At 33.7% G+C, this 70,156-nt stretch overlaps 9 protein-coding genes across 15 annotated transcripts; 4 read left to right on the forward strand and 5 right to left on the reverse strand.

Moving 5' to 3' along the window:
- The first annotated feature begins 12,368 nt into the window (after window positions 1–12,368).
- LOC108452733 (B2 protein-like) lies at window positions 12,369–14,977 on the forward strand. Its single transcript, XM_017750535.2, has 6 exons — window positions 12,369–12,543; window positions 13,070–13,657; window positions 13,757–13,857; window positions 14,191–14,274; window positions 14,378–14,488; window positions 14,613–14,977. Exons 2-6 carry the CDS (start codon window positions 13,081–13,083, stop codon window positions 14,655–14,657), a joined length of 918 nt encoding a protein of 305 aa, XP_017606024.1. The 5' UTR covers window positions 12,369–12,543; window positions 13,070–13,080; the 3' UTR covers window positions 14,658–14,977.
- A 240-nt stretch (window positions 14,978–15,217) lies between these two features.
- LOC108452744 (transcription and mRNA export factor ENY2) lies at window positions 15,218–17,705 on the reverse strand. Its single transcript, XM_017750544.2, has 5 exons — window positions 17,559–17,705; window positions 17,386–17,473; window positions 17,204–17,298; window positions 15,786–15,862; window positions 15,218–15,706 (listed from the first exon to the last, which is right to left on the reverse strand). Coding segments are annotated over exons 1-5 (336 nt in total). The 5' UTR covers window positions 17,561–17,705; the 3' UTR covers window positions 15,218–15,632.
- A 108-nt stretch (window positions 17,706–17,813) lies between these two features.
- Window positions 17,814–20,916, forward strand: LOC108452717 (plastoglobule-localized metallopeptidase 48, chloroplastic). Of its 5 annotated transcripts, none has more exons than XM_017750516.2 (9): window positions 17,820–18,162; window positions 18,245–18,302; window positions 18,600–18,670; window positions 18,770–18,949; window positions 19,200–19,296; window positions 19,780–19,889; window positions 19,981–20,114; window positions 20,181–20,364; window positions 20,612–20,916. In XM_017750516.2, exons 1-8 carry the CDS (start codon window positions 17,920–17,922, stop codon window positions 20,314–20,316), a joined length of 1,029 nt encoding a protein of 342 aa, XP_017606005.1. In that variant the 5' UTR covers window positions 17,820–17,919; the 3' UTR covers window positions 20,317–20,364; window positions 20,612–20,916. The 5 variants fall into 5 exon arrangements, 4 of the variants coding, with proteins under 4 accessions (XP_017606005.1, XP_017606013.1, XP_052887199.1 ...); XM_017750524.2 differs by having other exon boundaries at window positions 17,821–18,162; window positions 18,603–18,670; XM_053031239.1 differs by having other exon boundaries at window positions 17,924–18,162; window positions 18,232–18,302.
- Window positions 20,674–23,015, reverse strand: LOC108452707 (protein DUF642 L-GALACTONO-1,4-LACTONE-RESPONSIVE GENE 2). Its single transcript, XM_017750508.2, has 3 exons — window positions 22,473–23,015; window positions 21,866–22,384; window positions 20,674–21,764 (listed from the first exon to the last, which is right to left on the reverse strand). Exons 1-3 carry the CDS (start codon window positions 22,567–22,569, stop codon window positions 21,190–21,192), a joined length of 1,191 nt encoding a protein of 396 aa, XP_017605997.1. The 5' UTR covers window positions 22,570–23,015; the 3' UTR covers window positions 20,674–21,189.
- A 9,076-nt stretch (window positions 23,016–32,091) lies between these two features.
- LOC108477699 (protein DUF642 L-GALACTONO-1,4-LACTONE-RESPONSIVE GENE 2) lies at window positions 32,092–33,887 on the reverse strand. The gene is made up of 3 exons (XM_017780209.2): window positions 33,657–33,887; window positions 33,050–33,568; window positions 32,092–32,934 (listed from the first exon to the last, which is right to left on the reverse strand). Exons 1-3 carry the CDS (start codon window positions 33,751–33,753, stop codon window positions 32,351–32,353), a joined length of 1,200 nt encoding a protein of 399 aa, XP_017635698.1. The 5' UTR covers window positions 33,754–33,887; the 3' UTR covers window positions 32,092–32,350.
- Window positions 33,888–42,141: 8,254 nt separating this feature from the next.
- LOC108452418 (sulfite oxidase-like) lies at window positions 42,142–45,683 on the forward strand. Of its 2 annotated transcripts, none has more exons than XM_053030751.1 (12): window positions 42,142–42,525; window positions 43,170–43,285; window positions 43,380–43,442; window positions 43,541–43,577; window positions 43,669–43,750; window positions 43,965–44,083; window positions 44,196–44,291; window positions 44,437–44,547; window positions 44,633–44,734; window positions 44,886–44,966; window positions 45,087–45,302; window positions 45,419–45,683. In XM_053030751.1, exons 1-12 carry the CDS (start codon window positions 42,451–42,453, stop codon window positions 45,533–45,535), a joined length of 1,215 nt encoding a protein of 404 aa, XP_052886711.1. In that variant the 5' UTR covers window positions 42,142–42,450; the 3' UTR covers window positions 45,536–45,683. The 2 variants fall into 2 exon arrangements, with proteins under 2 accessions (XP_052886711.1, XP_017605697.1); XM_017750208.2 differs by having other exon boundaries at window positions 42,145–42,525; window positions 44,886–44,933.
- A 171-nt stretch (window positions 45,684–45,854) lies between these two features.
- LOC108452404 (SWI/SNF complex component SNF12 homolog) lies at window positions 45,855–48,716 on the reverse strand. 2 transcript variants are annotated; one of them, XM_053030750.1, is made up of 3 exons: window positions 48,487–48,716; window positions 46,536–48,043; window positions 45,855–46,267 (listed from the first exon to the last, which is right to left on the reverse strand). In XM_053030750.1, the coding sequence occupies exons 2-3, from the start codon at window positions 48,002–48,004 to the stop codon at window positions 46,195–46,197; spliced, it is 1,542 nt and encodes a 513-aa protein (XP_052886710.1). In that variant the 5' UTR covers window positions 48,005–48,043; window positions 48,487–48,716; the 3' UTR covers window positions 45,855–46,194. The 2 variants fall into 2 exon arrangements, with proteins under 2 accessions (XP_052886710.1, XP_017605686.1); XM_017750197.2 differs by having other exon boundaries at window positions 46,536–48,104; window positions 48,487–48,713.
- A 3,929-nt stretch (window positions 48,717–52,645) lies between these two features.
- Window positions 52,646–54,654, reverse strand: LOC108481287 (F-box/kelch-repeat protein At3g27150-like). The gene is made up of 2 exons (XM_017784444.2): window positions 54,453–54,654; window positions 52,646–53,987 (listed from the first exon to the last, which is right to left on the reverse strand). Exon 2 carries the CDS (start codon window positions 53,943–53,945, stop codon window positions 52,743–52,745), a length of 1,203 nt encoding a protein of 400 aa, XP_017639933.1. The 5' UTR covers window positions 53,946–53,987; window positions 54,453–54,654; the 3' UTR covers window positions 52,646–52,742.
- A 10,855-nt stretch (window positions 54,655–65,509) lies between these two features.
- On the forward strand, window positions 65,510–68,083 carry LOC108484287 (esterase). Its single transcript, XM_017788022.2, is given in 6 exon segments — window positions 65,510–65,785; window positions 65,788–65,835; window positions 66,339–66,551; window positions 66,731–66,900; window positions 67,002–67,266; window positions 67,374–68,083. Coding segments are annotated over 6 exon segments (1,149 nt in total). The 5' UTR covers window positions 65,510–65,589; the 3' UTR covers window positions 67,631–68,083.
- Window positions 68,084–70,156: the final 2,073 nt, after the last annotated feature.

Raw genomic sequence — 70,156 nt, forward strand, 5'->3', positions numbered from 1 at the left:
GAGAAGATAGGAGTATTGTCAGATGGCTTTTCAACAGTGGAGATGAGTAGAAGAGATCTTGTTTGGGTGTTCTATAAGAGATCGATATCATCGGTTTATACTTTCATTATTTAAGTAATAAAAAAATTATTTATATTTTTTTTATGAAAATATATAAATATTTATATAAGAATATTTTAATTATTATAAACAAACCACATACATTTCAAGTTTAATAAATGGTAATGTCTAAAATGAGATCTGATTATAGTGGGATCTCATAAAAGTTTTTTAAATCAACGGTTGTGATGAGAAGATAAAAATGTGAGGACTATAGCCGTTTGATCAAGTTCCATTAGAAACTAGAAAATTGTGCTAGTGACCTGGAACCTGTTAAATCGGTTACTAAATATATTACTTTTATCTGGAAATTAGTTTCTCTCATTCTTAGTGTTAAATTGGTTGGATTGATTAAAAAATAAATTCACGTTTCTCAATGTAAATCCTACATGGTATGACCAATAGTGAATTGGTGTTTCTTTCTCTCTTTTATTTCAAATTGTTCATTTAAAAGATACTATTGGAATCTTTAAAAGATGTCACCTAATAAATGAAAATGACTTGTAAAATTAATTTATGGTTTTGGAATTAATAATTAATTAATTAATTGAAGTTCAAAATAGAATTAAATTAATTGGTCATTGTGAATCCGTTGAATGTAGAAATATTAAATATATTTTCTTATAGATTTTTTTACAATAAAGTTGTTATGATTTTAACGAATTAGAATCGGTTGAGAAAATTATTTAATTTAAAATTAACTAATTAATTAAAATTAATTTATGATGTTTATTTTGGAAAAAAAAAACATGTATTAGGTTGGATTGAATTATAAAGTGTTAGGTTAAAAGTTCAAGAAATACTTATAATTGGACTCGATATGAGAGAGGCCCAAAAGCCCCTCATGTTAATATATGGGCGGCAAAACCTAGTATACTTAACTAGGGTTGTTGACCTTCTCTCTCCTAGTTGGATTAGGATTTTGTTTTTCTATTAAAATAGACTTTTATTAATTCAATAAGGGTTTCACTTCCTCTCTTTATAAATAGATGGCATAGGTAGGATTAAATACACAACTCTGAGATATTGCTATTTTGCCAAAAAATAGTCAGAATTTATTTTCTAAGTATAAATTCTATTTTCTAGAATAACAATTTTACCAGTTTCTATTGAAGAGAGATTTATTTTCCCCTTGCAATTATAATCATGTTTAGGGGAATATATGTGAATGAATGCATGTTATTATTTTATTGTTTTATATGATAAAGTAATTTTGTCAAAGTTGTGATTCCTAGAAAATTGATTGTAATTATTATTAATTTTTGGGTATATGTAATTAGATAGTGAACTATCTGTAACACCCCCTACCCGTATTCATTGCCGGAATAGGGTACGAGGCATTGCCGGAGTTTACGAATTAATTAATTTTTTAAAAAAAAAACAATATAACCCCTTTATAGATATCTAACATTCCCTGCAATTTTAAACCGAGACTCATCCAAATCAACCAATCCAATTCAACATATTTTCAAGATAGATTCATGCATATTTATAAGATAACCTCATTACACATCAAAACCAAGATTTGTTAGCCATACCATTGGCTGACCTTACATTCATTTCACAGAATCATTTACTTTATTAGCTTATACATGCCATTGATTTCCAAAATAAAGTTTCTTTATATACCGAAGTCCTGAGGTTGATAGTGTGATGTGTCTCCGACCAAATCCGACCTCCGAGCTCTTAACACTACAAAACAGGGGAAAATGAAATAGGGTAAGCACTTTGTGCTTAGTAATCTCATGTAACAAGAATTATACTTACCTAATATTTTCAATACAATACAGTAAACATTCATATATCCATCAATGCATTATTACCCTGACATGCACAAATTCAACATTCAAGTTAGTACAATAATTTCCATGTATCAATAATATATATATGATGATTGATGTGTTTATCAATACCATGATTTCCATTTCCTTGTTATTTTTCCATATTTATCCCATTGAATTTATCGGAATTTCGATGGATTTTTCAGAGGTACACTTTTAATGTACAATTCTGGGTCTATCAAATCATATTCATGTGCGCATATTTCCATTTCAGAGAGCACACTTCCACGAACCTCAACCTTGCAGCGGGATTACCAGTCCAGGCTAAATCCCCTGCAATATAAACTCATAGAGTATTGTCCGGATTTCAAGTCTAGGCTAAATCCCCTACAACGACAATTACTCTAATGAGCTTGGATCTGAATTACCAGTCCAGGCTAAATTCAGACCTAATTCGGATTACTCGTCTGGGCTAAATCCATTTTCCACATATTCTTCGGGAGGGTTATATCAGGATAGAATCACCCGTCCGGGCTAGATCCTTTTTACCGTCAATTCCTTTTCAGAGATCCATCAAATTTTCCTTTCATTCAACCAGGATTTCTCTCTTTTTTATCAAATATGTCAATGTTTCATAAAATTTCATATATTGAACATTCAAATCATATTCATATCGAAAACATGCATTTCAAGCATTTAAGAATATAATTCAAGTTACATGAACTTACCTTGATACTTGTTCCTGTTAAAAAATCTATTAATCCCGAACTTTTTCCTTTCCTCGATCTAGCTTCGTATTTGAATCTTCTGGATTTGGTGCAAAACTTATGAAATACCAGTTTAGAGAACCCCTCCTATGGCGTTTTGGCTGATGAGAATGAAGAAAAATGAAGAGAAATCTAGATATTTCCTATTTAGTCCTATCTTTATTTAGTTAATTGTGCAATATTCTAATTTTGCCCTTAAATCATCAATTTTCCTGTTGATTTCATGCCCTTGTCGTCAAGCCCAAATAAATTTGGGTCTAATTTCCTTTTAAATCCTTTCTCATTAGACTCTTAAGCTATTTAATCATTCTAGCAACTTTTACACCTATTACAATTTAGTATTTTTCATTTAACTGACTACCCAAACATTAAAATTTCCTAACGAAATTTTAATACCACATCACTAACTTTTCATAAATATTTATAAAAATATTTTCGATTCGATTTTATGAGATCGAGGTCTCGATACTTTGTTTTTACCCAATTTCTTTAATAATTTTTTTCTAACTAACCACTAAATTGGTAAAAAAAAAAATTATCGATATTTTCATACGATTTTCTTATTATATAAATATTCATGCAAAAATATTAAAATAAATTTCTCTTTAAATCGGATTTGTGGTTATGAAACCACTGTTCCGATAACCTTGAATTTAAGCCATTACAACTCTCCCCCCTTTAAGGATTTTCGTCCTCGAAAATCTTACCAGTAAAGTGGTTTGGGTATTGGTTCCTCATTGCCTCCTCCGATTCCTGTGTCGCTTCCTCAATCCCGTGCTTTTGCCACAATACTTTCACCAAATTTATCTTTTTATTTCTAAGCTCTTTTGTCTCCCGTGCCAATATCTTGACCGGTTATTCACTGTAAGTCATATCCGGTTGAATCTCCACTTCTGTCGGAGAAATAACATGTGAAAGATCTGATCGATATCATCGTAACATAGATACATGAAAAACATTATAGATTCTATCAAGTTCCGGTGGTAATGCCAATCGATAAGCGACCGGTCCAATTCTTTCTATGATTTCATATGGCTCGATAAATCTTAGACTCAGTTTACCTTTTCGACCAAATCGGAGGACTTTCTTCCAAGGAGATACTTTCAGGAATACCTTGTCACCGACTTGAAATTCAATCTTTTTTAGTTTAAGGTCGGCATATGATTTTTGACGATCGGAAGCTGCTTTTAGACTATCCCGAATAACCTTTACTTTTTCTTCTGTTTCTAGGATCAAATCAATCTCATGTATCTTCTTTTCACTGAGCTCTGTCCAATATAACGGTGTTCTACATTTTCTACTATACAAAGCTTCATACGGAGCCATTTTAATACTGATCTGATAACTATTATTGTAAGCAAATTCAATCAAAGGTAGATACCTCTCCCAATTACCTTCAAACTCTAGTATACAACATCGAGCATATCTTCCAATACTTGAATTACACGCCGATTGACCATCATGCGAGGATGAAATGCGATCTTGAAATACAACCGAGTATCCAAGGCTTCTTGCAATTTGTCCCAGAAACGAGATGTAAATCGGGGATCTCTATTTGATATAATGGAGACAGGCAATCCATGTAGCCTAACAATCTCAGATATGTACAGTTCAGCTAGTTTATCTAAAGAATAATTAGCTGACTCTGTCAATCGGTCAACAATCACCCAAATAACATCTTTTTTCCTTAGAGACAAAGGTAACCCCGATACAAAATCCATAGTGATTATTTCCCATTTCTATTCCGGTATAGTAATTGGCTGAAGTAACCCCGAAGGTACCTGATGTTCAGCTTTAACTTGCTGACATATTAAACACCTTCATACAAACTCAGAGATATCACGTTTCATTCCCGACCACCAGTATATCTTTTTCAGATCATTATACATTTTATTACTCTCCGGATGTACAGACATAGTACTGCTGTGAGCCTCGCGTAAAATCTTTTGTATGAGTTCTGAATTCTGAGGTACACATACCCTACCTCTGAATAATAAACAACCATCAGAACCAATCTGAAATTCAGAATCATTGTGCCCATTTAACCTGTAACTTCTCATCGTTTTTCTGAGCTTCACATATTTACTGTAAAAATATCGGTTTAGCTCTCAATTAAGCTATGATTGAACCATCATCAGTCAATGATAATCAGGTATTCATAACTCGTAAAGCAAACAGAGATTTTCGGCTCAAAGCATCAGCTACAACATTAGCTTTACCCGGATGGTAATCAATAATCAAATCATAGTCTTTTATCAGTTCAAGCCACCTGCGCTGTCTCAAATTCAAATCTTTCTGTGTTATCAAATATTTCAAGCTTTTATGATTAGTATAAATATGACATTTCTCACTGTACAAGTAATGCCGCCATATCTTTAACGCAAATACAATAGCAGCTAATTCAAGATCATGTACTGAGTAATTTCGTTCATGTGGTTTAAGTTGTCTTGAAGCATAGGCTATTACTTTACCTTCTTGCATCAAGACACAACCTAAACCATTTAATGAGGTATCACTGTAAATATCAAATTCCTTACCGGTTCAGGCTGCACTAATACAGGTGCTTTCGTTAGTAGATCTTTTAATCAGTTGAAACTCCGCTGACATTCATCAGTCCGTTCGAACTTTACATCTTTCTACAATAATCGAGTCGTTGGAGAAGCTATCATAGAGAATCCCTGTACAAATCTCTAATAATAACCAGCTAAACCCAAGAAACTTCTAACTTCGGATACATTTTTCGATGGATTCCAATTGACAATAGCTGAGATTTTACTTGGATCTACCCTGATGCCTTCGAAAAACACAATATGTCCTAGAAAACCTACTTCTCGAAGCCAAAATTCACATTTATTGAATTTAGCATATAACTGCTTCTCTCGCAGAATTTGCAACACAATTCTCAAATGTTCTGCATGTTCTTCTTCATCCCGAAAATAAACTAAAATATCATCAATGAATACTACCACAAATCTATCTAAGTACGGTCTGAATATCCGGTTCATCAAGTCCATGAATACTGCAGGTGCATTACTTAGCCCAAACGGCATAATCAGAAACTCATAATGCCCGTACCTGGTTCTAAAGGCTATTTTTGGCACATCTGACTCCTTTACCCGTAGCTGATAATAACCCGATCGAAGATCAATTTTTAAAAACACAGTAGCACCTTTCAGCTGATCAAATAAATCATCAATCCGGGGTAACGAGTACTTATTCTTTATGGTTACTTTATTAAGCTGACGGTAGTCGATACACAATCTCAAAGACTCGTCTTTCTTTTTCACAAATAGAACAGGAGCACCCCAAGGTGAATGACTCGGTCGGACAAAACCCTTGTCAACAAGTTCTTGCAACTGTATCTTTAACTCCTTTAATTCTGTAGGAGCCATACGATACGGAGCTATAGAGATCGGAGTAGTTCCCAGAATCAAATCTATAGAAAATTCCACTTCTCTTTCTGGTGGTAATCTTGGTAACTCCTCTGGAAACACATTGAAAAATTCACATAACACTGGAACTGCTTGTATCTTTGACTCAGATACCTTAGTGTCGAGTACATAAGCCAAGTAAACATCATACCTTTTTTTAACATACCTCTGTGCTGCCATTACTGAAATCACATCAGATAACCCCTCTGTCTTATCAGATTTAACCCGAAGCAACTCACCATTCTGACATTTTAACATAATATATTTCTGTATACAATTTACTACTGCATCATGCTGGGTTAGCCAATCTATGCCCAATATCACGTCAAATTTATCAAATGGCAGTAACATCAAATCAGCCAGGAAACAATAACCTCTTACCATTAGTAGACAATTTTTACAAATTTTATCCACTAACAAAGTCTGGCCCAGGGGGTTTGAGACTTTAACCACAAATTCAGTAGGTTCAACAGATAAATTTTTAACAATTGCAAGTTTAACACATATATATATGAATGCATAGAACCAGGATCAATCAATGCAGTAATATCAATATCAAGTAAATAAAATGTACCAGTAATAACATCAGGTGCTGAGGCATCTTCTCTGGCACGGATGGCATATGTCCTAGCAGGTGCTCGTGCTTCAGACCTACCTGCAATATCTTTCGTAGCTCCTTGGCTACCACTGACATTATCGAATGGTCGAGGTGGTCTGCCTCTCGAAACTGGATTACTTAGCTTCGATATCTGTTAAGCTTCTTTTTCAACCCTTTTTGGACAATCTCTAAGGAAATGGTCAAGAGAACCACATCGGTAACAGGCCCCACTCTTAAATTAGCATTCACTAAAATAAATTTTATTACAATACTGGCATATCGGCTTAGGGGTACCAATACTACCAACACTGGTAACTGATGGAGTGGAAGGTCTTAGATTAGTGTGTTGAGAACCTCGCTCTCTATCCGAATACCCAGTAGTTGAGGTAGAACGATCCTGGTATTTCTTTAATTTCTTTGAAGCAGAAAACTGGGATTTTCCCATCGGTCTTTTACTAAAAATTTGAGCTTCTCTCTCAGTCTGTTTCTTTTCTTTACTCAATTATTCTGCTTTATAAGCTCTTTCTGCCAGTGTAGCAAACTCTCGAAGTTCAAGAATTTCGATCAGTAGCTTAATGTCTTCATTCAACCCTTCTTCGAATCATTTACACATTTCAGCTTCTGACTGTACCCATTCTCTAGCATATTTACTCAATCGAACAAATTCTCTTTCATACTCAGATACTGATCTGTTACCCTGTTTCAGCTCAAGAAATTCTTTTCTCTTCTGATCGAGAAACCTCTGACTAATATATTTCTTTCTGAACTCGGTCTGAAAGAATCCCCATGTAATTTCTTCTTTCAGAATAACTGAAGCTTTAATATTCCACCAATGGTAAGCTGTGTCTTTTAGCAATGAGACGGCACATTTCAGACATTCTTCTGGTGTACAAGATAATTCCTCTAAAACTAGAGTAGTGTTTCCTAACCAGAATTTAGCCCGTTCGGAATCATTATCAACTGCTGCTTGAAATTCTTCGGCCCCATATTTTTGAATTTTATCTACTGGAGTTTTCCCTTTTCTGACAGATTCAGTACCTGTACCCTGTAGGATCTCAGGAACCGGTGGAGGAGCAGGAGGGGGAGCTTGAACTTGTTGCACAATAGGGTTAGTTCTTAAGTACTGACTAAACCATTCATTCATCATTTGAAAGAAGACTATTTTTGCCTTCTCCCCTCGACCCTCAGATACGGGCCTTGTACTACTAGTAACTTCGGCTTCCCTTTGTGCCCGTTCTGGAGCCGGAGCATGACTCCCAGCTTCCTCGGATTGAGCTCGGTCGGTAGACATTTACTATAAAAAAACATATTTAAATGATCAGGAGATATCACACTATCAATAATAATTTAAATGGCATGTATAGCTAATCCTGTATTTGTTACATCGGTCCTAGAACCGACTAAATCGTAGCTCTGATACCAAAATTGTAACACCCCCTACCCGTATTCATTGCCGGAATAGGGTACGAGGCATTACCGGAGTTTACGAATTAATTAATTTTTTTTAAATCGAATTTGTGGTTAGAAACCACTGTTCCGATAACCTTGAATTTAGGCCATTACACTATCATCTTTACACATTATTTATTTTATTATTTTAGAATAATTTATGTTAGCCAAAAATGGACATAAGATTTATGTAACCAATATTTTTGGCAGAACCCGGAGAATCGAGACTCATTTAGGCTGATCGAGACGATGCAAACGACCCAAAAAAACTGGTGAAAGACCAATGGTGGTTCGACAACGGAGGCTATTGGTGGTCCAATGGTGATGGTTGACAGCATTGGCTGATGGCAAAAAAATGACGACAACAAAAGTCTGTAATGGCAAAATAGAAGACCCATATTATGCTTTGGGGTGACTTTTGTAATTTTTATTATTTTTCTAAGATGAAATCATGAAAACTTTGGCTACTAAAGGTCATTTAAATTTTATACTTTTATTTATGGTAACATGATAATATTTATTTGACTACAAATGTATGTTCATGCATATGTATGATAAGCATGTCATATAGTTTAGGGAAAGAATGTCACACGTACTTGTCATACTTTTATTGATTGTCATGCATTTATTGATCATCCATGATTAAAGCCGGTTATTAAAAACCTTACATGTTTTTAAAAGATTGAGTGGGAGAAGGTCTCTAAACAATACCTATAGCTTCCATTAATGGTCTCTTGTGATGACAAAACAATTGAACTACGCCACGACAGGATTGCCATGTGGATCTCACTGAGGAGATTTTCTGAAAGTAAGAAGAATTATCTTGTAATCGTATGATAGTTGGCCAACCTTGTTGTAGGTATTACAATGCGATATAACAAGAAGTTTTTTTTTTTTAAGAAGACAACTAGTCACAACATCTCACTCGATGAAATTGTCCCACAGTGACTCATTTTTGGTACAAGATGTGATAGGTGTTGAGTTAATGGTTATACACTCAAGATCTTCTAATTAAGTAACTTCCCATGATACTCTACTTAAGTTAGAATGATGACCAAATGTTAAACGATTCTTAGTATGTCTGAATGCTTAAGGAAATAGGTTAATGTCTTAATTGGATGGAAATCCATGTTCTTACTAGTTGATTAAGATTACCCCATGATAATTTAATTCAATAGGTGTAGAAATTACCGTTGCGTTGACTTACAAATGTTTTCAATGTTTAATGTAAGACGCATGCATAATCTTAATGCATACCATAAGTTGCAAAATGTTTTCAAATATTTTCTTAATACAAAGATATTAATGAATGAATATTTTATTTTCAATTCGAAAATGACACCTACTCCCTTATTAAATATACTCGTTGAGAACAATTTGAATGAATATAGCTATAAGGAATGGAAAATGAACCTCACGATTGTCCTGAGTTATGAGAAACTAAAATCAGTCTTTGATACTAAATGCCCTCCGACTACACAAACCGAGGTTAGAAAAAGCTGAAAGTAGTTTGATGAGATAGCTCGTTGTTATATGTTCGCAAGCGTAACCAGCACCCTTTATAAGCAACTAGAGAGTTGTAAGATTGCCAAACTGATTCTAGACAAACTAAATGACATGTTTAGAGGCCAAATTGCCTCGGCTCGATAGTTGACTATAAGTAATTTGATGAATGCCCAGCAAAAACCCCACACACTGGTCAAAGGCCATATGATCACTCTTATGGGATGCTTTTTCGAAGCTGCGGATAATGAGGCCAATCTGGACCAGAATATGCAAATAAAGATGGTGTTCAAAAGCTTGTCCAAGGACTTTGTAGGATTTTGGGTTGCATATAACATTAAAAGCTAGAATCTAACGCTTACACAACTCGTGAAGGAATTATAATCCTACGAGTTGATGTTGAATGATGGTTCGTCCGAAAAGCAAAAGCAAACTTAGCAATTACTTCTTCCTCTAAAGGGAATGGAAAACATACTAAAAGAAACAAGGCTAAGTTCTTTAGACTACCAAAAGTTATCTAGAAGGTTAAGTTGAAATATTTGTGCAAATTTCTTTTGGTATTATTAAAAGCTTCAACTTTACAAACAATCACTTATTAAAGATTCAATATTCATTTGTAGTAATTCTCCTTTAATTAAAGAGATTATTCAAGTTGTTAAGGTAAAAAAATCACAAAAGGAATTAGAAGTTCTATCTTAACCTTGTAAAAGATAAAAGGTATAAAGGTTATACCCTATTATTAAAAAGTGGCAATTCAAGTTAGTGAATTGAGAACTCGTTAACAAATGAAGCCAAAAGAGAGGATATTGACAAATCAGGCTAAATCTCTATAAATTTGATGTCAAATTTTCTATATCTTTTCATTTTTGCAAAAATATAAAAAATCACTAATTCACCCTCTTGACCTTTTCCATTCATTTCAACTAACACTAATTTATATATATTGGTTTTGTAAAAATTAAAATAATAAAAATTAAATCCTTTAAAAAAAGAAAAAAGAAGAAGCTGAAAGTAAAAAGCATAAATTTGCAACATGTTCATAATTTAAACATCATGCAACCTACCTTGTTAATTTTTTTTAAATTATTTTAAATACGATTTGAATTTTTATCAGAATATTTTATATATATTAATTATTTTAATAATGGTTACTTAAATTAATTGTATAAAATAAAAATTATTAAATATAAACATATTGACGAGCAATGATAAAAATAGTTACTAATAAATATATATATTTTTCCTTTTCTATAACAGCAATGTCACATTTTCTAATTAAAAGTGTCGCATATGATTTTCTGGTATTTTAAAGCAAATTAAAAATTTAGGCAAATATGGTAAATAGAAGCATGAGGAAAATTATTTTCGATAGAATAAAAATTAAAAGAAAAACAGTCTCACGAAAGTTTTGATATAACTCATAATATCAATTTAGTGTGATTAATAAATCATTAAAATTTTTTATTTCATTAAAAATAAAAATTTTCAACATTAATTAATATTTTAATATCAAATTTTCAATAAAGAAGTGTTGAATAAAATAAGTAGGTAGGTAGCTACTTATAAAAAATATTAAATTGATTTTATTTTATTAAAAATTAAAATAAATTATTTAAAAAAAGAGATATTCAAATTATCATATTTATCTTTTATTCAAACTATCTAAAATAATCTAAATTATAATTTTCTAATATAAATTAACACTTATACAATTTAACAGTAAAAATATAATATTAAAATTTCAATTTATCAAACACACCTTAAAATTAAAAAAATCTTTTAAAATAAGTATTTACTTTTATCAAACAATAAAATTATATTTAGTACTTACATTTACTAATTTACCAAATAAATTTTAATATAAATCAACACTTATAAAAATTTAGTACTTAATTTTTCAACACTTAAATTTTCAATTTATCAAACAAACCTTTAGTTAAAAGCTTTTATTAATATTTTTTATCAACACTTTGAATCAATTATGTATAAGTGCTTGACAAGAGTTATGATCACTACTCTAAATAAGTTTTGATAACTTTATATTCGGGGTAAAGTCGAAACCAGAAAATTATTTGGAGAGCTAAAATTAAATTGTAATTTTAAGATAGAAACATATAATTTAACCAGTTTAATAGATTATATCTTTATAATTTATAAAGGAATAAATCAAATTTTTATATTTTTAAGGGGGCTAAAGTATAATTTTATCTTTATTAATTTAAAATTTTAAACATTTTAAAGGAATCATATGAAAAAATTTTCATTTTAGGGGGCCGGACCCCTACTAGCCCCTAATTTCGCCACCGGTTTTATTAGTATAAATAAATATTCAACTAAAGCTATGCATAGATCGAGTGTAACAATTATCCAATTTCAAAAATATTTTCAAAACTTAGATCGAGTGTAACAATTATCCAATTTCAAAAATATTTTCAAAACTAGACTAGTTTTCAAGTTACCCCGAACTAACCCAAACCCATTTTATTGTTGGAAATATTAATAAAAATAAATATTTATATTTATATTTTATAATTAAATAAAAAAATTCAACTAATTAATAAATGTTTTAGACGTGACCAGTGAGGCGCGTAGAAGAATGAGAACTCAACCCGCACCGCACTTCCTAGATTTCGAAACACTGACACCACAAAAATTTTTGTTTCTTTGGTTATAAAAAAAAACCAAACTGGGCAAAAAAGCCGTAAAATACTAGATTTGCAAGGGGCATTATCGTCACATCAACCTATAAATACAATGAAAAAAATCCACCACAGTCGAGAGCAGCAATCCAAGCGTTGATAAAAAGATAAAGTGCTCTTGCTTTGTCTGTCTATTCCAATAATCCTTTAAATTGGCTTCTATATCCTTTGAATCAACCTTTGCTAAGCCTAAAGAAGCTTTACTCTTCTCAGTTGGTAAAGTCCACTTCTCTTTGTTTACTTCTTTGTTAAATCTGAACATTATTTTTTATTGTTCTTACTTTTTTTAATGATTTTGATTTTGATTTTGATTGTGTGACTCTTGTTTTTAAGTTGATTATATATGTGGGTTGTCTGATTTTGGTTTAATTTTTTTGTATTGAGTTTGGATTTGGAAAAATGTTGGTTGCTTTTTGAGTCAAGTGCAGTTGACTTCTTAAGTTTTGAGAAAATGTTAACTTTCTAGGTTTTTTTTCGTTGTTGTGTTGATATTTCTCTCTTTAGTTCAAGTGATGGTTCAGTTCTTGAGGTTTTATATGTTATTGGGTAGAAATTGAAGCACCTTGCTTGATTTAGTTCTTTTGAAAGTGTTTGTTAGCTTAGGTAAAAGTTGAAAATGAAAAAGAAAAATTAAAATGCTGTATCTTTGCCTCTTTTGTGTTTGCTTAGTTTTTGATCTATTTCTGTCTTTTCTTCTGTAATTTAACAGTTCTTTACAATCTGTGTTGTGTTCTCTTATAAGGGATTTGCAAGATGGAGAGGACAAATAACTTTTGGCAGTTGGGAGATGATCTTCGGGGACTAGCAAAAGTCGCAGAGGATCACAAATGGTTGATGGCTGCATCGAAACTGGCTGAACAGACGAGGACAAAGGGTGAACGCATGAACAATCTAGATCTTTCCAAGGGTCCAGCTGAAATGAGGACAAGGGATAAATTCGGGTTCCAGGAAGACAACAAGCTCGAGAACCTTAACTTTAATATGTTGAACTTGGACTCTAAGGTTGGGGATAATGTAAGCAAAAGTTCCTTCCAAAATGGTATGTACAATATGAATGCTGTTTACCAGAAAAATAACAGTATTAGCCTTGGAAACCCTACTGGCAACAAATATATGAGCAACAATCAGAGCAACAAAGATGTCAGCAATAACAGCAGCACCAAGAATAACAACAATGGCAATGAGAACAGTAATGCAAACAACGCCGTTGACAAAAGATTCAAGACTTTGCCTGCAACTGAGACACTCCCAAGAAATGAGGTGCTTGGAGGGTACATCTTTGTTTGTAACAATGATACGATGCAGGAAGATTTAAAGCGCCAGCTATTTGGTAAGACTTGTATTCTCATTGATGTTATTTTTAGTTCATTAACTTCTATTATCAACATTAGCAGGTAGAATTCTTACATGCTGTTATTTCATTTAATAGGCTTACCACCAAGATACAGGGACTCTGTTCGGGCAATTACACCTGGCTTGCCTCTATTTCTCTATAACTACACTACTCATCAATTGCATGGTATTTTTGAGGTTTGTTCCCCACTTCATTCTTTTCTAGCATTCCTTTCATTTACTCTATAATGCTTGGAGCTGTTGGTTGATTAGGCAGCGATAGTATTTCACTTTACCCATTAGAGTTCTCTCTGAATGTCTGCATTTGCCTTGGTTTTACTAGATTAAAATTCATTGCGTAGCAAGTTATGATTATGTGATGTCTTTCTTGTGATTTTATGTGATGGTAAGATTTAGCAGTGATACTTTTTAATGGTGAGATGAGATTGCTTGAAGAAATAGATGTGATGATCATTTCAAATCTTTTCTTCCCCTCTCATATGCTGTTTATGGTTTCTTTTATATGCACAGGCAGCAAGTTTTGGGGGTTCTAACATTGATCCAACTGCTTGGGAAGACAAAAAGTGTAAAGGCGAGTCAAGATTTCCTGCTCAGGTAAAGCTTGGGTTTTTATGGTTTTTAGGATCACTATTGTTAATTTTCATGGAAGATTGCACTAACTCTACCCTTTTTTTTTCCCTTATCCCCTAATAAATAGGTGAGAATCCGTATTAGGACACTCTGCAAAGCATTGGAAGAGGATGCTTTTCGGCCAGTCTTGCACCACTATGATGGTCCCAAGTTTCGTCTTGAGCTCTCTATTCCTGAGGTATGACAAACCTTCAAGTTTTCCGCAACATTTGCTTCCATTCCCACATATATATCATGTAAACTTTCCTAATAATCAAATTCTTTTAGTCGAAGCTCATGAGTTTCAAATTGGACTTTTGCAGACTTTGGACCTACTAGACCTTTGTGAACAAGCTGGCTCTCCATAAGCAAAAATGTTAGCTGAGTGCAAATGTAGCAAGGGTTATGCAATTCAGCTGCCTGCTTCTCAAAGATTTTTCATGGAGCACAAGCTATGGCTGTAAGTCCAGTTGGTGAAATCATCTTTGGAAAATAGTAGTGGGAAATGACATTTGCCAGCTGAATAAATGCATTATTATATCTTGTTAGCTTTGTAAAACCTTTTTGCATTATTATATCTTATGAATTAAAACCCTATAAAATTAGACTTGCAAGATGGGAAAGAGAATGATGACTGCGTACTATTAAAAGCCCTCAAGAAATGAAGGTCATTTGTGCTTTATAACTATCTCCTCTCTTACTTGTGTTGCTATGTTATCTGAAAATTCTCGAAAGATATTCCATTTTCATATTATTGATTTATTATATCCAAAAGGACATTGCTAATCAACCTTTGTACTTAAATATGAGTTCTAGCTGGGCAAAAATAACCATGATATCAAGAAACCCTGATGTACGTTTCCACTGTAAATGCTCTTGTTAACAACAGATTAGGAGACTCAAACCAAACACCTTAAGAAACAACATATTTTACCAAGAATTCATTGAAACATGCCATAATAGTTTATCATCCATAAGGTCAACCTTCCCAAGGAAGATGAACAAATTTGACTTCAATCAGAGGACTAAAACCAGAGGTTTTTTGCTCCAATGTTTCATCTAAACCCAGGAGCTGACAGCAAACAGGGAATAAATACAATAGTAGACAACTGGAAACATCTATAACTTGCTGATCCCCTCGCAGCAAGATTGGATAAACGAAATTCCATCCAACTTGCTGTGCCTGCGAACACTGATAATTCATTTGACCTAATGGTATTCTTCTATTTCAAGTAAATAACATCACCTTAAACAAAACAAGGCTTCCATTGAAATCGATCTAGCAAGTATGAACATCTCTATTGATTTCCCACCACTTTGCTATGACCAAAGTATGCTGATGATCAAAGAGCGGCAGACATGAGAAACGTGCGAATTCTTTGCAATAGCTCAGCCTTTACGGAGTCAGGAACGGAAGCTGCATAAGCTAGGATTTAACCAAACCATGCATATACATATCACGATAAAATAAAGGAAAAAGGAAATTAGATTCTTACCTCTGCCTTTTGGGGTGATCAAATGCACGAGGTCATCTACAGTGACATTATTTCTTCCTTTCTTCTTAACATGTGCCCTGCCGTTCATCAAAGTGAAATAGGTTTCATGAAGAATAATCAAGATTGTACACAAAGACTGAGGTACACAAGAAATTAAATACACCAGAATCAACTTTCGTTGGATAAATAACTCATCTTTGAAGGGAAAAAGCCTCTACTAGGACAATTATCTATTTTGTGAAATGGCACTTCATTTCTCTTTTTGTCTATCGTTGAGAGGAAAAAATAATAATAGATGTTGAAGAAGTAAATGTTGACAAATGAGTTACAAAGCTTCTCATAACTATCAAGAATAGTTCAATACAAAGATGCTTTGTCAATCTCCAAAAGCACCACACCATACCATATAGCTAGAGCTACATACAATTCCATGCATCATTCATATGCCTTAAGCATCTTTCATTCATTATCGTAATAGAAAGGCTTCATTAGCAATTTGGCCCTTAAATCATACCTCAAATCTCAGATTGGTACTTCAAGTTTTTGTTGTTTTTTTTTTTTCTTTTGACATACACTATCAATGTTGTCTTAGTTTACCCTAAAAAACAATACCAGCCAATAAGAACGTGACATATAGATGTTCTTATTGGTCGCTGTGCACTTTTTAAGGTAAAATGAGATGAAATGATAATTTTGCTACCGCTTTTGACCAAAAAAAAAAAAAAAACTTATAAATTCCAATTTGGGAATTGAGGTATAGTTTACGGACCAATTTACTAATAAAGGTCAATAGAAAACACTATTATCTTTCAGTCAGTCAATGTCCAGAAATGCAGCATATCTCTCACATTTTGGACATGGTCCTGCAAATTGTGTCTATACAGGGTAGGAATCAACAGAAAAAGAACCTTCGAACCCACAACAAAGTTATTCTCATGGATTAATATCTATCTTACTCAGACTTGGTTCCTTGTAGGTCATATCCCCATATCCGTGTGTCAAGCATAAGTGTCTGATACGGACACTTCAAGAAAAATGAAGAATCCAGCAACATAGATTAATAACTTACTCAGAACCGATAGTTGGCAAAAGAGGGAAGTGTTTGTTAAGTAATGTTACATGAGATGAACTAATTAGTTCAAAGGACTCCATTTGACTTTACACTACCAATGCACAACATTAAACTACTTAATTTTAAGTATTCAAAGCAATCAAATTGCCTTAATACTACCAATGCTCAACATTAAACAACTGAATTCTAAGTACTCTAATTTCTAATCCTAATTCCCTCATCTATGAGTAATCTTCAACATTGTCTCCACTCTCCACTATCAGATACTAACAATGCAAAGTTGCTAATCCTTTCAAACACTTCAAACAATAACTTGAAACAAAAGGAACAGTAAGAAGTAGAAAACCTGCAAAGAGCTTTCATCTCATCCTTCCAACCACAGTCTATGAGCCTTTCTCTTAACAACTCCATTAATCTCTCTTTTTCCCCACTCTCAATCAACTGCAAAATTCAATCAAATCACAGTAAATAAACTTAAAAAGAATACCCAACTTTTTTCAATAATCAAAAAGAAGAAGAAAAAAAAACCTTGATGTTAATAATTTCTTGAAGGGTGGGTTCTTTCCCTTGATCTTCTGCAGCATCTGGGGTTGGTGGTCGATTTACTGAATGTTTCCTGTTATGAAAAAAAAATAAAATTTAAAGATTCAATTTTGATTATATATTGTTTACTTAGATTTAAATAAAATTAAGAGTTCTACATGATTTTGACGACAAATGAAATTGAAGAAAAAAAGTTAATCCTGGAAACAGCTTAGGAACGAGAATATGAGGGGAAAAAGACGGGATTTTTATTTTCTCCCCTTGGTGAACCGCCATGTGAAACGACAACGTTTAGAAGGACAGAGATGATGGAAGTGTTTTACCATATTTGTCCCTGAGATTAGTTCGAAACTACGAAAACCTAATACGTCAACGGCCGGAAGACAAAGAAGTGGCGCCAAATGGTTACCATAAAACTATAAAAAATATCTTTGAAAATAAAACGAAAAATATCCGAAGAATTTTAATCTCTTCCATAAACACTAAACACTTGGTGTTGGCGTGTTTGCCGTCTAATCAATGGCTTCTTTGGTTCTCTCTTCTCTCTGTTTCACTTCTCATAAGCCTTGTTCTTTTACGTCTTCGCTCCGTTTCAGCTTCGGCGCTCTGACGGGATCTAGATTCGCCGCTCCGTTAACTGTCGGATTCCGACCGGTGAAGAGGAGAAATGGAAGAATTAGGGTTTCGGTTTACTCCAGAGCTTCTCCTCTTGTGTTTCGGGACCTCGACGCTGATGATTTCCGGCATCCGCTCGATAAACAGGTGGGGATTTATGTTGCAAATTTAATTGGAGCATTTAATTTAATCAATTTGTTTGATTTTATTTATTAGCTTTTGGTTGCAGAATACGCTGATCCTGAAAGCGATTCCAGGGCTTAACGAACTAGGAAGAGCTTTACTAGGTAATTGCTTTTACTAATTATTATTTGATAGTTCTGAATATTTTTTAGAAAATTCAAAATTAGACAGTAAAGACAGAACTAAATTTCATTGACAAAGAGGAAATTGTAAGATGTTGAAGAAAATTCATGTAAGCCATTTATTTTGTTCTTCGAAACTGTGTCTTTCTAATTTGAATTTTGGAAGCAAAAAAACAAGTTAAAGGACTTTTTTTAATTAAAGAGCAAAACAAATCCTTTTTATAATTTATGGTAAATGTTGAATGTTAAAGTAGCTTTTTTTCCCTTAATGCTTTGTAGCAGGAACTGTCACAGAGCAAATCATGCTTCTTGAGAATATAGGGACTTCAGTCCTTGTTTCGAAAGATCAGGTTATTTGATGTTTAGAAGATTGTTGTTTAAAGTTGTTTTGATCAGTTGTATCCAACGCAAATTGTTTCAAACTATTGTCTTTTAATTTCTTGTATCAGCTTCCTGAACTTCATAAAATGATGATTGAAGCTGCGGGAATATTGAATATTGAACCTCCTGATCTCTATGTTCGGCAAAGTCCTGTTCCAAATGCTTATACATTAGCTATAAGCGGTAAAAAACCATTTGTTGTCATTCATACTAGTCTTGTGGAGCTTCTGACGCGAAACGAACTGCAGGTCTTCACTCCTTTCTCATTCTCTTTTACTAAAGGACTTAAACTCGCTGTCCATTTTGGTTTTCCCTTTTAGTGTATTCACTGCTGCTTGAATCCTTTAAGACACTAGTTTTCTATTACAAAATGTTTCCATATTCATATATGTGATTGTAAATGTCTAAATCAGACTAGATGTGCTTTATTTTCCATAGTAGTGCTGTGCTTTAAAAGATAAAGTACCATTAATTTAGTTCTTTTCAACTTTGAAATAGGCTGTCTTGGCTCATGAGTTGGGTCATCTCAAATGTGATCATGGTGTGTGGCTTACCTTTGCAAATCTTCTCACTCTTGGAGCCTATACTGTTCCTGGTATGATTTTAGTTCTTTCCATCAGTTGTGGCAACTTAGCTTCTGTGATACAATTTTAGTTTAGCTAGAGCACATTATACTCGAGAAAACATCTCAGACAAGGCAAAGGAGCTTATGGACTTTTAGGATAAGTGATTCTTTGGTTTAGTCTGTTGCACTTGACCTTTCGAGGAGGGCTTTATAGATTGTTGTGGAGTACATTATACGATTGAGAAAACAACTTGGCTGGTATGTATCTTGTGGTGTTCACTGAGGAGAAGAACAAGAGAATCTTGAGGATGATTGTCCTTACAGGAACTAGGATTAACATTTTTGATCTCCTATTGTAGTGTATAAAACTTTGGTGGCACATTATCCTCCAAAAGATTTATTTTTTCCCTAAACAACTCAAGCTTTTGGCTATGAGTCTGTGGCATATATCTGTAATAGTGTTCTACTGCAGATAATATACAACATGGCTTTGAATGCCTTTGTTTTTCACAGGACTTGGTGCCTTTCTAGCTCAGACTTTAGAGGAACAGTTATTCCGTTGGCTTAGGGCAGCAGAGCTTACTTGTGATCGTGCAGCCCTTCTCGTTGCACAAGATCCCAAGGTATGAAATATCATTCTCTGAGCCAACACAATCTGCAATTATATAGTTGAGGTTTCATTATCTGATTTTCTTTGTGGTGCACCTACAAGAGGTTGTCATCTCTGTTTTGATGAAATTAGCTGGTGGCTGCCCATCAATGGCGGATCAGCTAAATGTGGATGCATTTTTAGAGCAAGCTCGCTCTTATGATAAAGCTTCTTCAAGCCCAGTTGGGTACTATATAAGGTAAAGCATTAAAAATTGGCCTAGAATTTTCCTTTTGGTTGTGTCTAATTAACTAATGATGTCCAGAAATGCTCAAACGCGGCAACTTTCACATCCTCTGCCTGTTCTACGTGCACGTGAGATTGATGAGTGGTCAAGAAGTAATGAATACAGAAGCCTTCTTAAACGTGCAACTCAGATGAACGTTGTAGAAAAAGTTTAGCTCTGGTCTGGACTTTGAGAAAGTCAAAGTTGAAAATAGCTTTAATAGGTATGCGTTGCATGGTTTTTTTCAGAATATTTTAACCGCATGTCTTTTTCTTTCCTATGTTTTACAGTACAGTCTATTTTTTCCTGAATAACAAAGAGCCTGCAACTCACCATTCACAATTTTTTTATTGCTATTACCTTGCATTTGTTTCATTTTATTACATGACCTATAGTAATAAACACATACAAATTGCAACTTATGCTTTTTATTATATTAAATCAGGATTTTCTTTTGGATGTTTTTCCAGATTTTGACTTTGCCTTGCAAGATTTGGTTCCCTTTATGATTATAGAAGATACTTTGCCAGACAGAAAGAACACAGAAAATGGAGGAAGCTTTTGCCCAGAGCATCTCTAGCAGTGGTAAAACATTTGTCTGTAAAGAACCACAATTAGTTAGAGTCTAAATTTATGGTAAGAGAATTATATATAGTTCATCTTTGTAACTATGATACAGATTGTTTTAACATATGCTTCATACTCAAAAGAACAGAATACTGTATATCGTCATCCAAAAGGATAAAGCAAATATAGCATTTTTTTTTCTTTTAAATCCTGTAGTAAATACAATGCTTGCTTGGTTAATATTTTCTATGGTGTGCCCTGAATTTTCCACTGTTCCCAACTTAATAGATATGGCATTGGCATATAATTTTCGGCAGAAACAACTGTTATTCCATTCAGGGATTGAGGTTCTTTGCTTCCACTACAGATTGGTGCAAGTTCACCGAAGGGTTTCTAATCCACTTCGTAAAACAGAATTTTGATGTCAAAAGAAAAGGCTTGCTCAACTAAGTAGCTAAAGAATTGCATATGCTAGAGCTCATTACCATAGAATCACTATAAGCAATAACAGAGAAATCAAAATGTTCGGATTGATTATGATTATCAGGCCATTGGAGGAGAGCAAGACTACATTGTCAACCACAGGACCGCAAAAGATACCATCTTTTGTCTGACTTGTTGTGAAGCTTGAAAAACTGATTGGAGTAGCTCTTGAACCTGCCTTGAACTTGATCAAAGATTTCTCCACTGATCCTGTCCCATTACTTCTTATCGTAAAATTCTGAGCTACTGATCCGGCTCGAACTTCTACGATAAAATCTCCTTCACAGGCATTGTTAGCATCTCCTAGTGTGAACTCCAGATTATATGCGGAACCTTCTGCAAGTGTTACTTCGGTATGTATGCCAGCTGAAATACCTGATACAATCTCCACTGCAGCATTGCCATGGGGCACAAAGAAGTGCTTGGAGCTTATATATTTGATTGTCCCAACCACAGCCCATTTTCTTAACGGTGATTGAACTGGACTTAATGCAGAATCAAGTAGAATCCCCTCAGTGGAGTTGCTTAAGAATTCAGGGCCAAATTCGAATCCTCCATTCAGCAACAGGTTATCTGTGTCCAACAAAAATATGCAAAGCTGTTAGGGAGGATAATGGAAAAAATCTTCAACATATTCCAGATTCCAGCTGAATGTTATGAGCAATTGTTAGTACCTTTGGTTTGAACCGGTTTTTCTACTGCTTTGACAAGTAATGAGTCAATCACCGGCCAACATGTGGAGTTATCATCAGATTCAACTGCTTGGCTTTCAAAGACGAGGTTAACGGTTTCATCCTGACCAGCAAGACCTAGGTACTGGCCATAGCTCTGCCATGCTTGCTTCCCATAATGCTGCTTGAAAGAGAAGATCCCCTGATTGTCTGGTCCTGAAACTATTATATTAGCATTAGCTGAACAGTTCTGACCATCTGGAGCTAAAGTAAATGTAAGTATATATTCCATGTAATCGCCGTTGGCTTGGAAAGTCTGGTTGATTTTGGCATCTTGACCCAATTGTATGGCATGTCCATTATCTGGCAATGCCATGGTTCGACCAGCTGTTACATACTGAACTGTCCCTTGGAATGTCCATCCTGGGATCGTGTTGTTTTCATTCAGCAACACAAATGGGACATTGCTGTTTCTGGTCAAGTTCTTTGGTGGCGACTCGAAGTCGGAATTCTGAAGATAATCTGTGAATAAAGTGAATGTCTTACACTTGAAACAATTATATGCAAAGCCAAAGAAGGGGAAAAATAAAGAAAATGGAGCTTTGTTTACCTGCAGATGCAAATCCAAGGAAGAAAAAGAGGAAGAAAATGGAAAACAATAGAGGGTACTGCATCTTTTGGATTGAGATAGAAGAAGAGGAAGTCATTAAACTGACTATATATATATGGAGGAGTTGACTTGGAGTTTAATTGATTATCAAATTAAAAGTCCTACGAGTTGCTGCAGTGGTGGATCCATGTAGTCATTAGTCGACGTCGAGCTGGCCTGTTCACATTTAAGAACGTGAAACATAAAAAGGAATTGTGGCATGTTATATATTCTAACATTGCTGATATTTTAAAGACAAAGATAGTCAAATTCTGTGCACAATAAAACCCTTCTTTCATGGATGGGGTCCTCCATGAGTGCAAGTTCAAAGTCAAAGGATCCCACAGCGATTGGTATTCATTCTCGATGAGGTATTGTACATTTTGGAGTTGTTGCCTGAAAGATGTTTGGGTAAGGATTGTTGGACTGAGTTGGTGGTGAGGTATTGTTTATTTTGAAGGTAAAGATCATTCTCACGATTTTATTTTATTTTACTTCTTTCGAAAAGGCATCTAATGAGGGGAAGATGATATTTTTATATGTTGCCACTGTCCAATTCTTGACTAGTCAATGCGTGTAGATTGTGCTTTTATGAAGAATGGTCATATCTATAGCAGGTTCTCATGAATGATACCAGTGTCTATGCAAGGAAACTGAATTGCACTCATGAGAAAGCGAAGATTGTGATAGTATTAGATAACTAAATTTGGAATATGTCTTGTTATTACCTAATATTTTACAAATTCAAACCCAAAAAAATAAACTCTGAGTTTAGATCCAAACAAATACAAACAACTTAAATTAATGAGCAAACTAGACTAAATAACAAAAGCCAACCTCAGGCTAGTGACCCATACACATAATGAGATAAGCCTCAAAAGCTTTAAAGGTCTCTACCTAACAAAGCACAAATGCTCTTTCACGAAGCATTCTCTCTCTCTTTTTCTTTTTTTTTTTTCTTGAAGATTTTCTTTAGCTCAAGTTGTAGGCACGAAATGAATAAGGGATCTAGTAACCCTGAATTTGCAAAGAAAGCTTACACGCAAAACTGTTAAATTTAGGGCATCCACCTAGACAATCTTGAACAGGGAGCACAAAGCTTATAAAAGCTCATGCACACCACCAATAAGGTATGTACAGCCCAAATTTTGCCCGGGCTAAAAAACCCAACAGCCCAAAACCCAACAACCTCCAAAGCTCAATCACCTAAACCCTAATGGCCCATTTATGAAATAAAAAAAAATAAAAAAAATCCAAATATCTTCACTCCAACCACCCCACTAAACCACTCCACTAAACCACTCCAACCACCCCACTAAACCATCATAACCACTCCACTTGCCTACAAAAAAATTAGTTGTAAAATTTGGCTATAAAAGCCATTCAAGACTATGTTAGAAGGAGGTTTTTTTTTTGGAAAGGCTAGTTTTTGGAGATTAATCAAAGATCAAAGCAAAAGAGGTCCGGCAGCGGTATACGGTGGCGCCGACGGCGGCCCGTGGGGGTCCGTGACCGGAGCAAAGCCGGACCAATGGCCGGATTTAGAAGGGAGGGAGAGAGTGTTATTTTTAATATTGTTATTATTTTCTATTATTATTATTATTACTAATACCACTATTATCATCATTATTACTATTATATTATAATACCTTTTCATTATTATTACTATTGTGTTTTTACTATTATTATTATTATATTTTCTTTTTTTTTTTGTATTTACTTATACGTTATTATTTTTATATTAACTAATTTAATAAATATATATTTTTAGCATATTTATTTTATTTACATATCATTACTTTTATTATTATTATTTCATCATCTATTCTACTTATAGTTTTTTAAATAATTTCAAACATTTAGCTTATTCATTATTTCCTTTCTTATTATTTGTTCGACTAATTTATCTTACCTTCATATTTATCGTTACTATTCATATTTGTGTTTATGTTTATCTTGTTATAGTTATTGATTTTATTTGTTATGCATTCTTTATTATCTCATTCCATCACGAATTTAGGTTTTATCTAACCCAATAATAATTCTTTCATAAAAGTAAATATTCCGTATTTGGTAATTCGAGACAATATGCCCTAACTTACTGGGTTTCAACTTTTCTCATTTAATCTAAATACGAAATACTCTTTTAAATCGTTATACGAGTTTTTTTTAAAAAAATACTTATTTTCGGAAGTACGAGGTGTTGTGCTCTAACTTACTGGGTATGACACTTTGTCACCTCGAAGTAAGAATTTGTTTTAAAATAAAGGCAATATTCGGTATTAGGAAATTCAAGAAAACGTGCCCTAACTTCCTGAGTTTCGACTTTTCTTGTTTATCCTAAATAACTGAACAACCCTTAAAAAATTTAGAATATATGAATTATAAATAAAGGCAAGCTCATTCTCAAAGTTTGAGATGTCGTGTCCTAACTTACTGGGCGTGACATTTTATTACTTCGAGATGAGAGAGTTTTTAACATTTGTTTTAATTTATTCGGTCATTTTCAAATTAGCATTTTTACGAAGAGGGATCGTATTTCAATGTCTTTCAAGCTTTCAATTTTCGACACTAAGATATTAATTAATCAATTAGGTACCAATTTTTGAGCGTTATAAGGGTGCTAATCCTTCCTCGTGCGTAACCGACTCCCGAACCTGTTTTCTTGATTTACGTGGACCAAAATTGTTGTTTAAATAAATCAAACCATTTATTAAAAACAACCACTTTTACAAGGTGATCCAATCACACCTAAAAAGATTGGTGGCGACTCTCATTTTCGTTTTTCTCCAAGTCGATACCCGTTCGTTTTTTTTCAAAAAAATGGTTACGACAAGGTACACAACACCGTTTTATCCCAAACCTTATTTTACACTCTCTATTGCTTATAATCATACTGACTTGAATATTGGAGAGTGCTTCGAAGATAAAATTTCGATACCCTTTTGACCTGTTTTCCTTTTTGCAGATTGTCGTAGCTTACTAACATCATCTTAGCCTAACCCTCAAAAATTGACATAAACAATTGGCACCATCTGTCTGTGGGAACCTGAACAAAAGCCATGGATTATCTTGCTAAACAACTTATCCAAACCAACACCAGTACGCAAAGCCTTGAGTCAAAGGTCGTCACTTCAGGCAATTTTTTTCAATCACTCATGGTTATCGTGACTACCAATCCTCCTCACAAGCTAACAATTATTGGAAATGCTAGAATGACCTCAGACACACATCCCTTGCATTTCACTAGTTGAATACGACCTAACCATGGATATAGCACCATAACCGTCCTCATCACCAAACCAATTCGTCAATTTTGACTAATGTGTAGACCAATGTTGGACAACCATCTTCATTTGCAACTAATCATGTGATCCCTAGATTGAGCATTCTATTAGTCACATCCAGACCGCCGGACGTCAACAACCTATAGCAAATATTTTCATAGTCGTCAATGGCTAATGCTATACCCTTGGTTCACAGCAGCCCAATCCCCATTCCCAATGCACGTCACAATTTGTTGAAGTTGGACTGCATGCAGCATGTGAAGAAGCCAAAGTGTCAAGAAGCAGCCCAAGCCATGCATGCAGCTGTAAAGAAAAGAGATCAAACTGTTGTATTATTACCGGGTGAAGTATGCATCTTAAACTAGAAAAGGTGCAATGCAGCTTGAGACCAATAGACAGAAGCAGAAGCTTACTGATGTTGTCCGATTTCAACTCATTTTGGTTACCTTAAGTTCATAGTTTGTAACTTAGTTCCTTTAGAACTTAGTTGGTAAATCTTTTGATGTATTTTAGATGTTGATTGACTGAAAATTCAGCAAAGCAACTTGTGCAAGCTAGTTTAACAATTTTTAATGTTTTAAGTGGTGTTAGGTAAATGTTTAGGTAGCATTTTGACTTGTAATGATCATCTCATGTTTGATATATGTAATGGCAGATTGCCAATGTTCAATTAATGAAAAATTATCATCTTTTTCATTCAATATCCTCTCCATTTCCTTTGCTTATTTTCTTTGCTTTTCAATTACTTTCTTTTTGCTTAAAACTTGGACTGATTCTCAAGTTTTCTTCATTCTTCATCCGGATATATTACGTTATTGTTTAAGATCTAGACTGAAGTTCATATTTCATCCAGATAAAGTGTGTCAAACACCAACAATTGGTATATAGAGCTTTTGTCTTAGTGGACCTGTTATAGTTAAACCACAAAATGATGGCTTCATCAGGCTTCTCCCCAACTGCACCTCCAGTCTTCAATGGAGAAGGATATCATATTTGGGTGGTCAAGATGAGGACCTACCTCTAGGCATTCGATCTATGGGAGGTGGCCAACTCAGATATTGAACCAGCACCGCTCAAAGCCAACCCAACAGTGGCTCAGATCAGGCAACATGCTGATGAAAGGACCAAAAGGTACAAAGCCATGTCATGCATTCAAAACTCTGTGTCAGATGTGATCTTCACAAGGATTATGTGTAACGCCCCCACGCCCGAAACCATCACCGGAGTCAAGCTTGAGGTGTTACTAAACTTATCTTACCTGACCTTTCCTTTTTCATAAGTATAATCTACTTTTCCTTTGCTATTAATTCACTGTAATTTAACTCGTATCGACCCGTTGAACCACTCGGAATACTAAGGATACTAGGGTCGCTTCCGCTCATCAATATCCGCCAATGCCATGTCTTTGACATGGACTTTCATGAATTATTCTGCTCCAATGCCATATATAATATGGACTTACATGGCTCAATCCTGTCTCCAAAGCCATATTTCTAATATGGACTTACATGGCTCATTTCATTACATCTCACAACCCTAATATCCTAACATTCCTAGGGTTCAACCGGCTTTCTAACACTTTTCCTCCTCACTTCACCTTAAATTCGACTTTAAATATTTTCATAACATAAATATATAAATGCTGAAATTGACAATAATAATGTAAAATAAAATAATATTGCATTTATTTACTGTAACTTACCTCGATACAAAATGTGACTAAACTTTACAATTTAGTCCTTTACTTTTTCTTTTCCCCGATCTACTCTCGAATTTCGCTCTTCTTGATCTATAATAGCAAATTTAGCTTATTTAATATCAACATTTATCAAAACAACCCTTTACTCAAACTTTGGAAAAATTACATTTTTGCCCCTAAACTTTCACATATTTGCACTTTTGCCCCAAGGCTCGTAAATTAAACTTCATCCTATTTTCTTATGTTTTATGACATGCTGATCATTTTTCCCTTCTATGGCAACATCAAATTCACACACTAACATTTACTTATGACTATTAGGTATTTTTACCGATTAAGCCCTTTTGCTCGTTTTCACTTAAAACCGAGTAGCACAAGTTGTCTAACATAATTTAAAACCTCATATTCTATCATAAAACACCAAAATACACAAATTTCACCTATGGGTATTTTTCCAAATATAAACCCTAGGTTAAATTATTGCTAGCATAAGCTAAATCGAGCTAGGGACTCCAAAACGTAAAAATCATTAAAAACGAGGCTAGAACGGACTTACAATCGAGCTTGGAAGCTTGAAAACCCTAGCCATGGTTTCTCCTTGCTATATTCAGCCATGGGGTTGAAGATGAGCAAAATTGGCTTTTAATTTTGTATTTTAATTCATTTTACCCTAAATGACCAAAATGCCCTTACTACTAAACTTTCCAAAATTCCATCCATGTCCAATTTTTGTCCATAGACTTAGAAATTGGTAAAATTACTCTTTAAGGACCTCTAATTAATAATATAATTCAATTTTATGCAAAATACTTCTAGAACACAAGTTTTGCAATTTATTCAATTTAGTCCCAAATTTCAAATTAAGCACTTTATGCATAAAATTTCTTCACGAAATTTTCACACAATCATGCAATCATATCATAGACCTTAAAATATTCATAAAATAATTATTTCTATATCGGATTTTGTGGTCACGAAACCACTATTCTGACTAGGCCCAAAATCAGGATATTACATTATGGCTTGTGAGACACCAAAACAGGCCTGGGATAGACTGAATGAGGAGTTTCAAGGTACTGAAAGAACAAGGCAACAATAGCTTCTAAACTTAAGAAGGGACTTCGAGAACTTGAAAATGAAGGAGGAAGAAACTGTCAAGTAGTATTCAGACAGAATTATGGCTGTAGTAAACAGCATAAGGCTCCTTAGTGAGCAGTTTAATGAAGCAAGGATCGTGGAGAAGGTGATCTCAACCTTGCCTGAAAGGTATGAGGCAAAGATATCATCCTTTGAAGACTCAAGAGATCTGACCAGCATCTCTTTAACAGAACTGATCAATGCTCTGTATGCACAAGAGCAAAGGAGGGCCAGCAGATCGGAAGAGCACCAAGAAGGTGCCTTTCAAGCCAAAGCTAAGTCTGCCTCGAGCACCTCTACCTACAAAGGCAAGAATACCTGGTCAAATGAGCCTAAAGCAGATGGTGCAGGAAGATATCCACCCTGCCTACACTGCAGAAGGGTAAGTCATCCGGGTGAAGTATGTTGGTTCAGGCCAGATGTGCAGTACAGATTCTGCAAGAAAATGGGTCATGTAGAAAGGGTTTGCAAAAACAAGGGCAGACCAAGACACAACCAACCCCAGCAGCCAAGAGCTGAAGCTCAAGTAGTAGAAGAATATAATGACCAAGAAGAACAAGTTTTTGCAGTTTCTTGCTCAGCTGCTAAAGGAAAAGCCACAAATGGATGGTTGATAGATAGTGGTTATACAAACCACATGACCCCTGATGCTGGCATTTTTAAGTCAATTGACAGAAGGTTCAAAACAAATGTGAAGGTCGGAAATGGACACTTCATCAAAGCTGAAGGCAAATGAGATGTGCTGATAAACACTCTTACAAGTACCAAACTTGTTACAAATGTTTTGTTAGTGCCTAAAATTGATAGAAATTTGCTTAGCATTATTCAACTGCTTGAGAAGGGCTATTCAGTTGTATTCAAAGGAAAAGAATGTTTGATTAGTGATCAAGTGGATCCAAGCTCATGATAGTAGCTATGATAGAAAAAAGTTTTATTGTGGACTGGAATAAGAGTCCAGATAGTGCCTACACAGCTACTGCAGATGAATCCAAGCTGTGTCACAAGAGGCTTAGTCAAGCCAATTACAAGTCAATGGCTCAGCTGACCAAAGAAGATTTGGTTGAAAATTTCACTAATTCAGTTGAGAAAGAAATGAAACTTTTGACACTCAAAGAGGTGCATCATATGCATGGGAATCAATCATATGCTCAAATAAAAGAATTAAAGGCACATATAACTAGCTTGGAACTTGAGTTGAAATCATTGCAAGCAACTAACAGAGATATGGTGGAGCAGCTAGAGAACAAAGTAAGTGAAGCAAAAAAACTGGGAGAACAAAATATAGGACTCCAATCCTGCATTTCAGAACTCGAAATAATGTTAGAAAAGAGAGAAAAAGAAATTTTTATTCTCACGAAGAAACTTGAGGATGATAACAGTGAATCATTGTCTGGTATAAAGAACTTGACTACTCAGGTAAATAATATACTATCAGAGAAGGAGACGTTGTAAGCTGAGAAGGCTCTGTTGGAAGAAAATTTGGCATTTGAAGGTGATGAAGCATCAAGTTGAGTACAGAGTTTAGTGGAAGAGGTAAACACATTGCAGCAGAAGCTGGAACCCCTTCATATCCAGAAGGCAAAACTGGAATTGCAATTTGAGAGAAAGAAACAAAAGTCATCCGAAAGATTGAATTAAATAGAGAATCGAAAATCGGAGTTGAAGCAAATGGTCGAGGACCTTCAAAGAGATTTGGAAGCAAAAGGAGATGAGAAAAATGATTTAGTGAACCAAATCATCAGAGAATGCTTAAAGAATAAGAGTTTGTAGCATGCAAGCCAAGGAGGAGTGTTGAAGTTGGCCTGCATGCAGTATGTGAAGAAGCCAAAGTGTCAAGAAGCAGCCCGAGCCATGCATGCAGCTGTAAAGAAAAGAGATCAAACTGTTGTATTATTACCGGGTGAAGTATGCATCTTAAAATAGAAAAAGTGGCAATGCAACTTGAGACCAATAGACAGAAGCAGAAGCTTACTGATGTTGTCCGATTTCAACTCATTTTGGTTACCTTAAGTTCATAGTTTGTAACTTAGTTGGTAAATCTTTTGATGTATTTTAGATGTTGATTGACTGAAAATTCAGCAAAGCAACTTGTGCAAGCTAGTTTAACAATTTTCAATGTTTTAAGTGGTGTTAGGTAAATGTTTAGGTAGCATTTTGACTTGTAATGATCATCTCATGTTTGATATATGTAATGGTAGATTGCCAATGTTTAATTAATGAAAAATTATCATCTTTTTCATTCAATATCCTCTCTATTTCCTTTGCTTATTTTCTTTGCTTTTCAATTCTATTTCTGTTTTGTTTAAAAACTCCAGACCTGATTCTCAAGTTTTCTGCATTCTTCATCCGGATATATTACGCTGTTGTTTAAGATCCAGACTGAAGTTCATATATCATCCGGATAAAGTGTGTCAAACACCAACACAATTTCAATTCTTGTCTAATGCATTCGAAGCACAATAAATGGCTCTAGACAGAAGACAAAGACAACTAGAACAGCTCCTTAAAATCCACATAGACGAACAAAGAACCACTACATGTCCTTCAAAACCTGTTGTGCCTGATGAAAGCTCGACTTTAGCCATAGAGCCCCAATACAAGTAATCAAGCCAAAGCGCGCTTCAACCTCCATTAAAGCATAAAACAAAAAGTTACCAACCTAAGGCAGTTGATCTTGTAGAGCCGGCCGTAGCCTTGAAGTAGAAGTTAAAGAATATAAAATAGCCAACCCAGAATGACTTTTAGTGGTTGGACGCTACTCATAACCCATTATCCCTTGTTATTCGACAACTATCAGTGCCTACTAAAGTCAAACTATCGCCAGAAGTTTATGATGGCTTCATCAATCCTCTGGACCATTTGAACCATTTCAAGGCTTTTCATTATCTTAGGAATATTCATGATCCATCTAGTGTCGTATTTTCCCAACTACACTCAAAGGACCTACTAGACAATGGTGCTAATCGCTGGCACTAGGATTGATCGTGAATTTTGACCAGTTGAGCAAAAATTTCATGGTGCATTTCGACAGCTACAAACACACCTTAAGAATCTTATCAAAGCTTGATGTTGATTACCCAAAATCAGGAAGAGATGCTACATGAATATATCTGATGTTTTCATACAACAACGTTGGAAATTAAGGAGCTGAACAATGAATGGGCGATCCAAATGTTTATCTCATGCGTAAGATAGAGGCCCTTGAGGTATGCGCTGACAGATGCACAACCAAGTAGACTCTACCAAGTAAACGAGAAGGGTATGCGCTAGTCGAAGCAGAGGAGGTCGAATTGGCTAAAGGAAAAGGGAATATAAATGGAAAAGATTTCTAATGTAGTAAGGGTAAACTATATTGTTGGGTACTCAATTATGTATAAATTTTCGTTTTGAAAGTTTTTTTAGATTATTTTTTTAGTCATTTGTCGGTTAATTCTTAATGAAATTGTACAGTGACACCTTTTTAGCTGACCAAAATATGTATACGAATTTATAGAATTCATTTATTCTTCAAATGGTGTGTTTGCACCAATAATTACTCTTCAACACATCCCAACCCCATTTACTTCAATGTTCCAATCTATAAGATAAAAACCCAAATATAAATCACTTCTAAAAAATCAAAGGGTTTCTAATACACTTGAATAAACAGAATTTTGATGTCAACAAAAAGGCCTTGCTCACCTACGTAGCTAAAGAATTGCATATACTAGAGCGCATTACCATAGAATCACTATGAGCAATAACAGAGAAATCAAAATGTTGGGGTTGATTACGATTCTCAGGCTATTGGAAGAGAGCGAGAGCAAGACTACATCGTCAACCACTGGACCGCAAAAAATACCGTCTTTTGTCTGACTTGTTGTGAAGCTTGAAAAACTGATTGGAGTTGTAGCATTTGAATCTACCTCGAACTTGATTGAAGATTTCTCTGCCGATCCTGTCCCATCACTTCTTATTGTAAAATTCTGAGCTACTGATCCGGCTCGAACTTCTACGATAAAATCTCCTTCACAGGCATTGTTAGCATCTCCTAGTGTGAACTCCAGATTATATGCAGAACCTTTTGCAAGTGTTACTTCGGTATGTATGCCAGCTGAAACACCTGATACAATCTCCACTGCAGCATTGCCATGGGGCACAAAAAAGTGCTTGGAGTCTATATATTTGATTGTCCCAACCATAGCCCATTGACTTAATGGCGATTGAACTGGACTTGATGCGGAATCAAGTAGAATCCCTTCGGTGGAGTTACTTAAGAAATCTGGGCCAAATTCGAATCCTCCATTCAGCAGCAGGTTATCTGTGTCCAATAAAAATATACAAAGCTGTTAGGGAAGATATTGGAAACAATCTTCGACATACCCTGGCTATCATATTACGGATTCCATCTGAATATTCTGAGCAATTGTTAGTACCTTTGCCTTGAACCAGATTTTCTACTGCTTTGACAAGTAATGAGTCGATGACCGGCCAACATGTGGAATTATCATCGGATTCAACTGCTTGGCTTTCAAAGACGAGGTTAACAGTTTCGTCCTGACCGCTAAGGCCTAGGTACAGGCCATAGCTCTGCCATGCTTGCTTCCCATAATGCTGCTTGAAAGAGAAGATTCCCTGGTTGTCTGGTCCTGACACTGTTATATTAGCATTGGCTGAACAATTCTGACCACCTGGAGCTAAAGTAAATGTAAGTATATATTCCATGTAATCGCCGTTGGCTTGGAAAGTCTGGTTGATTTTGGCATCTTGACCCAATTGTATGGCATGTCCATTATCTGGCAACGCCATGATTCGACCAGCTGTTACATACTGAACTGTCCCTTGGAATGTCCATCCTGGGATCGTGTTGTTTTCATTCAGCAACACAAACGGGACACTGCTGTTTCCGGTCAAGTTCTTTGGTGGCGACTCAAAGTCGGAATTCTGAAGATAATCTGTGAATAAAGTGAATGTCTTACACTTGAAACAATTATATGCAAAGCCAAAGAAGGGGAAAAATAAAGAAAATGGAGCTTTGTTTACCTGCAGATGCAAATCCAAGGAGGAAAAAGAGGAAGAAAATGGAAAAGAATAGAGGGTGCTGCATGTTTTGGATTGAGATAGAAGAAGAGGAAGTCATTAAGCTGACTATATATATGTGAAGGAGTTGACTTGGAGTTTAATTGATTATCAAATTAAAAGTCCTACGAGTTGCTGCAATGGTGGATCCATGTAGTCATTAGTCGAAGTCGAGCTGGCCAGTTCACATTTAAGAAAGTCAAACATAAAAAGGAATTGTGGCATATTATATATTCTAACATTGCTGATATTTTAAAGACAAAGATAGTCAAATTCTATGCACGATAGAACCCTTCTTTCATGGATGGGGTCCTCCATGAGAGCAAGTTCAAAGTCAATGGATCCCATGGCAATTGGTATTTATAATTGATATTTATTTATTTTCTAGTGACCCTTTGTAAATGAGAAATTGGAGGGGTATTTTTCCAAGTAAATCAAAATTGCAATACCTTGCTCCTCTCTTGGTCTGAGAATTAATGTTGTGGACTGTACAGCGGATTTTAGTTTATGACGTCTCTATCGATTAGTATACCGAATTTTTTTATAATAAAAGATGAGACTACAAACAGTTAATGCATAACCATTCTTAAATTTCTAACACAATTAAGATCTGCATGGAGCATAGGGAGAACCTCATTCTGTGGCCTCGAGAAAACATGAATTCCCATCCGTCTTGTGAAAGTAATACTCGCCAGCGCCCTGTTACCTTCCCTGTAAACATGCCGAACTCTTACTTCCAGGGGTGAAGTTAGGACTCCCTTTTTAGTTTAAGTCCTTCATAATTTATAAAATTTTAAATTATTAATAATAAAATTAGACTTTGACTCTCTAAAATAATGAAAAATTATTTAATCTTCTAGAAATTATAAAAATATAGATTATTAAAATAAAAAAATTATATTTTTATTATCATAAAAATATATAATTTAATTTTAACTCCAAATTTTTTTAAAAAAAATTCACCTCTGCCTCATCAATTGTATTTCTAAACAGGCCACTGTTTACTTCCCATTCCAGTTGCAGCAGCCTCCTAATGGCCCTTGCTAAGGCGCTATAAGCATAATCAGACTCACGCGGCTACGCTATCCATTTCCAGCTCAACATTACTTGCCCGAATTGCAAATTTTCAATAAAGCACACACTCTGTTACTTATAACCATGATAACTTAAGTATTGGAAGATCCTTTAGAGATAAAACTCCGATACCCATTTAACTTGTTCTCCTTTTTGCTTATTGCCATAGCTTACTAACCATCATCTCAACCTAGTCCTCAAAAATTGACAAACAATTGGTATTGTAGGAACTTGAACAGAAGCCATCGATTCTCTTGCTAAACAACTTAGCCAAACCGACACCTATACACAAAAAAACTTGAGTTGAGGTAATCACTTCAGACGAATGTGTTTTCAGTTGTTTTTCAATCACTCGTGATTATCTTGACTACCAATCCTCCTCCCAAGCTAATAATTATTGGAAATGCCAGAATGACCTCATCCACACATCCCTCGCCACATACGTCTGCTCAAGAATTCCGACAATGTTCCTCACTAGTTAGATATGACCTAGCAACGAATATAGCACCATAACCGCCAATCCTCATCACCAAATCCATTCGCCAATCATGACTAATGCGCAGACTAATGTTGAACGACCTTCTTAAGCTACAACTAATCATGTGATCCCAAGATTGAGCACTCTATTTGTCACATCCAGATCGCTGGACATCAACAGCCTACGGCGGATATTTTTGTAGTCTTCAACGACTAGTGCTACACCCTTGGGTTCACAGCAGCCCGATCCTCATTCCCGGTGCACGTCACAGTTTCAGTTCTTGTCTAATGCATTCAAAGCACAATAAAAGGCTCTAGACAGAACACAAAGGCAACTAGAACAACTTCTTCAGATCTGTGAAAAATAAAATAGAATAAAATAAATAAAAATAAAGAACACATAAATTTTACGTGGAAACCCTTTTGGGAAAAAAACCACGGGCAGAGGAGAAGAAAATTCACTATGTCGAAAAATTTTTACTCAAATACAAGAGGAATAGACTATGTCTATTTATAGGCTTGCAAAGCCATATTCTAGTAGGATTGAAACACCTTATCCTAATCAATATAAAATAGATGGAGTTTAATAAGGTTTAAAAACCTTATTCTAAAATAAAATAAAAGAAGTCTAGTTCTATATGGATTTTACTTTTATTTTATTTTCCATCGTATTTTATTTAAATAAGAATTTGGGTCACTTAATTCTAACAATCTCCACCTTGACACAAATTCTCAATGAACAAGTTCTTCATCGCGAACTTTCAATAAACAAGTTCTTCACCTCTTCCAAAAACCCCTTAAGGGTTTAACTTCAACAATGAACACCAACCAAGTCTAAGCAATGCTCAAACTTGGTTATAGGAAGTGACTTAGTCATCATATCTGTAGGATTTTCATGAGTGCTAATTTTGCTCACAACAATATCACCACGAGCAATAATATCACGAACAAAATGATACCGAATATCAATGTGTTTTGTTCTCTCATGAAACATTTGATCTTTTGTAAGAAAGATGGCACTCATCGTCACAAAATCTTGTGCTGATTTGAAGGTCTTCATTGAGTTCACTAAATAGTCCTTCAACCAAATAGCTTCTTTACAAGCCTCGAGAATCGCCATGTACTCGACGATGGTAGACAAAGCGATCGTAGTTTGCAAAGTGGCTTTCCAACTAATTGCACAACCTCCGATTGTAAAGACGTAACTCGTGAGAGATCTTCTTCTATCAAGGTCTCCAAGAAAATCAGCATCAACATACCCTATAACTCCATCTTTAGTTCTTCCAAACTGTAAGCAAACATTAGTAGTGCCTCGTAAGTATCTTAAAATCCATTGAATCGCTTTCCGGTGTTCTTTACCGGATTCGCCATGTATCGCTAACCTGACCGATCGCATATGATAAATCGGACGTGAACAAACCATAGCATACATGAGAGATCCTCTCGCACTAGAGTATGGAACATGTGACATGTACTCAATCTCATTATCGATTGAGGAGATAAGGCCGATGAAAGTCCGAAATGGTCGCTAAAGGAGTACTAACGAGCTTAGCACTCTGCATATTGAACTCGCAAAGAACTTTCTCAATGTACCCTTCCGACTTAGGTACAATTTACTTGCTTTTCTATCTCGAGAATCTCCATACCAAGTATCTTCTTTGCTGGTCCTAAATCTTTCATCTCAAATTCTTCACTTAGTTGGGCTTTAACCTTTCTTATCTCTCTTTTATCTTTTCTTTGCTATCAACATGTCATCAACATAAAGAAGTAGATACACAAAAGAACCATCACTGCTTTTCTTAAAGTAGACACAACTGTCAAAACTACTTCTTTTGAAATCATGAGAAGTCATAAGGAATCAAACCTCTTGTACCATTGTCTTGGTGGATGTTTCAAACCGTAAAGGGACTTTTTCAAAGAAGCAAACATAGTCCTCTTTTTCGAGACTATAAAACCCTCTGGTTGTTGCATGTAAATATCTTCCTCAAGTTCTCCATGCAAAAATGCGCTTTTACATCTAACCGCTCAAGCTCCAAATCATGCATGGCAACAATACCAAGCAAAGCTTGAATCGAACTATGCTTAACAACCGGAGAGAACACATCATGAAGTCCACTCACGGAATTTGATCGTAACCCTTTGCAACAAGCCTTGCTTTATATCCGGGTTCTTCAACTCCTGAGTCCCTTCTTTCTTTTAAACACCCATTTACAACGAATGCCTTTTTACCTTTAGGAAGTTTTACAAGATCCCATGTTCTTTTTGTGGAGTGATTCCATCTCCTCTTGCATAGCAAACATCCACTTTTCGAGTCTTCACAACTAATCGCCTCGAATAATTAAATGGCTCTTGATTCGCATCTATATCTTCACCACATTTAAAGCATAAGCAACTAGATCAACCTCGGCATACTTCTTTGGAGGTTTAATTTCTCTTCTTGTCTGTTTTTGGCGATAGAGTATTGCGGTGAAGAAGCAACTCTATTCTCAATTTTGTACTAGCTTGAGGAGTTGATTCAGATTAATCGATGCTCCACCGCTTTTGGTTTTCTTTATTGGAAGAGTCTTTAAGAGATAAGTTAGGTAGCATAGCGTTTCATCAAAAACAACATCTCTGCTAATCACAACTTTTCTATTTTCAGACACCATAACTTATAGCCTTTTACACCAGCTTTATAACTAAGAAAACGCATTTAATGGATCTCGGTTCCAATTTTCCATTATCAACATGAGCATACGCAGGACACCCAAAAATCTTTAAATCGAATAATTAGCGGGATTACGGACCATACCTCTTGTGGAGTCTTTTTCTCAATGGCAACGGATGGAGATTGGTTGATCAAAAACATGCGAGAGGTCGCTTCGCCAAAATGACTTGTAAGTTGGCATTTGACAACATACATCGAACCTTCTCCATGATCGTTCGTTCATTCGCTTCGCAACGCCGCTTTCTTTGTGGAGTATGACGAATCGTCAAGTGTCTCATGATCCTTCGACTTGCACAATCTATTAAACTCATCGTAGCGTAACTCTAAGCCATTGTCTGCATGCGGAGGTATTTTATCTGCTTTTCCGTCTGTTTTTCAATCATAATTTTCCAAGACTTAAATGTGGAAAACACATCGCTTTTACGCTTCGTGAAGAACGCCCAAACTTTTCGGAAAAATCATCAATAAAGGTTAGCATATAATTAGCTCCACCTCTCGAAGGCACTCTGGACGGCCCCACGGATCGAAATGGATATACTCCAACGTTTCCTTCGTGTTATGGATTCCTCTAGTGAATCGAACTCTCTTTTGCTTCCCAAAACACAGTGCTCACAGAAATTCAGTTTGCAAATTCCTTGCCCATTAAGAAGTCCTCTTTGCTTAATTCGCCATGCCATTCTCACTCATATGCCCTAGGCGATATGCCAAAGTTTAGTAATATCATCATCGACAAGGAAGAGGAAGCGACAATTGCATCACCATAGAATAGAAACCTCAGAAACATATAACTTGGCAATCTTTCTTTGCCCTTTCATCACAACAAGGGACCCTTTGAAATCTTTAAAACCCCACTTTCACCGTGTATCTGCACTTTTGAATCAAGAGTACTCAACGAAATTAAATTTCTTTTCAATTCGGAACATGCCGCATGTCACTAAGTGTTCGACAACTCCATCAAACATCTTAACTTTAATTGTTCCAACACCGCGATTTTACATGAAGCATTATTTCCCATCAAAACAACACCTTCAGATCTCGTTTCATAAGTTGTAAACCAATCCCGATTGGGACTCATGTGGAAGGTGCAGCTGAATCAAGTATCCACTCCTCGCTTACTTTAGAATCATTGATGAAGCAACTAGAAGTTCACCATCATTGTAGTCTTCTACAACATCGCCTTCACCGAATTTTCCGGTCTGTTTTCCTTTTGATTCGCACCTCCTTTTAATCTTATTTTGTAGCTTATAGCACTTTCAGATTTAATGTGCCCTTTCTTCTTGCGAAGTTGCAAGTTTTACCTCTGTTTGAAGATTTCGATCTACCCTTAGATTTACCACGAGGATTCCGTTCTCGTGTTCTACCACGATCATCATCAACATTCCGGTCTTGTCTCCCACGAACAATGAGACCCTCTCCCGGGAGTTGGGTTTAACCACAAGATGCTTCATCTTATCATACGAGGTTAAAGAATCATAAACCTCATCAACTGTGAGAGACTCGCGGCTATATAAAATCGTGTCTCTAAAGGTTGAATAAGACGGGGGCAACGAACAAAGTAGAATCAACCCTAGATCTTCCTTATCATCTTGAACCTCCATGGCCTCCAAGTTTGAGAGAATTTCTTTAAACACCGTTAAGTGTTCGTGTACGACGCACCTTCCTCCAAACGATGAGCATAAAGACGCCGCTTCATATGCAACTTGCTTGTTAGAGTTTTCGACATACATATTTGTTCTAGCCTCTTCCATAATGCAATGGCAGTTTTCTCTTTCATCACATCCTGCAAAATTTCGTTGGACAAATGCGATGTAATTGTGTTAATGCCTTTCGATCCTTACGCTTCTTCTCTTCATCTCGTTAATGTCGAAGGCATCTTATCTATCCTAGCGGGCATCCTCTAGATCCATCTGCAAGAACGCTTGCATCTTAATTTGCCACAACGCAAATCGGTGTTGCGATCCAACAATGAATTTCATACTTCAAAGACGCCATTACCGTGATCGAGATGAATAACCCTAAGCTCGATACCAATTTGTGAAAAATAAAATAGAATAAAATAAATAAAAATAAAGAACACATAAATTTTACGTGGAAACCCTTTCGGAAAAAAACCACGCAGGCAGAGGAGAAGAAAATTCACTATGTCGAAAAATTTTTACTCAAATACAAGAGGAATAGACTATGTCTATTTATAGGCTTGCAAAGCCATATTCTAGTAGGATTGAAACACCTTATCCTAATCAATATAAAATAGATGGAGTTTAATAAGGTTTAAAACCTTATTCTAAAATAAAATAAAAGAAGTCTAGTTCTATATGGATTTTACTTTTATTTTATTTTCCATCGTATTTTATTTAAATAAGAATTTGGGTCACTTAATTCTAACAAGATCCAAAAGGATCAATTAATAAAGAACCATTACACGTCCTGATGAAAGCTTGGCTTCAACCATAGAGCCTCCATACAAGTAATCAACCCAAAGCGCGTTTCATCCTTTGTCAGAGTGTAGAAGAAAATGTTACCAACATAATGCAATTGATCTTGCAGAGTAGGTTGTGGCATTGAAGTAGGAGTTGATGAATTTGAAATAGCCAACTAGAAAGTGGTTGGACAATACTCATAACTCGCTATCCCTTGTTATTCGACAAATCCCGGTGCCGACTAATGTCAAACTACCATCAGAAGTTTATGATGGCTCTATTGATCATGCGGACCATTTGAGCCATTTCAAAGCTTTTCACAATCTCAAGAATGTTCTTGATCCCATCCACTGTTGTATCTTCCCAACTACACTCAAAGGTCCTGCTAGACAATGTTGGTATTTGCTGGCACCAGGATCAATCGTGAATATTGACTAGTTGAGCAAAAAATTGCATGGCGCATTTAGCTGCAAAGTCACCTCAAGAACCTCGGCAAGCCTAATGTGAATTACCCATTATCAGGAAGAGACACTGCGAGAGTATATTAGACGTTTCCCATACGACAACATTGGAAGTTAAGGAGCTGAATGATGAATGAACAGTCCAAGAATAAATCTCAGGCGTAAGACGTAAGACACAAGCTTTTGATGTATGTCTTGGCAAATGGCAAATGCACAACCAACCAGACTCTACCAGCTATATAAGATCATGCGCCAGTCGAAGTAAAGAAGGTCGAATTGGCTAAAGAAAAAGGGAATACAAATGGAAAACAGTTGTATTGAAATAAGGGTAAACTATATAGCTGACATTTTGGTCACTAATTTTTTTAGATTACTTTTTTTTAGTCAGTCCTGTGTTAACTCTTAACAAAATGGTGACTTAACACCTTTTTTAGTTAACTAAGATAAATTTAACACATATAAGCATGCTATGCAGATTTATAATTTTCACTTATTCTTTTTTTCTTAAATGAGCCAGTCGAGTCTAAGTATAATATTAATATATTTTATACTTGTTCAAGTCTAGTCGGTTCAAAATTTAGGTCTTAAAATTTTGTCTAAATCCGTCCATATTTGTAAAATACTAATCCAAAATCATTTTAGACCCATCTTTATTATTTTTATTTTTAAAAATATTTATATTGTTTTATTTTAATATTTAACAATTTTAAACATTTTTATTTATTGAAAATTTTTATTTAATCAATATTTTTTTAATTTACATTAAAGTAGTATTATATATTTAATATATGTTTTTGTTAATGTATTCTAAATTACATAATATATAAAATAACATTATAATATAAAGTATTATAAACTTAAAACAGGTCGGGCCGGGCCGAGCCGAGCTCAGGCTTTAGATGTTCAAGTTCAAGCTTGACTCTTATTTTAAATGGGCTTAGTTTTTTTACCTAAGCCTATTTTTCGAGTCTAATATTTTTAAGCAAACCAATTCAAATTACGGATAGACCCTAGACGAATAACCTAACTCATGAACAAGCCTACTTCTAACCATCACTAGTATGAATAAGATAAAAATTAAAAAATAAATCCCATCCAACAATTTAAAGCATTTGAAAAATCAGAACAAAAGTAAAAATATCATAAATTAATTAAAATATATGCAACGTATCACATCTTGAGTCTCTGCAAAATGGATGAAATGAGAGTGGTTTCTACCCAGAATCAAGCATCAAGATTCCCCACGCCTCTTTTTTTTCCTTATAATTGCCAATTGTAATCGTCACATTTATGATCAACATATTTAAACATGGAAAACAATCTCTTGTCTTTTAACCAACTTGTTGATAATAAGAACCAAAAGATTTGCATTCACAAAAACAGGGGGCGTTCCTTCCTTTCTATGGATTCCATGAGCAAAACCACAATTTGTATAGGTTTGATCTTTTTTATTATTATTAATCAAAGCTCAAAGATTATATCTTCATTGTTGAAGTGGGTCCAATTTGGTGATGATTGCCGGTGGATGATTGGTCGTCATCACCAAAGCATTTTTGGAAACTACACTATAAAAAGCCAGCAAGCACTTTAAGAGAAAGTCTTCTTCATAGGTAGTGAAAATGCCAGGATTAAGTGGTCCTTCTGATTATTCACAAGAACCGTACCGCCATCCTTGTCTTCATATCAACGCCAAGGCTAGTTTTTCTTTTGTGCTGTTCAACATTCAATTTCATTTTCCATTTTTACTTGGGATGTTAGGATCCAATCATATGATCAATCTTGTTTTTTTCTTCTATCAAGGCGTGTGAAGATTTTGAGGCTATAAACTCGAATACATACAAGACATGTTCAATTCATTTATTTATATTATAAATGCTGTATTATTTTATATCTAATAAATATGTTTATTTATGATTCTCTTGTTTATTATTCATGAACAGAGTTTTAATTGTTTGTGAATATGTCCAATCATATGTTTATGATGTCTGTTTAATGTTTGTAAAATTTTTCTCTTTAATGTTCATGAAATTTAAAAGAACTATAACAAACATAATTTTGAAATTTTTAAAGAAAAATTAATTGAACACAAACAAGTTTAACCAACATGAATAGAGGCATGTTGATTCAAGCTCTATTCATTAAAAGTCAAAACTAATTGAAGTTGTTTCTTTGCCCATTGAATTGAGTTGAGCATGGTCCAAAATGCATCCTTTAATCCAAACGGAATGCCTTTTTTCCTGCTTTATATTCCCATTGCTACATGAAAACATGATTTTGTAGGTTATGTTATTCATTGATTGGAGTTTCATCCAGTAAACCATTGGCATCTTTGGCGCAGGAGCCTTTTAATGCTGAGCCACCGCGTTCGGCTTTAGTTTCCTCTTATGTGACTCCGGTGGAGTTGTTTTTCAAGAGAAATCATGGACCAATCCCTCTAGTTGATGACATAGAGAGGTTATGTACTTTTCCCTTGCTCCATGCTACCACTTGTTTGGTTACTTGTTTTGGGGATTATTACTGAGTTTAAGCATTCCTTTTCGAAAAGCAGATATTGTGTCGATATAAGCGGTTTAATTGAAACTCCGAAAAAGCTTTATTTCAGAGATATCAGGTGAGTGATACCGATAGCATTGCTGATTGCATCAATGTTGTGTATTCACTAGGTCAGATTTTCAAACAATAAAATGAAAATATTTTGTTCACTAACAGGATGCTACCAAAATACAATGTCACTGCCACTTTACAGGTGCCATTTGCTCCCCGGATTGTTGTTGGTCTATGTAGCACTGTGATGGTTGCATTTATTTCACTGATTTGGCTTTAATATTTTTATTCAGTGTGCAGGTAATAGGAGGACTGCCATGAGCATTACCAGAAAAGTGAAAGGAGTTGGCTGGGATGTTTCGGCTATTGGAAACGGTGTGTTTTATCTATCTCGAACTCGCAATGAGTTTGTCGATCTTATATTTCATTTGTATGTGCTTGTGCTAGAGAAATGCATATACAGAATTATCCCAAAATCTATGAATGTTTTCTTGTATGTTCTGTGATTTTGGTATTCATGATCACACTTCATGTTATTTCATAGATGCTCGATTATAGTCGGTCTTTCATCGTCCTTATGACCTTTCAGCTGTCTGGGGTGGTGCCAAATTGGCTGATATTCTTGAACTTATTGGGGTTCCGAAGTTGACAAGTTGCACTCAGAGTGGAGGAAAACACATTGAATTTGTGAGCGTTGATAAGTGTGAGGTGGTAACTTTGGCCTCTTGGAATTCAGTGTCAACTTTTTCCTGCAATTCAATGGCAGCTTCTGTCGATACGAGAACATCACTTTATATTTTTCTCTTTAAAAAAAATGTAGGAGGAAAACGGAGGTCCATACAAGGCATCGATTCCACTTAGTCAGGCCACAAACCCTGAAGCAGATGTTTTACTTGCTTATGAGATGAATGGAGAAGTAAGCAACTTCTATCTTATGATCATATTCTTTCCCACACTCGGCAAAACCAGAAATCAAACTGAACTCAACAAGTATGCTAAAATGGTTGCATCTTTTATAAAAATATAAAAAATGAACTATTATCTTGCCATCTTTGCCAAAGCCTCTCAACAGGGATCATGGTTACCCGTTGAGAGTAATTGTACCAGGTGTTATAGGTGCTCGTTCCGTCAAGTGGCTGGATTCTATCAATATAATAGCAGAAGAATGCCAGGTTGAAGGATGTTTCTGCTTCGTGCTAAACTTGATTTATCGTTTCCGCATTGCCCTCTGATCGGTTTCCATTTACAACCTTGTAGGGATTTTTCATGCAAAAGGACTACAAGATGTTTCCACCATCGGTGGATTGGGGTAACATCAATTGGAATACCAGGAAGCCACAAATGGATTTCCCAGTTCAGGTGTTTACAAGATTTTGCTTAGATTAGTTTACTCTTACATGTTAAATTGTATGTTTATTTGCTTCAAGTTTTCCATTAAACTGTATGACTCCAACGACAAACCTGCATTTAGTTCTTTGGTTCTAATATTGGTTTCTTTGCTGGTTGACAGTCCGTGATTTGTTTTTTGGAAGATATGCAGTCGATAAAACCGGGAAAGGTTCGTTCGCTTTGCATTCATGGCTTTATAAAGGTCGTCTGTATGTAAATACAGATATAATTGCACTTATCTTGAAGTTTAGTTGACTTGTATGGTAGACTTGAGTATTTTGATCCGGATAAATTTGATAAAAGCAACTTCCTTGTTATGCAGGTAAGAATTAGTGGATATGCAGTATCAGGAGGTGGCCGTGGAATTGAACGCGTAGATGTATCTATTGATGGCGGAAAAACATGGATGGAAGCCACTAGGTTTCAGAAAACTGGTATCCCTTACATAGCAGGTGGCATAAGCAATGACAAATGGGCATGGGTGCTTTTTGAGCTAACAGTTGATATCCCACAGAGCACTGAGATTATTGCCAAAGCGGTACACAGCCTATCCCTCTTTCTGAGTCATTTTCACCCTTTTAGCCAATGGTTGCAACTGTCGCATCCTGTTGCCCTCTCGTTGTATTGATACCAGTTTTTCACTGATGTTTACAGGTAGATTCAGCTGCAAATGTGCAACCTGAAAAGGTGCAAGATATTTGGAACCTAAGAGGGATTCTTAACACTTCATGGCACAGAGTTCATGTCCGCATTGGCCACTCAAATATGTAAAACGAACCCGAATGGAACAGTTAAATAACTTGGCTAGCAACCTGAAATGTGAAGCAAACTCTCTTTTACCATTTGGTTTTGTTCAAAACAGTATCCTCTGGCTTTAATTTAGTGAGTTCTTTGAGGGAACAAGATAGAGTTGTTGAAAGCTTTGCAACACAGTTCCTTTTCTATATTGCATGATTTCATATTACTCGAAATATGCGACTATGATTGCCCTCTGGTGTTGCTAATTTCATGCTGTTGTCAGAACCAATATTTTTGACTTATGCCTAAGTAAAATATTTGCATCAAAGTGTAAATTTGATTAAAAGAAACATTGTTCTCGAGTAATCAATCCGATATAACAAAAATTGAGCATTTCCGATGGTCAATCTACATTCGTAAACCAAGTAGAAGCATTCAAGTCAAACCAAGAAAGCAACCATGAATCTACCATATATAAATTACAATTTTGAACAAAATAAAAATTACTATCTTGCTAAATTCTACCCCTTTTTTTTAAATGAAGTTTGATGATAATTATGACTAAACAATCTACTTCCTTTCCTATATCCCTCTCAATAGTCATCCAACAACAGTACACATCTATTTCAATTAAATGGAATGGATCAATGAAAGAACGTATCAGGCACCAATTTAAGTTTCAAAATTATGATTCATATGCTTCCTGGTGCATCACTTCCGGCAGTTGGCTTGCGATTCAAATAACGGATAACAGCATCTTCAACCCTGTTAGAATCACCGAAACAGAAGCTTGATTAATCTTAATCCTTCACAAATAGTATTACCACCATCATTGTTATCAAAAGGTTTTCTAAACAAAATTAATTCAGAGAAACCATGCGAGTGTAACCCAATCCAAGCATGTATAATATATACAAAAGATTGAGCTACTCAGACTGCAGCAAACAAATTTGTCTCAAATACTAAAAAATCAGTCAAATATTTTACAAGTAAATTAAATCTTAAACAAGAATAAACAGAAAAATGAGCTTACCATGGTTGGTTAAAAAAATCTGATCGTCGCTCTTTTTCAGAACTTCGACTAGCTTCCCCAGCTACCAGTTTCACATCCAGGCTCTGAGACTCAATTAAAGCATTAATAAACTCCACTGGTGATTGACTGAAACCTAGAAAGAAGGCACGCCTTCTACGGTGCTCATGAATTTTCCTTATGGCAGCACATATTGCTTCATCACAGGTCTCAATCTCTTTGCTCTTCTCTGCATTTGACAAAAGAGCAGACAATTCCCTCTGTATGGGGAAGGGCAAATCAACTAAGACATCATAGCATACATTCCCAACAGGACTATTCCCCGAAAGCTTGACCTTATGCTCCAAATGTATGGGTGGTGGTCGAGACAAATGCTGTGATATCTTCAGTGGAACCATGGTAAATTTTACTTTTTCTTCCCCAAAAACTTTATGAAGTTGTGCGTCACAATTAAAGGACGTCGGATCATTTGGGCTCTGAAGTTTTCTAGCCTTCACATAATGCCAAATTGCAGCAATAATTCTGGGGCGCGTATCAACTTCAATACCAAGGACTTCCATTAAAGCAGAAGAAAGCTTAAATTTCTCAGGTACATAATTCATTTCCAGCCGTATGTTCACAGTGAACTCCTTATCCCCTTTTCTCTTCACCTCAAAACCTTCATTAGGTGTCGGTGATCGAGCATGCTCCCATATAATGATATGATTATCTGGATATAGTTTTTGGTCCAATGAAATTGTCACTCTCTTGAAGAAAGATGAAAACTTCGGGTATAAAGGGTTTGTTCTTTGAACAAATCCAGGTTGATCTGGATCTACTCCATCTTCCAGGATTCTCCCAATAATCTTAAGGGTCCATGTAGGAGGCTCTGCATTAGGCTTCTGCGGAATTGTCTTAATCTGATTAGCAAATGTGTTGAAAACATATATTCGAAGAGTTTTCTGAACACAAGGTGGGTTCTTAAGTGCTTCCTGGATGTCAACTTTTTTCCTAGCTAATGCAGCATCAACACGTGCCTCAAACTCAAGAAGCTGGGTATACAAAGCAGATTCAGGAAGAATTGCTGCCACTCTATCCTGTAGTTGTTTCTCAGGAAGCTTCTGCTTCTTTCTACGTGCAGCGGCTGTAAGTTCCATTGTTCTCAAAGGTGACATTGTGTTCATCATAGGAACACCAGGAGGGCGCATGGGGGGCCTTTGAAGGATTCTCTTTGCACTTGCACTGCCAGGAGTAGACATGGAGGGTGAAGACGAACCTAATGTCCCAAAGCCAGCATTCTGAGCCTGGTTAAGGGACAAACCTTGAGCTTGTAAGTGTGCTTGGAGTTGGGCATGAGCTTGAGCTTGAGCTTGAGCTTTCGACTGAGCCTGAGCAAGGGCTTGAGCTTGGGATAGCTGATACTGAGCTTGAAACCCAGCGCTGAGTTGAGCTTGTGAAAATGCAGGGTTTCCAGGCATAGGAGGAGGCACCATCCCCGCATTACCAAAGGGCGACGAAGATGCCCCAAGGTTCTTCGGGGGATTATTGCCATTCATAGACATCACCGGAAAAATATCAAATATCCACCAAAATCTAAAACATTCACAACAAAGCAAATTCCAAGCTATCTCAGCAAATACCCACTAACCAAAAACACCCAAAGAAGCAATGATTCCCTTTAAAATCAAGCCTTTAGAAGTTGAACCGTAAAAGGTTACCAAAACCCCGGAAGAAAAAGCCCTAATTTTGAATTAAAAAAACCCAAAGCCGCTGAATTTGAACTAAATCTTATCCAAAAAAAGCTTCTAAATATGCAAAATGGGGGAAATTAAGGGAAAATAAAGATGGAAAGTGCACGAAATGAAGAATTTGAATTACATTATGAGATCAAGGAGAGTTCTCTGGAACTAAAATAGAGAGAATTAAGAGAGGGGCAAAAAGGGGGTAAAATTAAAAAAAAATGAAATAATCTTACGGAAGTGTGAAGAGATTTTAGGCCTTCCCTTACAGCAAAGAAAGAGCAGCAGCTACAGAGAGAGTTCGTCTCTTCTCTCTCTCTCTCTCTCTCTCTCCCAATTCCTTCTTTTTCTCTCTTGTTCAGTCCTTTTTTCTCATTTACCAAACATCAATACCGGGACCCGGATCCGATCCAAAAAGACTGGGCTCAACCTGCTACAATCTTATGGGTCAAGTTAGTTACCGAATACAAAACCCGATTCAGTTCATGATTTTGTTGTGTGATTTTATTAACGAGTATTTAATATATTCTTCCAAATTTATTTGGTGAATATCATATCATTAATTTTCGGATAAACTAAACCATTAAGCACTAAATTATGGGTAAATTTTTGTTTTGGCCACTTAATTAAAAAAAAGTTATTATTTGGTCATTAAGTTATTAAAAAATTTTCATTTAAGTTACTAAATTATTCAAAAGTTTTCATTTAAGTTACTAGGTTATTAAGTTTTTTTTTTTAGTTCCACCAGCGAGCTTTAAGTGATGATTCGATAATTGGTACAGTGGATCAATGACCAACATACTTTAGATCCAAGTCGATCAGATGGTCAGTGTCGGAGACGGAGAAAAAAATTGCTTGAATGTTAATTCGCAGATTCATAACGTCTAAAGTTGTTTCATGAAAAAATGAATTGTAGAAAAGAAGTGGAGAGAGAACTTTTGATTGGAACAGAGAAAACCATATGACATTGATTTTAATAGCCTAGTGACTTAAATGAAAACTTTTAAATGGTTCAATGACCAACTTGTAACTTTTTTTAATTAAGTGACTAAAATAAAAATTTACTCATAATTTAATGACTAATGACATAATTTACATTTAAATTTTTTAAACAATTAAGACTGTGAAGGGTGATTCCTATGGGTTATGCCTTAACACATCAAAATTTGAATCATGCCTCTAACATTTAAAGAGAATGAATGTAAATATGATACTATTTTGTGAGAACCACTATAACTTTCGATATTATTATGTGAACCACCTTCCACCTTATCGCTCCTAGGTAGTAATGGGTAAAATCTCAATCCCCAATAAAAGTAATACCTTCAAGTTATTGAGAATGATATCTTTCTTGTTGATGCAAGAAATATCAAGTCATTAAGGTGTCATGCTAATAATGTGATGGTTCTTGGAGAGAAGGGGAGTCCTAAGATTTTATTTGTTAAAAGGGGACCTCACGGTGAAGGGTAGTTCATACGACGATATCATTGCGGTTAAAGGTGAATATGAAAAGGGGTAAGTAGGGATTTAGCCCTCTCAAAAATATTTTTTTTAATTTAGTCTTTTATAAATAGATAAATTATAAATTAATATATAATGAAATTACATCTTGCCCTCCTCACAATGAAATATTCTAATTCAATCATCTTATAAATAAAGAAATTATAAATTAATATATAATAAAATTACACTTTAGCCTCCATAAAAATAAAAAATTTATGTTTAGTCCTTCAAAAATCATGAAATTATAAATTAATACATAACAAACTTATATTTATATCTATGAAAAAAATTATAATTAAACTTCGAACCTTGTTAAAAAAAATTTGGATGCACACTCTTTAGTTTCCACGGTTTCACTTGTTCAAGCACCGCTTGTGGTTGCTGTCAAAGGCGTGTGAACAAAACTTGTGGAAACAAACAACAACATATAAATGTGCTCTATGATTTGAGAATTTATTGTTCAAGTGCTGAGGTTTATGGACATTCCTGACGTTTTTGCAGGTAGATTAAAACTTGTATAACGCAGCCCATGTACTCAGCTGCTTTGAATGGAGGGCTTATTGGTTACTTCTCTCTTCATTTTGGGGAGAAATGTGCTCTCAAGTCTTTTAAATAAAGCTGCTATTAATGGGGTTTTTTCATATGTATCCCAAATGCAAAAAGATTCATCTTACTAACTTCAGTTTTGCTAATCATCTTTTGGTTTTTGTTAAAGGTTTTGTAGACTTCATCTTTGCAATTAAGGAGTCTATTTCTGGTCTGCAGATGAATAATAATTCTAAGAGTGAGCTTTTCAATTCTGGTACGAGTGATTCTACTCTTCTTGCAGTGGCGGATTTCACTGTACCTATCAGGTTTTTCGGGGTTCTACTTGTTACAAGGAGTCCAAAAGCTGTTGATTGTAAGGTATTGATTGAAAAGATCAGGAATGAATAGAATTCGATTTGATTCAAAAAAATTAAAAAATTAAATTTAAATTATTTAAATTGATTTAATCGAGTTAATTGATTTTTTTTCAGATTGCAAATTCAAATCAAATTGAATTTTTTAAATTTGAATAAACTAAATATTAAAATTGTTTTATTTTCTTTTCTGTTCAAACCCCCTCTAAAATGTCAAAAGTCTTTTATTTTCCTCCAAAAATTTTACTTTCTTAAACAACATAAGTTCAAATTTTTTGTTGGTATCAATTTCACATTTTATCTAATACATAGCAACAAGAATCAGAAGATAATTAAAGCAGTTAAGCAAGCAAAGAAGCTTACATGTATATAAAATATTAATAAATGCTTTCATAACAAATTTTATTATGATGAACAAATTTAATTATAATATGTGGCAGTAGTTATAAGGACTTAAAGTCATTTTTTTAATTTAACTCGAACAAATATATTCGATTCGAATTCTATCTCACTCGAATTGATTCGAGAAAATTTTAACTTGAATTAAGATAAGAAAAATAATAGTCATCAACTTGAAATTTTTTTTTCGATTCGATAAAACACTCGCCCCTAAATAGAATTACTCTGAGGATTTAGTTGGACTACTGAATTCCTTTCTTTTGCTGGCAGATTGCAACTATTGCAGTCTATCATTTTCAGCATTATGAATTTTTGGAGTAAGATTCTTCTTATTCCAGCTAAAGTAATCAAAGATATTTCCTCCATTTGTACAACTTTTCTTTAGAAGGGAACTGATGGGACTGCAAAGGATGCAAAAATAAGCTTGGAGAGTGTCTGTCCAAGGATATGGTAACTCATTTGGACTAATTTTTTGTACCTTCTCTTGATTAGTTCAACCCAAATTCAGTTTAAATAATATAAAAACATTTTTAATATTTTATTATTATTTAAATAGTAAAATGAGTTTTTTGAGCGGGTCGTCCTGAAATGAATCTGAGAATGAAAATTTTTTGACATTAGGTCTCGACTCATGAATAGCTGTAAGTGTTTGTCATCCAAAAAGTGAAACTTGACTTGTCTTAAACCTCAACTCTAGGAATAAAGCTGGTATTTTTGGCAATCTTTGGACCGTGTGGATCAAGTCAGGCTCTTTATATGGTTCCTGGATTGAGACTTACAGATTAAAAGGTAGATATATACTGCAACTTCAATGTTCACAAGGGCAATGCTGGTATTGGAAGACATTGCTAGAACTTATGAGTCTGCTGCCTTTGTGGTGGATTTCAATCTTTTTTCAAGGCAAATAAAGTTTGGGAAAAGGTAAGGCCCTAAAAGGAAAAAGGTTGCATGGCATAGGCTGGTATGGGGTAATCTAACCTTCTCAAGACACTCCTTTGTTGTCTGGTTTGCTGAGTTAGGTCGACTTCCTGTGAAGTCTAGGATGATTAAATGGGGTTATTAGATGTTCACTATGTTCTATGTAGATTGAACGCAGAGATCATATTTTTGGAACTCAGTAAATATGGATTCTCATCCTTCATACTTGTGATATTCATCTGCAGCTTGACTCTTGGCAGTGCATATTGGTTGGATGGTTAAGAATGGAAGAGGCAAGACCTTAAAGCTCTACCATTCTTAGGTTGGCATGGGGTGTTTTAATCTACTTTGTTTGGCAGGAAAGGAATAGCAGGGTCTATGGTGGCAACCTTAAATTGGTTCATTCATTATTTGCACATAACAAATGATTTGTTCGTGATAGAAGTGTTAATACTAAAATAACTATATTAAATACTGATGATATATGTAGGAATTGAGGCCTGGTGTAAGTAAGTTTGTTGTAATTAGGTTTTTATCCTAAGTTGACAATTGCTACTTAGGAAATTAAAAAAGCAGTACGTTCCCTTGCTATACCCTATTTATCTTCACACAGTTAATTTTTTTCAGAAGGGACCGAGTGAAAAGCACACACCACATGACAAAGACATACAAGTTTCTTACAACTCACTCCCCTTACCCTACACAATCCATCTTTTATTCAGCAAATTAAGTAAACACTATATGGTAACCAATACAACAAACTACAAAGTTCAAGCTACCATAACACAACAGTTTAGGAGAAAGAAGTTAAGACGGTCTTTGTATCCCTCAATGCACCTCCATTGCAATTCCTTGCTCTCGGGTTCCGGTTTGCAAGTGTAGATTGTCATCCCCTTGCCATTGTCATTCCCACTTGAAATGGAAGATGAGAATCCAATCACCAACAGTTCATTGCCAAGTGACTTGAAAGCCACTCCCCATCCTTTATGAAGATCAGCTCTAACCGGTACTGCTCCCAATTTCTTCCATGTGTTGCTGTTCTTAATGTAAACCCTCAACTCATTTGAAGATGTTTTGAGAGAGTAAAGCTCGTTGTTCACAACCGCAAGAAGGGGCGGAGATTGCTGTGTTGCAACCTGATTATCATCGTCTTTCAACATGTCTGGTATCAGTTCCCATGTGTTTTTATCCTGATTATAAGCTTCCCCACAAGTGAGTTCATTGTTATTTTCATCTTTCCCTCCGATTACGTAAAACTTGTTGTCCATGAAACAACCTGAGCAAAGCTTCCTCTGCTTATGCATACATGGGAGACTCTCCCATGACTTTGTCTCAGGATTATATTTCTCAGCCGAGTTCAACACATTGGTCCCTATTAACCCCATCCCAATCCCACCAGCTACAAAACCAAAGGTACCACAAGTGGCTGATGCGAACAAACATCGAGGGTCGATCATGAAAGGCCCTTTGATCCATTTACTGGTTTCAAGTTCAAATCTCCACACAACATTGCCATCAGTGATCTCCCTGCCGGAGACAATCAAATGACTCCCAGCACAAAGTGACTCTTTATCTCCACCAATAAAACACACATCTCTAGATGGCAACTCTGGGAGCTTCCTGCAACACTTGAATAGCCTATCAAATGCCCACCAAGAATTGCACCCACTAGCTGACATGAATATAGATGATTCTTTAAACCCAATTTGCCTCCTAATCTTAAATAACTCTCCACTCTTTAAAATCTGTAAGAAATGCTTGTTTAATAAGTAAAGTTTCCAATATTCCGATCGAGGAAATCGAGCCAAAATCAAATTCTCTAACTCATCACAGAGCTGAGGAACGTAAGGGTAATCTGCATCCTGAGGTTCTACACCTGAGGAAGAATCACTATGGTTCAGATTCGGTTCTCTTTTCGCTTTGCAAATCCGAATCTTTCGGCATGGGGGCATAAGAAAGCTATCCGCAGCCATGTTTTCAGAGAAAACAGGCAAAGGATTACATAGAAAAACACCCTACAAAACCCCAAACCAGATTATTTCAGAAACCATCAATCTAGTTTATGCATATGAAAGAACAACCTGATATAAATAATCACCTAAATTGAATCCAAAACAGACAAATATGGAAGTTTCCATGAATCAAAAACTAGGAACAAGGAAGTATTTTCACATCAGCAGTTGATCAAACATTCAAAAGACAATAAAACTCACATGCACACTTTAAAATGCAAACTTTCAATCTTTTAACACTATCCTACATAAAAATTTTAGATTTTTATTACTTGAAAGTGATCAAAGATTGAAAAAGTTCCATTCATGAACTAACATAGATATGAAAACAGCCAAAAGGGTATCTAAAAATCATCAAAACAAAGCTAAAACAACAAAATACAACGTCAAATTAATCAAAATAGAAGAAAACGAAAAAGAAAAATAGAGAAACAAGAGTTCAGAGAGTGTGAAAAGGAGAAAGCTTACCAGAAAAGGGGGAAAGAGTTAATTACAGTCTATAGAGCTTAAACATGAACACAAACTCTTTAACATTTGAAGTAAAGGAAGAGAGAGAAGAGATGATATATAAGAAAAGAAAAGAAATTAAAGGGGTATTACAGAAATGAATTTACAATTACAAGAACCCCTATTTGCTGGAGATTTTTACTCTTAATTTGGTATGGCGCATATTGTTGGGATTACAACATGATGCATTTGGTTTTTATTATTTTATTATTTATTACTCTTATTTAATGCTTATATATTTTTAATTCCTTAACATCTCCAATCTAGTATTTGTCTTGTTCTTGAACTTTTTTCCTACTACTTAAAATTGGTGGAAGAAAATGTTTTTATATGAACACTTAATATTATATACTTTTGAACCTTAATTGCATTTTTTTTTTATCTTTCATTAAAGTTGTAATGGATTACATTGTTAAAAGATTTAGGACCAATTCATGAAAACATAATTCTTTTTTCAATTGATTTCTTTTTAATCTTTGAATTTAGAACTTAATTGTGGATTTTTATGAAATCTACTGCTTTCAATAGGCTTTAGGGGAAAGAAAGCTAAAGCAATAAATAAGTAGAAAAAAAGAAATTTGAAAGCCTATAAGCTATATCACATGATACACCAGTTAATTAAACATTTATTTTTTTATTGGTTCCTAATTTTCAGAGAAGAAGATGGCAAGAAAATGTAAGCAGTTGGTTTAATTACCATTTAAGTCTTTGTGAGTTTTGAAATGGAATAAATTAGTCTCTCTTGACAAAAATTAGTTTAGTGTTCATTTATACATCTTTCACTACTTTTTGTTTTATTTAAGTGTCATATTATTTTTATCTATAGTGCATGAGACTTATGCACCGATAACAGGGGCAGGTCTAGGGGGTTGGCAAGAGCCTCGACCCCCCTAAAATGGAAATTTTTTTATTTAGGTCATTTATAATTTATAAAATTTTAAATTAATAATGATAAAATTACACTTTAGCCCCCAAAATGATAAAAAAATTATCTTAATTCTCTCAAAATTATAAATATATAAGCTATTAAAATGTCGAAATTTCATTTTACTATCATAAAATATATAATTTAATTTCGCCCAAACAAACTTCTTACTTCGCTCCCCCCCATAAGTCGTATTTTGAATCTACCATTGACCCATTAATCGACGATGCATCAAATATTCTCCTTTATAATATTTTTTTAATTTTTGTTATTTTTAAAATTTTTCTAAATTTTTTTATTATTTTATATTTTTGAGATTTTCTATTTTATATAAATTTTCAGTTTTTTTTTCATTTTTAAAAATCAGCTCGTCAAAGTTCAACATTTATCATGTATTAAGAAAATTAATTAACACTATCTTTGATTCTCCTTATTTATTCACTTTCAAAAATAAAATAAAAATTAAATTACTCTTTTTTTTAGAGGGATCAATTTAATCAATTTTAAAATTAATAAAGACATAAGCTGTTTTTAAACTTGTTAACGATTTCGAACCCTCAACAAGCCTTGTATTGTCTTTGTTGGGGGAGGGGGGTTAGTTAACTTTGTTAAGAGCCCGAGTAAATTCATAGTGATTCTGTTAAGAGCTTAAAGAGACAACTTGAAGAGTAGATGGGTTCATAAAGTAGAGATACCTCATTGGGTGCTTGAATAGGAGAACTATGTGCATTGCATATGATTGGACTTGAACCCTTACATTCACAGTGTAATAATTGTTTAATTAATTTGCACTATTTATCCCACGTCGCGTACATATATGACTAGAAACATTCACATGAACTTTGATTCTTGATAGTATATCCCTTACTAACATTTTTAATTTGACTAAACAACAATCGAACTTAACTAGTCAAGCCTCCATGTAGTCTTCTATTTTTTTTCCTACCAGGTCATATACACAAATGCATTTCATGCCAATCGAATATTGGTTGAGAACAAAGCCTTTCCCTTCTTGCTTTTGATAATCCATTCAAGAACGAAACTAAGAGGAGTTTACCATGTGCAAGCCTGCTTGCAAAATACACCCAACAATTGCCTTGAGAAGGACGAGCTAACAAAGATATTAGCCCATGATTCGGATCCTTTTTTACACAACACATACTGATCAGCGTCAACTTGGTATTCCTAAGATATAAATTTATCCTTCACTATCATCATTTGAATAATGGCTAGCTAGGTTATGGAAGAGTTTATGGTATAGAAGAATTGCCCTAGACAATTTCATGCTACGTGACCTTGTTTTGCTTGTGTCTAAGAATGTCCCAAGCCTTGCTTGGTTTATAATCCTCTTGGATTATACCTATCTTTGGGACTAGATCCCTAAGCTTTAATAGTTTTCTCAAGTCCTATTTTATCATCTTAATTCAATTTGATTTTTTTTTCAAACAGAATCTGAAATAAAATTGGAGTCGAATCGAATTGAGATTTAAGTTAAATTAAAAAAAATTAAACATGTCAAATTAAAATCTTGTTATAGTATGACTAATTTCATGTTAGAGCACATAAATTTGAAATCATATATATCTGAAAACTTTTTCAAAGCAAAATAATAATAAAAATAAGATACTTTAGTATGATAAACTTGAATTATTAATTAACTTATTTAGGTCTTCAAAATTATTATTTTAGAATTTTTTAAATATTTAACTTTCTTTATATATTATTTATAATTTTTGAATTTTTATAAAAATAAAATTATTTTGAATTTTTTTAAGTTTTGTTGAAAGAGAAAACAATTTGCTCATTTTCAAAATTGGCAAGACCAAAAGGGTAGTTACATTAATATGTTATTCAAATTATTCTAGTTATTTAAATTATAAAATTCAACTCGAAACTCAAATTACTCTAAAAACTCAATTCGATTAACTTGAAATTCGAAATTTTTTTCGATATTTTCAAATCGAACAGAAGTTTATTCACCCTTACATAAAAAGATAACTAAATCTAGAATTCTGGGATTCCATCAAAAAATGCATGCTATGTTAAATGATATTCCATACTTGAACTCAAATAAGTTTACCTCTATTAGCTTAATTAATCACTAAGTAAAAGCATTTAATATTATACTAAAAATGGTTATTTTTTATATTTATTTGCATTGAATATTATACTGCTTTTGATCAGTGGACATTTAACATTCAAAATACTGAATTAAAACATTTTAAAGCTTTAAGGTGAAATGAAAAATTAAATTATAATTTGAGGAAGCTGGATGAAATTAACCCTAATATGGGATGTCCAATAATAAAATAAGATTAGGGCATGAGCATCTGTACTAATCAAAGAATAAATTAGTTAACAAATTTAAGGGTTAGAGTAATGGAGGAAAAGGCTGGGGGTGCCACGCCCTCAAACCTAGAAAACCCAACTCCATTGGATAACCTTTCCCTTTTCAACACTTCTTTTTATTTTTTAATGTTTAGGTGTCCACTGATTAGTGGATTTACCTTTGTTATTAATAAAATCCAAACATTCACTGTCATTATCTCATAGGCTTAGCATTTGTGAGTGATAATTTAAATTAAAGGAATAAAGATGTATATAAGCAAAAGGATTGGCTACAAGACAAAGCCCTAATCACCTTTCACACCATACATTTACAATCACCATGCTAATTCAACCTTGATTTCACCAAAACTTAATTCAATTAATTTACCATCCATATTTCGTATATTATCAGTCTATTTTTTTTATTTCACAAATAATTTTAAAATTAATATATATTTTATTAATATTCTTTTAATATTTTATATACGTACCAAATAATTTCTTTTAAATTAACTCTCCACTAAGTTTTATTGTAATTAGGTTACGTATGTTAGCACCACGAGGTTCATGGATGTGAAAGACTACCATAGATTTTGTTAATTATTACTTCTAAAACACGTGTTAAATCTATATGTATACAAAAGAATTTAACTTAGATTAGGATTATTTTAATAATTAAATTTGTAATTACCAATTAAAATATCTTGTTTTAATCAATCCATAGACGACAGTAGGTGTCATATTTTGAGTGAACCCTTAATATATAATATAAAATTATGAATTTAAATTATTATTGTTGAGTAGATTTGTTCATAGGTCAGGCTACTCACTCATATCCGAAGGTCTATCCGAAATTTGAGAGAATTTAAGTAAAAAAATTAAGCCTGTTTAAAATATAAGTTGGACTCAGGCTTAAATATTCAAAGTCCAATCCGACTCATTTTAAGTTTATAATCCTTTACATTATGTTATTTAGAACACATTAAAAATAAACATATAATAAATATATAACTTAACCCAATTAGAAAACAACTTCTATAAAAAAAATACATATTTTTATAAAATAAAATCTTTTAAAATGAAATTACCAGGAACTGTCATCTATTTAAAAGATGTTTTTACATAATTTGTTTTCTTTCTCTTTAGAAAGGGTGGTGATCTACTAATTATTTATTACTAAGATATTTTATATAAATGAAACATTTAATATTTATATGAAAAATGCTTAAATTACCTAATAAAATAGTAAAAATTTAAGAGATTTAACTTTGCTGTGGGTGAGAATATTCTCGAGCCGGAATGGTGAGACCACTTCAAACTATGTAAGCCTAGAGAGAGCTAGTGAGCGTCCCTCAAACAAGGGTGGTGATATGTACTTTTTTGGCAAGTGACTTGAATGAGCTTCGTAGCCTTTCCACAGTGAGCGAGGGTCATATGGTCACCTTACGAAATCGACAGATTCCTTGGGTACGCTCAGAGGTGCCTTAGGAATGTCTGGGAAACTTTTGAGCTTTATAAGGGCAAGGATAGCTGCTTATTGAGGTTAGCGGACCTCATGAAGCCTTTTGGAGTATGGAAAGGCTTATGACAAGGTTGACGAGCTATGGTGGGCCTTATGGGTGCGACTAGAGGGTTTAACGGAATTGATAGAGTTGTGAAATATTGGGATAAATCCGAATTAAACAATGAACAATAATGAATAGAAAAAAATTAGATACAAATATTAACGTGAAAAAATTCTTCTAAAAATAATAAAAAAATTACGGATAAATTTTTTTTCACTAAAACGGTAAATAACCGTAGAGGAGTACAAGATGGAAAAATAAAAACAAACTCAAACCCAAAATACATTTGTATTTTTTGAACAAATTGATTTAATAAAAATATCTTTTAATTATATTAATATCCTTTTTATATTTTCCTTGATGTTTTTGCATACAAAGCAAAATGGAAGCAATTTTTGGATCACTAGTCATCTAATATTTAACTAATACTAAGTGGTATTAAGTGGTCAAATCATAATATGAAAAGACAACTTGTATTAGTAGATGAAACTAAAAATGTTCTTACTCTAACCGGAAATGAGTAAACCGATTGAAAAGACTAATATGTCGTCTATCAATTCCAATTGGGGAGATTTTTTATCTTGAGTATCAGAGCAAATGACTCCTAAAAAATAGTAATTAATTGAACTGACAGTACGTCAGACATGACCCAAGTATAATAGATCTTGAATTTACTTATAGATTTATTCACTTGTAACGTTCATAGTGGGACATACATTAATCCTGAGTGAATAATGAACTATGTATGTGCGGCTCGTATACTTTAACGTAAGTAAAAGTCTGAATTCAAATATATAAGGAACCAAAAGTTTGTGCGCTGGGTATATGACTTCTGCAGTATGTAGCGTCATTCACAATAGTGAAATTTATAGTCCAAAAAATGGGTAAATAATAACATTTAATTGACATTACATGATAGATGAAAAATAAACGTGGCTATAGATCGTTTGTCTTTATGATAAATGACTTAATTATTATATGATAGTAATTGATTGTTAATGGAAGATGTAATGATTACCATGAGATAAAATATGATCATATTGGGAGAACATATTTATCCTAAAGAGATTAAAGATATCTTATGAGGGTAACACACTTATGATAATGTCATTAAACAAACATTGATCGAGTAGCTTTCGTAATGATATGTAATTAGGGAGAGCTCAGTCACAATATTATAGTGGAGTGACTTCATTACTAAATGAGTTTATAATTAATAAACGAAAAACTTGAATTTAATTATAAATCATTTAAGCCCTAATTATATATGTTCAGTTGATTCTTTTGCTAGCTTGTTGAAACTAGAAATGAATTGCATAAAAAATCAAATGAACATAAATGAATGAAAATGATAAAGTTAGAGAAACGAGCCACATTTGAAAATAAATTTTTTCTCACTAAGTATCGAAATGACTTGAGAATTAATTTAAATTCGAAAATAGAATTAAACTATTTGGTCATCATAAATTTATTGAATATGGAAATTAAATATATTTTATCATAAATTCTTTTATGGTAAGGTTTTCATGACTTCAACGAAATTAGAGTTGGGTTGAGAAAATTATTTATTTGAAAAACTAATTTATCTAATTAAATTAAATTAAATTAATAAATAATATTTATTTTAAGAAATAGAAAAACATGTATTAGGTTGGATTAAATTATAAAGTGCTAGGTTAAAATTTCAAAAACATATATAATTGAATCAAATACATGAGAGGCCCAAAACCTTCTCCTAGTTAAATTAGGAGACTAGTTTTTCTATTAAATAAGTATTATTTGCATTCTACTAATTCAATTAGGATTCTTCTATCTCTCCTATAAATATATGACATTGGTAGAATTAAAATACACAATTTTAAGATATTATTATTCTACCCGAAAATAGTGAGAAATTTATTTTGTAAGTATAAATTTTATTTCTTGAGAATAACAATTCTATCGGTTTCTATTGAGAGAGAATTAATTTCCTACTAAAAGTATGAAATTATTTTTTATTCTGTGTTTGATTCATGATTGTTCATGCCTACACTCGAAGTGATTTTTGATACGGGAATAATGGAGAATGTCGTTTGGTTGAAACCGAGAACATCTAGGATCTATCTCACATAAAACACATGTACTTTTCGGGAAAAGTTTATTGATATAAATATCACAAACCAACTTAGTTTTTAAAATTTTAATTCTTTTTATGTGACAAAAAAACTATTTTTAAATCGATTTTTTTCCTACAATTGGTATCGAGTTAAGTTATTCTATATTTATAGTATAAACCCATACAAAATTTTCTCTCTTATTCATGTTTGGTTAATTTTTATAAGATGTAACATTTTATAATTATTAGCATGATTTTTAATTATTTTATTATTTATATGATAAAATAATTTGCCAAAATTAATATCCCTAGAAATCAAAATGGTTGTAATTATATCTGTCGAAACTATTTTTTTGAAAACAGGGTCGACTCTATGTTTTGAAAAGAAAACGAAAATTGGGAGTCACCACCAATCTTTTTTGTTTAGGTGTGATCAGATCACCTAGAAATTTGGTCATTTTAATAAAACATTTCGATTTACTAAAACAACGATTTTGGTCTACGAAATTTGAGAAAACGGGTTTGGGAGTCAGTTACATACGAGGAAGGATTAGCACCCTCGTAACGCCCAAAATTGGTACCTAATTAATTAATTAATGTCTTAATGTCGAAATTTAAAAATTCGAAAAGAATTTAGAATACGATCCCTCTTTTCATTAATGTTAATTTTGCAAAGATGTTTAGATAAATCGAAGCAGATGTTAAAGACTTTCTCGTCCCGAAGGAATAAAATGTCACATCCAACACGTTAGGACACAACATTTTAAACCCTCGAGAGTAAGTCGGTCTTTGGATTTTCAAAACTCATGCACCTTAATTTTAAAAGGTTATTAGGTTATTTGGGTCAAACGAAAAAATCGAAACCCAGTACGTTAGGGCACGATCTCTCAAATCCCCAAAAAACAGAATATTGCCTTCATTTTTAAATTTTTCTTTTTAAATAATTATCAAACGTAAGCTAAAACGACATGGGCTTATTCGAAATATGATTCAAAGATAACCGATTATATTTAAACATAGTTCATGGGGAATAATAATGCAATAATATAAAAGAACTATACAAGTCAAGAATATATGATAAATAAATGATATAATAATACTAATGTACTATAATAGTCATAATAATATTAACAAACAAATTAAAAATATGAATATGAATAACTAAAGATGAAATAAATAAATAATAGTTAGGACAATAATAATAAAGTAATGAATAAATAAATATAAGGAAAAGGTTTAAAAATATTGGAAGTAAGAACCAAATTAAAATAAATAATATTTAAAGCACAATTTGTAATAAAACATAAATAATAATATGACAACAATAATAACAATAGTAATAAATAAATAAATAAATAAATAATGATAATAAAAATAATAGTAAAGAAAATAAAGATAAAATTAATAATGATACTAACGAATATAAATAATAATAGTAAAAATAATAATAATAATAATAATGGTAATAATAATAAAAATAAAAGTAATAATAATAATATGTTAAGTTATAATGGTAAAATAATAATAATAATAATGATAATACAAATTAATAATAATGATGATGTAAGTAAAAATATAAGTAAATGCAAAAGGAAACATATAATGAAGTAATAATATAAAATTAATTAACCTAATAATATGATAATAATATTAGTAACAATACAATAATAGTAATAAGGTAGAAAAGATAATAATAGCGTACTAATAAGAATAATAATATAATAATAATTATGGAAATAATAATAATATTAATATTTTAAATAAGATAATAATAATAGATAGAAAGTAGTAGTAATATTACGTTAAAAAAAGTAAGAGTAATAATAATAATAATAATAATTAATTTGAAAATAAAATAGCAAAATAATAAGAAAGGACTAAATTGAACTTAAAATGAAAGTTTGGGGCAAATCTGAAATAAATAAGAAGGAAATGGACCACATCGAATGGGTGAATAATAAGGAGGGATTAAAGGAGAAAATATCCCCGCCCTCCTAAACACAGCATTTTAGGCGGGACTAAAATGAAATCAAAACAAAATTTTAGGGCAAAATTAGAAATAACGAAAGATTTAATTGCAAGGTTGTAAAAAAGCGGAAGGGCTGGGATCACAAATATCCCATTAAATAAAAACACGCGGATCCTGTTAACAGGTCGGGTCAACACGCGGATCCTAGGTGAAACGACGTCGTTTTGGCACTGGTGCTTAAGTTCAAAACGGCGTCGTTTGACCCTATATAAATAGCAAAAAAAAAAACACATTTCCCTTTCACTTTTCTCCAAAAAAAAACTGAGCCTTCTCATTTTCTCTTTGCAAGGTCTTTGGTTCGGCAAGGAGTCCGGCCGATCACCGCCTTGGCCCACTGCCGGCGCCTCTGTATACGGCGGCTGAAAAAGTAAAATTTTCAATTTTTTTTTATATATATGTATCTATCTATATATATATATTGTTTTTTTTCCTAAAGATGAAAAGACAACTTGTATTAGTAAATGAACCTAAAGATGTTCTTACTCTAACCGGAAATAAGTAAGCCGATTGAAAAGACTAATATGTCTTCCATCAATTCCAATTGGGGAGATTCTTTGTTTTGAGTATCGGAGCAAATGACTCCTTAAAAAATAGTAACTAATTGAACTGATAGTAAATAAGACATGACCCAAGTATAATAGATCTTGAATTTACTTATAGAATTATTCACTTGTAACGTTCATAGTAGGACATACATTAATCCTGAGTGAATAACGAATTATGTATCTGTGGCTCGTATACTTTAACGTAACTAAAAGTCTAAATTCAAATATATAAGGAACAAAAAGTTTGTGCGCTAGGTATACGAGTTCTACAGTATGTAGCATCATTTACAATAATGAAATTTATAGTCCAAAAAATGGGTAAATAATAACCTTTCATTGACATTACATGGTAGATGAAAAATAAACGTGGCCATAGGTTGTTTGTCTTTGTGACAAATGACTTATTAATTATATGATAGTAATTGATTGTTAATAAAAGAAGATGTAATGATTACCATGAGATAAAATATGATCATATTGAGAGAACATATTTACCCTAAAGAGATTAAGGATATCTTATGAGGGTAACACGAGAGAAAGAATAGCACACTTTTCCTTCTAAATTTAGTTAGAATACAAAAAAGGAGTTTCTAATTTTATACAAAATTTTAGTTTAATGGTAATGCAAACTTGGGGATAACTTTAAAATATATAAATTTTAGAATTTTTATAAATATTTAGAAATTTGAAATTTATTTAGATTTTTTTTTTAGTTTTTGTTGAGAGAGACCAATTTTCTCATTTTTAAAATTAATAGGTACCAAAAGAATATTTACACTAAGTTATTATTCGAACTGTTTGAATTATTTGAAATGTAAACTCAAACTCGAAACTCAAATTATTTATTTAAATAACTCAATTTGATGAATTCGAAATCCAATTTTTTTCCGACATTTCTTACTTAAATTGAGTTTTGCTCACTCGTAAATAATATACTTACATTATACACTTCTACACTCCATCCAAAAATAGTTATTTAAATAACACTTGCTTCCTTGAATGATTCAACATCTATTGGATTTTATGTTAAATGAGGTGATGATATACAGGTGGGATTTTTATTGAAATTAAATTATTTGGGGTTTAATCTTTAGATAATCTCTACCCTTTCTCTTATAAAAATATAATTTCATGTATTTATATAATTTTTAAGTAATTAATATTTTAATAATTCAAAAATCATATTAAAAAATATTATGAGATTGATATCTCAACTACCCATGGTTTGGTGAAAATTAAATTAGGAGCAGATAGTTTAAAAATTTCTTGTTGAATTTTATATTTAATATTTATAAGCAACAATTGTTCCTTATTAAATCAAATATATAATTATTCGATAATTAATTTCTAATTCATGATAAATTAATTAAAATTAAAATTAATAGTAAAAGTTACATATTAAAATTATCATTAATTACACGTAAGTCTTATCTTTCAAAATAGAAAACAAAAAATACGTGTGTATTAATTTATAAAATTAAATTCACAAATCTTGAAAATTTCAACTAATAAATGGATTTATATATACTTTTACATCTATTTTTTGTTTTTTTATGATGAAGAAATCTGTTATATACCACTAGCTCTTGTGTTTATTTCTAACATCCCTTCATGGATCCTACCAGGACCATTTTCATTTTTCTTTCTGTTCTTTTATATGGTTCTACTACTGGTTTCAGTCGCGTTTTCTCTTCGGAAAGTTGTCCTTTTCCGGCGATTTTTAATTTTGGTGCCTCTAATTCCGATACTGGTGGCTTCGCTGCCGCCTTCATTCAACCTAAGCCTCCTAATGGAGACACCTTTTTGGAATGCCGTCTGGAAGAGTATGTGATGGACGACTCATCGTTGATTTCACCGGTACTTAATTAATTATCTTTTTCATACTTTTTTATTAAAAATACTAACAAGTATATTATACTTATTATTTATTAATTTTATCATTTATTAATAAAATATACTTTAAAATAAATTTTATACAATTCTTATAGCTAGTCATGATTCCTCGTAAATTAGAGGATATTTCACATTTAAATATGTCTGAATTTAAGTTCTACTTATTGTTGTTACGATAATTGTGCCAATTGAATTAAGGTTAAATTCATGTTTTAAAATATTTTTGAATGAAAATAAATATTATTTTTGAGTTTGCTTCAAAACAAATATTATCTTATGTAAATAAATATTATTTTTGGATTTGTTTTAAAATAAATATTATCTTATGTATTGAAAATAAATAATTCAATTACTACAATATAATTTATCTTATAAATTTCAAAGTTTGGTTAAAAGTTTTTTCCCTCATTAATTATGAGCAAGTTTAATTTAATTTAATTTATGTTAATGACTATTATTGTGAACAGCTGAGAGTTTGGGTTTGCCATTCTTAAGCTCTTACTTGAATTCACTGGCAACCAATTTCTCACATGGTGCGAATTTTGCAACGGTGTCTTCCACCATAAGATTACCAACGGCTGATGTTATCCCCCAAGGCCAGGCGAGTCCATTCTACCTATCTTTACAATATTCACAATTTGCTCAGTTCAAAAATAGATCCCAAATTATTAGAAGACAAGGTAAGTAATTTTTCACCTACATATTACATATATCACTGTAATTTAGCATAATAAATGGATTTGAATTTAATGTAAATGTGGAATTAGCTAATATAGAAATTGCAAATATTTTTTCTCTAACAAAAAATACAAATATTTTACTAGTTGTCATCTTTAATTTCATTTTTTATTTTGTGTAGGAGAAATATATGCAAGTCTAATGCCAAGGGAGGAAACTTTTGCCAAGGCATTATACACTTTCGACATCGGCCAAAATGATCTCACGCAAAGTCTCTTCCTTAACATGAGCATAGTGCAAGTTATCGCTGCCATCCCTGATATAGTCAACCACTTCTCAGACAATATCAAGGTTTCCTTAATTAAAAAAAAAACAACAAAAATGTCACCATTAATTATTTGGTTTGTCATATTAAACTAAAACGGTTCAATGATTTTATTCATGCATTGCAGAATCTATATAGTTTAGGAGCAAGGTCATTTTGGGTTTACAACACAAGGCCAATCGGTTGCTTTCCACAGATTCTAACTAGTTTTCCATCAGCTAAAAAGGACTCTGTCGGTTGTGCAAAGCCGTATAATCAATTAGCTCAACGTTTCAATGCTGAGTTGAAGAATGCATTGGCTCGACTTAGGATTGAGTTTCCTTTGGCTACAATTGTTTATGCAGACCTCTACTCTGCTATATACTCTTTATATACTCACCCGACCAAAAATGGTAACAAAATACCAAAAGATGCGATATTATTACTATTTTATTTTAACTTAAAATTCTTATGTGCCAATCAATATGACCAGCATAAATTTTTTTTTGAATGCTTGTAGGATTTGAACGTCCTCTTGTTGCTTGTTGTGGTTATGGAGGGAAGTACAACTATGGCAGGGATGCAACATGTGGAGGAACAATTAGTGTTAATGGCAAAAACATTATGGTGGGATCATGTAAAGACCCATTAGTTCGAGTGAGTTGGGATGGAGTTCATTTCACTGAAGCTGCAAATAAGTTTGCTTTTGATCTTGTGTCATCTGGAGATTTCTCAAATCCACCTATTCCTTTGAAATTGGCATGCCGCCCTAGATAAACATCATCTGGGGTTTTGTTTGGTTTTTTTTTTTTGGTGAAAAAGAGATGATTTATCATAACCAAGGAGGAAACACTAAACTGCATTGGTAAAATTGAAATAAAAAAGCCGATCGAGTTTTAGCTCGACTGGCATGGATATCGTTGTCAATATAGGAGGATGTGGATTTGAGTGCGCTGAAGTGCATTATCCTCCTATTTATGGGTTAGGGAGGAGCTATGGGTAGTTCTAGGTATTGTGTAAAAAAGAGCAGATATGATCAAAACCTATAATGAGATTGTTAAAAAAAAAACTGAAACAAAGAAAATTAGTGTTTGTTTCTTTAGAATGAAACATGTATTGCAATCATAAAATCAAAAGAAAGAATGTGTGAACTAATGTTTGGTCATACCATCTTAAATTACTCCTCATTCATCTCCAAGTCATCAATAAAACATGTGAATCCTTCAAAAACTATGCTTTCTCTTAATTAGGACTTGATAGTGTTTGTATGTGGAGTTAAAAATAATATTAAGATAAATTCATTGAAGATTTAAAGGCATGTAACATTCCACTTTATTTAAGCACTCAACAATATGATAATACCAAAATATGAAGAATAGAATGGAAGTTGTCTTTAGTATGTGATCTAGATGAAATCTAACTCCTATTTATAAGAGTTTTCATGTCTCTTTAGACATGCATAACTATCCAATAGTTTTCTTACAATAATGATAACTATTCAAAAGATATTTATTCGAATAATCATAACTTTTTGTCAATAATAATCATGTAACATCCCTAACCCATCTCAGTCGCCAGATTAAGGTTACAGAATATTACAGTACAAATTGAAACAATTAACATCACATAGAACAATTAATCAATTTAAAACATTAACATTCAATTCTAATATTCATTCATAGCATAAATACCTTTATGGGCCTTAAACCGAGCCTATGGGGCCTAAAAAATAGTTTGGGAACAATCAGGGACTAATTTGAAATGAAACAAAAAGTTTTAGAAAAAATATGAAAATTTTGGAAATAGGGGTCACACGGCCGTGTAACAAGGCCTAGGCCATATGGCTAACCGTGTAGGATTCGAAGTATGAATTATACGGTCATGTCCCAACCTGTGTACCCACCCGTATGAGTATTCAAAATACACAGTCATGTCGCAAGCTGTATGCCAAACCGTGTGTTTATTCGAAATAAGGTCACACGGCGTGTTGCCAGGCTATGTAACTCTCTGTGGCTGTGTGGACCAACATGCACTTAAAATTTAAAATGAAACACTTAAAACCCACATCCCAGATTGTGTGCTATCAAAATAACCCCTAATGCAAGCCAATTCAACAACCCTTTCTTACTCACCAAGACAAATCATTTCCAAACACTTTCACACATTAAAACACAATCAAACACATCTAAAACATGCCAAATCAATCAACTTAGGTGCCTGACCAATATGCCATCCCTTAGCACCACAATTCATACACCAAATCAATTCAATTACAATGCTACGAGTTCACACCTTAAACATATAGCAAACATATCAAATAACCATTCCATACATATTCCATTATACCATAAACTATCTACTTTCAAAAGACATAATTAAGTGATCAATAGCACATATTTCATAAACATTTACAAGAGAAAAATCAAAGACACATATATACAAGTAAGCTTATCATAAGCTCAAACCATACCATATTGACAAAATAGCATAAAGCTCCTATTACATGCCATTTATAACCATCAACAAAATAATAAAACATCTACTAACATGATGGATGGATAGTGTGATTATGCTCCAACTAGCTTCCAACCGATCAAGCCTTCTGATGATCTATAAGAAAGGAAAAACAACTACAGAAGCAAATAATGCTTAGTAAGCTCGTATAATCTTAAACATAAATTTGCCAATTAGGATCAATTTATAAAAGTAATGAAGCTCATAAATTTATCCAATTCCTATTTACATCACCAAACTTGTAAGTTAGTGAATTCATACATGAAACATGTGATTTATACATATCATGCGCATAAACTAGAATCATAGTAATTTACATTACATTATCACCTTTCCAACTTATACCATTTGTTCATTCCAAACAAGTAAATATGCCAACACTTTCCATTTCACTTATCATGTTCACGTAACATTTCATAAAATTAAATTTACTTGTTTAGACCTTTATTGCCCGTTGAACCAAATGAAACAACGTTGGATACACGAGAACCATGCTCATACAAAGTGTGCCTGTATATGTAAATGTAACCGTATTTGTAATGCTCATACGAGCTATGAAATGGTCTGCTCACACGATCTATGGGTCGGGATGCTAAGCTACACAATGCTGCTCACACGAATGTGGAGAATCCGCAACAAACGCAAGAAATCGCCATCAGTAGGACATCTAAGACCAAAAATTGAAATCGTATAACCCCTAATAATATGTCATTTGTATCCTAGGTATTCACAAGGTTCAAATGAGACACTTTTCTTACCTTTATCCTTGAACTTCATTTCCATTATAAC

Source organism: Gossypium arboreum, chromosome 7, assembly GCF_025698485.1.
Source record: "Gossypium arboreum isolate Shixiya-1 chromosome 7, ASM2569848v2, whole genome shotgun sequence".
Classification (NCBI taxonomy): Eukaryota; Viridiplantae; Streptophyta; class Magnoliopsida; order Malvales; family Malvaceae; genus Gossypium; species Gossypium arboreum.

Bases quoted from the DNA above. Each gene is read 5' to 3' on its own strand.
- LOC108452733 (XM_017750535.2), top strand. From the start codon at position 13,081: ATGGAGAGGACAAATAACTTTTGGCAGTTGGGAGATGATCTTCGGGGA. The intron at 13,658-13,756 runs GTAAGACTTGTA...TTCATTTAATAG, and splicing joins TTTAAAGCGCCAGCTATTTG to GCTTACCACCAAGATACAGG. The intron at 14,275-14,377 runs GTAAAGCTTGGG...CCTAATAAATAG, and splicing joins AGTCAAGATTTCCTGCTCAG to GTGAGAATCCGTATTAGGAC.
- LOC108452744 (XM_017750544.2), bottom strand. The intron at 17,299-17,385 runs GTTTTTTTTTCT...TGAATTTTGCAG, and splicing joins AAGAAATTATTAACATCAAG to TTGATTGAGAGTGGGGAAAA. The intron at 15,707-15,785 runs GTAAGAATCTAA...TAGCTTATGCAG, and splicing joins GATCACCCCAAAAGGCAGAG to CTTCCGTTCCTGACTCCGTA.
- LOC108452717 (XM_017750516.2), top strand. From the start codon at position 17,920: ATGGCTTCTTTGGTTCTCTCTTCTCTCTGTTTCACTTCTCATAAGCCT. The intron at 19,297-19,779 runs GTATGATTTTAG...TGTTTTTCACAG, and splicing joins TGGAGCCTATACTGTTCCTG to GACTTGGTGCCTTTCTAGCT. The intron at 19,890-19,980 runs GTATGAAATATC...CACCTACAAGAG, and splicing joins TCGTTGCACAAGATCCCAAG to GTTGTCATCTCTGTTTTGAT.
- LOC108452707 (XM_017750508.2), bottom strand. From the start codon at position 22,569: ATGACTTCCTCTTCTTCTATCTCAATCCAAAAGATGCAGTACCCTCTA. The intron at 22,385-22,472 runs GTAAACAAAGCT...CTTTATTCACAG, and splicing joins CCTTGGATTTGCATCTGCAG to ATTATCTTCAGAATTCCGAC. The intron at 21,765-21,865 runs GTACTAACAATT...TGTTGGACACAG, and splicing joins AAAACCGGTTCAAACCAAAG to ATAACCTGTTGCTGAATGGA.
- LOC108477699 (XM_017780209.2), bottom strand. From the start codon at position 33,753: ATGACTTCCTCTTCTTCTATCTCAATCCAAAACATGCAGCACCCTCTA. The intron at 33,569-33,656 runs GTAAACAAAGCT...CTTTATTCACAG, and splicing joins CCTTGGATTTGCATCTGCAG to ATTATCTTCAGAATTCCGAC. The intron at 32,935-33,049 runs GTACTAACAATT...TATTGGACACAG, and splicing joins AAATCTGGTTCAAGGCAAAG to ATAACCTGCTGCTGAATGGA.
- LOC108452418 (XM_053030751.1), top strand. From the start codon at position 42,451: ATGCCAGGATTAAGTGGTCCTTCTGATTATTCACAAGAACCGTACCGC. The intron at 42,526-43,169 runs GCTAGTTTTTCT...TCTTTGGCGCAG, and splicing joins GTCTTCATATCAACGCCAAG to GAGCCTTTTAATGCTGAGCC. The intron at 43,751-43,964 runs GTGTGTTTTATC...ATGACCTTTCAG, and splicing joins TGTTTCGGCTATTGGAAACG to CTGTCTGGGGTGGTGCCAAA.
- LOC108452404 (XM_017750197.2), bottom strand. From the start codon at position 48,073: ATGTCTATGAATGGCAATAATCCCCCGAAGAACCTTGGGGCATCTTCG. The intron at 46,268-46,535 runs GTAAGCTCATTT...TGATTCTAACAG, and splicing joins GATTTTTTTAACCAACCATG to GGTTGAAGATGCTGTTATCC.
- LOC108481287 (XM_017784444.2), bottom strand. From the start codon at position 53,945: ATGGCTGCGGATAGCTTTCTTATGCCCCCATGCCGAAAGATTCGGATT.